Source organism: Hetaerina americana, unplaced genomic scaffold, assembly GCF_022747635.1.
Source record: "Hetaerina americana unplaced genomic scaffold, ioHetAmer1.1.p SCAF_6, whole genome shotgun sequence".
NCBI classification, from domain to species: domain Eukaryota; kingdom Metazoa; phylum Arthropoda; class Insecta; order Odonata; family Calopterygidae; genus Hetaerina; species Hetaerina americana.
In genome coordinates, this window is record NW_027287205.1 from 76,612,630 (window position 1) to 76,684,718 (window position 72,089).

General features: G+C 37.3%; 1 protein-coding gene across 2 annotated transcripts; it reads right to left on the reverse strand.

Annotated features, from left to right (window-relative positions):
* Positions 1-2,673: 2,673 nt before the first annotated feature.
* LOC139694931 (hippocampus abundant transcript 1 protein) lies at positions 2,674-40,977 on the reverse strand. Of its 2 annotated transcripts, none has more exons than XM_071593442.1 (12): positions 40,703-40,977; positions 39,041-39,136; positions 32,891-32,953; positions 27,421-27,548; positions 27,080-27,194; positions 21,814-22,032; positions 20,483-20,596; positions 14,040-14,221; positions 12,612-12,709; positions 11,434-11,702; positions 6,885-7,020; positions 2,674-4,257 (listed from the first exon to the last, which is right to left on the reverse strand). In XM_071593442.1, exons 1-12 carry the CDS (start codon positions 40,781-40,783, stop codon positions 4,166-4,168), a joined length of 1,593 nt encoding a protein of 530 aa, XP_071449543.1. In that variant the 5' UTR covers positions 40,784-40,977; the 3' UTR covers positions 2,674-4,165. The 2 variants fall into 2 exon arrangements, with proteins under 2 accessions (XP_071449543.1, XP_071449544.1); XM_071593443.1 differs by lacking the exon at positions 40,703-40,977 and adding an exon at positions 39,243-39,866.
* Between the last annotated feature and the right edge of the window lie 31,112 nt (positions 40,978-72,089).

Sequence of the window (72,089 nt, forward strand, 5' to 3'; positions counted from 1 at the left end):
ATATGAAAATATCACACAATGACCAGTGGCACACACTTTGCAGTGCATTTCAAATCAATTAAGGGATATGATAAAGAGGCAAGCCACATTCACTAGCCACTGGAAGACAAGGGACTAAGCTCTAAAGAAATAAGTTTCACTATTCATGACTGGCTCACTCCTGCTGCAGTGACTGTCGTAGATGAAAAAATCAATTCCCTCTATACTCTCTCATTCCATCTCCGGCTAGAAGAGGTTTTAAATTTTAAACAATTAGTAAAAAAAGGCATAAAGAAGAATATAAAGATTTCCGAGGTCTGTTCAAAAAGTTCCTTAACTTATTGTATTGCATGCTTCCGTTTTGTGTTTTTTAATCTGCTAGGTGGTGCTGTGTCAGCACATTTTGTCATATCTCGCTTTACTGATTAGTTATGGCCATTTATGTGAAGGGATGTTTGTGGAGTGCAGCGAAAAACTGGATCCTCACACATGACCTCTTTGAAGGAGGATCATTGTTCTGTGTGAAACTCAACAAATGTTTCATAGAAACTACTGAGTTGATTACCAAGCCAAGGACTACCATGGAGAGGATTCGCTGAAACATACTGCATGTTATGAGTGGTTTACCCAGTTCAAAAAAGGGTTGCAAAATCACTTGAAGACAACAAGCATTCAAGAAGACCAATGCCGAATGATGACCCCCGCATTGAGAAACTGAACAATCTCATTAGAGGTAATCATTTGACCATCCAGGAACTTGCAGAGGAGTGAGGCATCTTGATTGGTTTGTGCTATGAAATCCTGACTGAAAAATTGAAAAGGCATTGTGTTTCTACCAAATTCATCCCTTGCTTAACGACAGTAGACCAGTAACAACATTGAGTTCAAGTCTGCCAGGAACTGTTTGGTCTAGCTGGTGAGGATGAAACCTTGTCTACGATCATAACAGGTGTTGAGTCATGGGTTTATGGATATGACATTAAAACAGAAATACAATCTTCACATTGGATCAGTGAAACATTCCCCCACCCTAAAAAGCCTGACAAGTTTGCTCGAATGTCAAGTTGATGTTGACTGTTTTTTTTCAATGCAAAGGGAGTAGTCCAGTTAACACAAGAGTGCTACCTGGGGGTTATGAAAGGCCTACGAGAGAGAATCGAGCAAAAACAGCACAAGCTTTGGAGGATTAGCAAGAGGTTTTTCACCACAACAGCATACCAGCTCATGTCTCTCAAATTCTTGAAATTTTGGCAAAAGTACGACTGCTGAGCTCCTTCCCCCCCCCCCCCCCCTCCCCCCAATCAGCCCTGGTCCCATGCGACTTCTTCCTTTTCCCCAAACTTAAAATTTCACTCAAAGAGAAAAGACTTTCTACCATTCCAGAGATAAGAAAAAATTAGATGGAGGAGCATATGAGCATTCCAAGACTTCCAAAAAGTGAAAACACTGCTAGAAGAGAATATACATTGAGAAGGTGACCACTTTGAAGGGGATCCTGACCAATAACTTGCAAGAGAAGTATTTTTTTGAAATACATAACGTTTGGGAACTTTTTGAACAGACATTGTACATCTTACAACCTGGAAAAGGGGACATTTTAATATCTTTAGGAGTTACCTCAAACTAAGGCATCCCATTTCCCTTAATATGCAAAATCGAACTGATACATTCCAACAAGTACCCTGAGGGCATTTAGCAAAATTGGCAATCTGTTACCTGTCCATATCTGTAGAATTCCCTTAAAATGCAAACTACAGTAAATGTAAAAGGGAATTATAGGTCCATAAAAAGAAACTTACCCTTGTCGTTAGTCAACATGATCTAAATTTGGAATTTGTTTTTGATGAATAGCATGCCATTAAATATTGGTCACCAGAGGTGCAACCTGAAACAGTTGCCTTAGATACCGAAGACCAAATTTTCATTCAAAGTCTAAATATAAGTAATCATATCTACAAAATGAGTAGAACCAGTTGAGCCTAGAACCATAGGAATATAAGAGAACAATTTCAATTGACTGGACACACATATGAGCTATCATGGGAATAAGTAAGGGAGCCACACCAAAATATTCATCATATCAAGATGCTCTCTTTCCCTTGGATATCCCCCATAAACCAATAAAACAATATCACTCAAAACTGAGATGGAAAATATCCCTCACTCTTGTTAGCACACATTGACAAAACTATAACAGGCATTTATGGAAATCTATTGTTTTTATTGAAAAGTAATTAATGGTGCAAACATTACATACGCATGAGCACTGCCCCAGCAAAAACAAATAGGACTATGCCATGTGTTTGTCATTGATGTCACCAAATAACAATTAATTGCTAAATGAACCTTTTGATATCACTTGGCTAAAATTGATAATTCCATACTCTTTATCATCCTTGAGTTTTCCATCAACTCCTTCCAATTGTACATTTTATACATATCCTTGAAAAATATACTAATTACTGTATTTACAAAATTTAAAGCATCTGTGGTTTACATTTGGCAACAGGACATCTACAATCACATGAGCCAAGTTTAACCTATTAGATGTCTCCCAGTGAGACTGAATTTTAATCTTCCAAGGCCCAATAAGATCATCCCACTATCAGGTATCATCAGTATTTTTCACCACATGAGAAACCATGTTAACTCATAACACACGGCATACCAAAAAAGCAAGAGAAATGGAAATACTTAACAGGATTAATTTGGCTGTATTTTGCAGCTTGCATTTGGTAAACGCACATTAAATAACATTCAAATAGTGTAACATTCTTTTACTTTTTGTGTGTGCACATTAGTTTCCATACGCTTTGACTCAATTATAACACAATTATTTACACATTCACCTCATCATACAAATCAAGAAATAAAAACACTTGCGGTGGTAATAATCGAAGTTTTCTTAGTTCATCTGTCACTTTCACATGGTGGGGCATAGGGGACTGGCCAATTTTATTAAACATTATGGTCTATCGAGCAATCAACAATTGCAAATTCACAAAGAGAGACCTACTTTGGACACAATTGGCCACTAATACTGCTCTTTGAACACTTCAACAAGAACTACAAGTCTGTATAGTGACAAGAAACTCAACAAGTTCAGTGAAATAATGGGCCATCTAAGATATCTGCATGTTGGAGGCTAGCTAACCCTCTTTTCTTTTCCATGATATGCAACTCAGGCTGGGTAAGGAACATCTCTCTCTTCTTCCCATCATAGAAGAAACTAAAAGGATACAGGAAAGCCAATGTAACCTATTGGTGCAGCTGGGTCTTGAACCCCACTCATCCGCAAGCACACTCCAAAATAATTACACACACTGACACTATGTTTGTTCACTGCTCTTCTCAATAAATTAGAATTTGATTGTCGACTAACACTTCAGCTGGAGCAGCCATTATGTTAATGGAAAGATTACAGCACTTAAAAGCATACTAGAAGATAAAGTACAACAAAAATACTTCTCATTCTTAAAGATCTTAAAACTGTTAAAACAACAGCATTAAAATAAATACAGGTGACATCTGAAATCTTCCGACTTCCTGCCTTGTACTCTTGGCTTTCAAGAATCAACCTTCCACGTTTGACAAAATGCAAAAGATGATGCAGTGAGAGGGCATTCCCATCAATAGTAAGCAGACCAACAACAGAAAGATCATTGTGTCAATGGCTAGAGATGAGAGACTAATTAAAAAAAAAAGAGCAATTCTAATCCAGCCATTATAAATTCACAAAAATACCTTTTTGGTTTAGCAAATGCCATTTTAATTATAGATTTGCATCACCAAATGCCTTAAATGGAATGGAATCACAATGATCAGGAATAGCCCCAAAACACCACATAGCTGTCACACAAAAATCACCACATTTCACAAGGAGCAGCTGATGACACAAAGTGGATGGCTAATATTGTGTGCCACACCTTCACGAGGCCTTGGCAACCCGCTCACTTCAAACAATGGATGGTAATTATAATTAAGATTGGGGCAACTGCCACATATGTGGATATCCTGCTGAGGTTTAACAACGCCACACAGAATACCATACTGTAGCAGGTACAATCCAAATTATGTGCAACATGCTAAAACCAAGTGGGTATATCGGACCGCTGTCCGACTTTCAAAGGGAATTCCTTCATTGTTCACAGAAGAAGGTACATAAACATATATACCACTTCTAAATTTATAGGACCGCAGAGTCCTCCACCAACGGAGAATGTGGTCCTATGTCATGCTTCTTGTGATCCAGCTCATAATGAACTTCAACTGATAGACCTGAGAAATAGAGCAGAAAAGAACACTAATTAGCTAGAAAATATAAATAATACAGTAGCTTAACATTAGTTTAAAGCTATTGTACTTCACAGTTTACACGAAATGGTTTTCTCTTTCATGAATAAAATACCTATATTATATGGGTAAACTCAATGCCAGTAAACTGAGCTCCGAAAACTTACTAAATATCCACCAGTTGATATATTTTTTTTAATTTTCAAGGTTTACACAACCAATGGCAACAGTACATACTAGTTACCTTTTTTCTTTGAAAATTCATTGAAATCAGGGTCATAATTAGTGTTATAATCAGTGTCATAATTTAATTTGTCAGGGTTATAATTTCACAATCAAACATACATGAAACCTTAGCCATTTATACATTAAATTAGATATTATATAGAATATCTGACCCTAAGTCTCACTTGATAACCAAAATAGTCCCATTTTCCCATGTGAAACGTCTATGTTAAGCCATTATCAATATTCATTCAGAATAAAAAGCTTCCTTGATACAAGATTAGTTGATCTCTAGCTTATAATGTATGGCAAGCTAATTAGACAAGATCAGAATTTTTTTCAATTCCAATTGCAGCAGTTGTCAATTAAAACATCTTTCTTATTAAGAGTTTACACTATTAGATTATTTATATTTTATTATATATATGACATTAGGAAACAATTCCTCAAGGTGTGCTATGAAAATTAATCTGTGGTATGACCACAATATCAGTGGAATTAGGTTTGTATTCCAAAGTAATGTTGAAACTAAAAATTCTCTATCTTACCATGATCGATTTTATTTCAGTTTCAGAGAAACTGACCCATTAAGTGTTACTTTCTGAATTACCTTCCAAATGATGAAAGCTCTAAACAAAAAAACTAGATTGCCACTTCATATGTAACCACTACTAGTTTTTCAAATTCTCTGTCTTCAAACCCATTATATTTAGCAGTACAACACACCAATAATACAAACAATAATAAATTAGGTAAGGTTAAAATGTTTTTCAATTAGATAAGGAGGAAAACTCATGTAAGTCACCCCATTAGTTCCCTATTTAGATTACACTGAACTCAATGCACCAATAATACATTATCACTTCGATTTTCTAAGGACTTATTGAAGGACCCACATAATTTGCTAAGCAATATGGGAATTGTGCTCTTAAAAAGGATTTTGGACCACCACCTGCTGAGGCAATGGTGCCTGGCAAAAGCAAGAGGTAAAACTTCAACAAATACAGGGTGACAACACAACCTTTATAATCAAAAAGCTAGATGGAAAGAACTTGAGCATGTGATGGAGATGCGGGTTTCAAACCAAAGGAGCCAAGGTATTGCGATAATGAATAAATATACTACTTCAGAAGCTATATTGCGGGCAGCTACTTAGGAAGGCCTCATGGCTTTACAGGTGGTATGGACTGATGAAGAGAGAAATAGGAGATGAGCAAAAGAAAAAAGATGCACAGAAAATAACTGAAGCAGATGAATATAAAGAATTGATTTTCAATAATAAAATATCCAAGTCAGAAAAGAAAATAACTTTGAACAGTCCAGTTGTAAATATGGATGAAGTTCATGTTGATTGATTTGTCATCATGCTTGACACACTAGAGGGAGTCACAAGACAGTTAATTTCAAAGTCACTAATTCCGTGATCATAACAAATTCTGGTGATGAGAAATCCAATTTTACAGCAGTCCAGGCATATTGTGCTGCTGTATCACCCTTACCACTATCAGAAAGAAAACAATGTCAAAAGAAAGCAGGAGTTTTCATTCACATTCACCCCAAAGGATGCATGGATGAGCAAGGCATGAGGTTTTGGCAAACATTGATGGTTATCAATCAAATTATTAAAGCAGAATGAGTTTATAAAAAGCAAGCATCTATCTCCAACCCATATTCCAATTCTTTAGTTAAGTTGTTTATAACACTGAGGCAGCTGGAATGTCACATTAGATATGTAAGTGCTATTGACTAATTGGCATTGATGAATGCTCATCTGATACATGAAGAACAAGAAAAAGTAGCACTGTTTCTACATTATTGGTTAAATAGAAAAAAATGAGGTGGTGCTAAGCATGGTAGGGAGGAGAGGGAATTGTTGAGAGAAATCCAAAGAAGGCATGAAAGATGGATGTAGAGTGTTTTGCAATGGGATGCTGAAGGCCATGATTGAGGGGAGAATGGGCAAAGCAAGCAAAGAATTGGGTAAGCAAGGAAGGGAAAGGAACAGCATAAGGATGTTGGATGGATTGAGGGGAAGAAGGAAGTATGGTTTATTAGTGTAGGATGTCAAGTAATCTTTTGTTAGCAGAGGCAAAAAAATGTAACGTTGTACTGATGTTTAGCCTGTGTCCTTTGAAAACCTACCTTAAACAGGAGCATACCAATATTAAAATAAATGATCATCTGCTGTTTTAACCTGTGAATCCTATATGAAATATTTAACTGGCTGGTATGGAAAATATCAAGAGAACCATGAAATATACGATTTTCGATTTTCCTCAATGTAAACAGAATGGAAAAAATTATGAGTTTCATGGTACCAATACATATTTTTGGCCACATAATTACTTTGAAAAGAATGATAAGATTTTAATGAGTTATCAACATACCAGAGTGCCTACGTGTGGAGCTTGGTCTTCCCAGTCCAGCTCCAATTGAGGAACTATTGTCTGGAATGAAGACTGCAACCAGTAGGGCACAGATGACCAGAAAAGCACCAAATACAAAGGGTGGACCAGGCACCATCTGGAAAAGGATGATGTTTTTCATTAATAAAAAAAAAGCCTTCCCTTTTGTGCCTAGCTTTTAAGACTTAATCATTAAAATATGATTATAGTTTTACCCAGAGCACCTATTTTAAATTACTTAGTTATTCACAATGTGAATATACATGTACTTACTTCCCTTGTATTACAGAATATCATCATTACACATATAAATACTGCAAATAGCAAATCATACCATGCTACTTATCTTATTTTAAAACCAAAGTTTAATTGAACATACAATGATACAAATGCAAGCATTTTTCAGGCCGAGACCATAGAGAGTGATCTCTCCATAAATTTTTCACATTCACAATTGTTCACAAATTTCAAGTTTTATTATGAGTTGCTTACAAATCAATTTGAAATTTAAAAGGAGAGATAAAAAAATCAGGCAACGAAATCATTTAATCATGTCAAAACCAAATGCAATCTTATGCATGTGATATATGTAGTAAATGAGACAGCCATGAAATCAAATCATTCGTAATCTCTCTGTAAAGTAGGTACTATGAGATAGGAGCTTGTGGAATCAAAACTCTTGTAAACAGTAGGCCATACACAAGGTCTGTCCAAAAAAGATGAGACTTATCTTTCTGATCATGAACTACTTGACAGATCACAATCAGCGAGGTGACACCTTTTAGTCTGTGAGGAGTAAAATACCACCTTGCTCATGGCTCTATCTTGACTGGTCTTAGCACAACAGTGATTCTGGTCTGCGCTTGCACATGCTTGCTGTACTAAGTCTAGCATAGGTGTGAATAAAGGTGTAAGTGAAGCAGCATATGTGCACTGAATTTTGATTTAACCTCCAGAAAATGGCAACTGAAATTTATGCAATGATTCCAGAGGCATTTGGTCATGAATCTATGCATCGGGCTCAATTCTTTTGTTGGTAAAACTACTTCCAGTCCGAACAAACCAGGAACGATGAAGAACAAAGATGTGAACAACCATCGATGTCAACAAATGATGCCCACATCAACAGTGTGAATGATTTGGAGCATGCAAACCATAGGTTTAACTGTCAGGGAGATTGCCAATGAAGTTGACATTGGTGCTTCATCATTTTGACAAATATTTTGGGCAGAGGAGACCACAAATGTTGAAAAACAAGTCTTGCTGCTTTAATCATGACAAGGCACCGCAGCACCTATCATTGATTGCTACCGAGTGTTTGGCCAAAGCAGCACACTGGTGATTCTCCAGCCATCCTACTCCACAGATATTGCTCCACTATACTTTTTCAAATTTCCAAAGTTGAAATCCAGTTTGAAAGAATGCCAATTTGAATCTATTAAAGATCTCCAACAAAATCGTACCACAGGCTATCCTGAATGAAGCATTCCAGGAGGCACTTGAAAGCTTGAAAAAACTTAGGGGGCGATGTATTTGCAGCCAACGACTGTATTTTGAAGGCTATAAGCATGATTAAAGGGCAACCAATAAATTCAAGTAATTATTCAAACAGTCACACCTTTTTTTTTAATAGACCTTGTATTTCAACAGTGACTTTAGGGTAAAAAAGATACAGGTGGGAGTGAAATTAAATGGCGCTCAAAAAATTGATACAGGTGAAAAATCACTGAACCAACCAAAAAATCCTCAGTGACATCGTATCAAAGTTAAGTACATAGTATTGTAGTGTAGTAGTGTAATAGTATAAGTAAACAACATATTATTATAATTTTGTCCATTTTCTTCTCAGGAGTGGAGTAGAAATCGAAAAATTGTATACTTGCAATAATTATCAATATCATCACCATCATCATGTATTATTAATACAATTTCTAAAAATAGAAGCAAAATATAATATTCACATTTTGTTTTTTTACTTGACACCCGACTAAATGATACCATTCCAAGAATTTTCTTTATTAAATTGTTAATTATCATTAATGTGTGATTTTGAATAAGGCACTCTATAATGTGTACATCTTGGATTTACTCTCATTAAAGGTTCATTTAATTTTTATGAGTGATCTAATGAATGAATGTGCTTCAAGTATTCTTAATAATTAATCTTTTTGCTTAGGGTCAGTCTTTTGAGTTTGATGTCATACACGATTACCAACAGGATTACTCATATAATTAATGGTTTCATTTATTTATAGGATTACTAATTTTTTCTGCCTCAGGGATTCAAAAAGCAACATATTTTGCACTTGCACATAACCATAATTTCAGTCAGCAATTTTTTTCAGATGTGACTTCATTCACCAAAAGTTTGACCGATTTCCCAAGTAAACAATAAATATGAAGTTTAGCACACACAATGGACATTAACAGTAATCACCAACATTTAAAACAAATCATTCACATTGAAATATTAAATTATTTTAGCTTCTAAATATCTCATATCGAAGCATTTACCAAAGAGCACATAAGATAGTAATTTCAACACTATACTCTATTTAACTTTTTAAGTTTCAAAATGTGACCCACTCAATGTAAAACAATAACTGAAAACGTTCCAGGGGTTAATAGAGAATGAGCGCTTTGAATAGATAGTGCTTCATTTGCTGTTAATTGACCCTCTAAAGCAAGACCGTGACAAACTTCAAAGGGACATTAATAAAATGGCAGATTGGGTGACAAAAAATGGGATGGATATTAATGTTAGCAAATGCAAATCCATCACTTTTAGCAATAAGGTAAATGGAAACAATAGGGAATATAAATTCTCAGACTATGTCATTCCTAGAAGTGATACTTGCAAATACGAGGGTCATCCGGAAAGTAGTACCCGTTCGTGCCGCATGAAGTGCTGACGACGCGAGTAGCCGCTGGACGAGGTCAGATAGCTTCAGTGGCTTGTCTGCCTTCTCTGAGCCAAGTTGCGTGACGCTAGCATTGCCTGTGTTGTTTCTGTGATTGTTTACAATGTTTAAAAAAATTGAGAACGCCGCCAGTTGTGAAGTGAGGGCAGTGATTAAATTCCTCAATGCAAGAAACGTTCGCCCATGTGATATTCATCGCCAATTAAAGGAGGTGTATGGAGACAATGTAATGGACGAGTCGTCTGTTCGGCGGTGGTGTCGCAACTTCAACATGGGGAGGGGGAACACACACGACGATGAGCGTTCGGGGAGACCGTCTGTCATTACAGACCAACTGGTGAGCTCAGTTGACGAATTCGTGAGGAACGATCGGCGCGTCACAATTGATGACATCTGTGAGCATTTTCCCAATGTTTCTCGAACAATTGTTCATGAAATTGTTAAACACCATCTGCATTATGCAAAAATTTGTGCAAGATGGGTCCCTCGCGTATCTCAATGAGCTGGCGGCGAAGGACTATGCAGCAGGAATACAGAAACTTGTCACACGTTATGACAAATGCCTTAATTTGCTTGGAGATTATGTTGAGAAGTAGTTTAAAGTATCCTCTTTCAAATAAAATTTTTTATGTTTGTTAATATTTACTTTTGTGTCTTTATTTCACGAACGGGTACTACTTTCCGGATGACCCTCGTACTTAGGTGTATATTTATCTAAGGACTTAGGGTGGGGGCTAAATGTGGAGTACATCTATAAGAAAGCTTTCAAAACTCTTCATTGGGTAATGAGAAACCTCAAAGGGAGCGTTAGAGCAACCAAGGAGAAGGCTTATCAGACCCTAGTAAGACCAATTTTAGAGTACGCTTCTCTTGTATGGGACCCTCATGAAGAAGGTCATATTAAAAAACTGGAAAATGTGCAAAGAAAGGCTGCCCGATATGTACTGGGGAAGCATAGGAGGATGGAGAGTGTGTCTGACATGCTAGAAACGCTGGGCTGGGAACCTCTAGAGTCTAGAAGAAAAGTAAGCAGACTTTGTGGAATGTTCCGAATTTTGAAGGGGGAGAAAGCTTGGGCAGATCTTAGGAAAGAGGCGGGGAACCCAAATTTTATAGGCAGAAATGATCACAAATTTAAGATAAAATGCCGGGCACAGAGAACAAATAAAAAAAAATTTTCTTTTCTAAATAGAACAATTGTTGAGTGGAACACCTTACCTGCAAAAATATTCGAGCCCTTTCCTAACAGAGTGTATACTTTTAAGAATAGATGTAAGGCATATATGTAATAATGTGATTGATGTGTGGAGTATGGTATTATATGTAATAGCTTAATTTTTTTTAATTTATCTTTTTTTTTCTTGCTGATTAATGGTTGTAAATGGGATGGGGATTCACTTGTTTTGTTAAAGATATTTGTGTTTTGAAGTCTGGTTTTATGTATTATCTTTTGCAATTATTTGGGACTTGTGTGCCACCTGACAATGTCTATTAGCACATGTGTATTTTTAATAATAATAATATGAATCCTTGAGTTAATTCAATGCCAATATTTCAGCCAAATCCTTTCCAGGAGAGAGAGAGGGAGGAACATCCATGATTGTCATTACCTGAGGGACCATGTCGGCCCTTCCAATACCAGACCCTATCCCTATGGCAGACCCATTGACTCCTGCCATTTCCCACCGTGGTGAGTGGTGGAAGTGGGAAGGAGGCATCACCAGCTGTGGATGATGCAGGTGTGGAGAGGGGGCAGGAGGCAGGCCAACAGCCTCATCATTGAGGTCTACGTGGAAGAGGTAGAAGATGAGTCCAAACATAGCAGGACCCAATCCATTGCAAAGTCCTCGCATGCCAGTCACCATGCCCTGTACAAGGCCTGCAGGAAAGGGGAAGGGAAACGAAGTGCTGGTAATTATTTAAGAATAAATGATAACCATTGCAAATGGTCAGTCAAGTTAAGTGGTCAGTACTGAGCAAATGCAACATGCATAATTTGTGTTGCATCCACTTTAAACAATATGGTTTTAGATATAAAGTTAATTACAGTTTACTCAATTACACATCAGAGCAGATTTTTATTTTACAATTTACATATGTAATAATGATAAAATAGCATTTTTATTATAATGACTTATTGCATAGTGTTCACTTTGACTCTGATAACTGAGGCAAATTTAAATGATTAGGAGTGTTAAACTTTAAAAGAAATAGCAAGTACACTAAAGGGAAAATAGAATAAACTATTTATTTCTCTTATTTGACTTTCTAAGTACAGGTAATTATCTAATGTTTCAAAGAATAGAATTAAAGGAGCAGCAAACACATAACAGCAATGGCATTGACTTTTGGAAACAAATGTAACTGACAGTGGAATGATTCAATTTTAAGTTTATAAAGCAAATTCTTAGAATCAAGTATCACCCAAATCCATTAGAGACACTAGAATCCTGATATTATACTGAATACCACATATAACAAGAATATTGAAGCATACAGTACTCATAATATTAGCATTCCATTGCACATTAATAAACCTTGAGAATAAGCCTCCCTGCTATTAATTAATGAACAACGTCAAATGCAATTCATCTTAAAATGAATAGAAAGCAGCAAACTTTCTAATGCATACATTTGAACAAAAGCAGCAGACAAATATGGTGGAATGCACTAAAAACAATTTTTGTAATAAAACACAAGCAATAAAATTATGAAGTTGCTCTTCATTTTAAAAATTGAAAAATACCACAGCTATGGTTAATTAGTATCCCTAACCAACAATACTGACCTTGCTTATCAACATCAGAATGCATGGAAACAAATGCGCTGATAGCAGGGTATGTGATGCTTGACACAGATGCTAGCACACCAGCGGCCCACATCATCCTAAAGGAAAATCAAAGATGGGTAATTAATGCCATACACATCAGAAACAGGTTACCACAGGGCATGAATAATGAAGCAAGAAAGAGTAAGCAGTGAAGTAAATGAAAACCAAATTTTCAAGCCTATAGAGCCATAATTTTTGTTTGCTCTTTATAAAAATGTTAAGCATAGGAAGTAAGTATTCTTCCATTTCCTATGAAATGCCAATTTCACACAAAATTATTTCATATAACTATTTATGCAGCCCTCAGCCACGCTATCATCTCATCTTCAAGTCTATAAATTAAAATTAAAATTTTTACTTCTGATAAGGCCAATTTATTCTGTTTCAATGCATATTTTCGACCAATAAAATGCATATAAGCTTGGAAGGATAAAAATTGTCACGCAAGAATAGATACTATCATCTATTGAGCCAACTTGCTCCACATTAAATGCTACAACTTGAAAAATTTTTCAAATTCCAAAAGGGCAAATATTGTGCTAAGATTCAAAATAATTCCATGGGCCTGAAGAAAATGAAAGAAAAACGTCATTTCCAGGGGTGTAACAGTCATGTTTCAACGTTTCAACTACTAGACATCCCCAGCTTCAACAAATCCTTGCAAACATTTGGTTATTTTGGACAAAAATTTTGTTTTTCATTTTTCAGTCACGTTCATGAGGTCAGAATTATATTTTGACAAGAACATGGAGCTATCACTAAGTGAATAGCAAAACATGTCATCAGGAAGCTACAATCACGTAACCAGAAAACTAAACACTTGATAAGAAACCCCAATAGCGTGGAAATTTCTGCAAATTTGTGGAAATCCTACAAAATCAGTCAAAGAAAAACTGCTTGGAATCATACTTAGAAGACGTATACTAATTTGATTAAATGTTTGGGCAGGGACACCTTATGGCTGTACAAAGCATCAACAATATTGAAATGTCTCTTTGAGTTATATACAGGCAATCAGGGATGGGAAGTAATTACCACACGGCTAGAAAAACACACTTTTTTACGGAAAGAACTATCACAAAATTAAAGTTAAGACAAGACAACAGAAAAACTCAAAACAAAGGTTTTTCTTTACTAGCCATTCAATTTAAAATTGGAATGGCCACCATGAATAGGTCTTTCTGTTTTATCCTTTTCCTAAAGGCCTCCAAACGTTCAAGACGAGGTTTCAAAAAATGCCAAAGTGAATTGATATAAGCATGTACATTATGCTAAATAAAATGAACATAAATGACTCCCTGGTGAAAAATTTCTTGAAAAAATCTCGACCCTAGTTGCACAACAGATGCAGCTAACACAAACTTCTAGAAGAAATAATATTCTTACCATGTCTGTGATCCAAATCCATACCATGTCAACTGCAGCATCTCAAAGAGGAGTCCTAGAAGTATGGTATGCTTTGATCCAATGGATCGCATGAGGAAACCTAGCACCACTTGCGCACCAACTGACAGCATGCCCACAACAGCTATGTACACAGCTACCATCACCACACTGAACCCCATCACCTGGTAATACCAGTATTGACCACATCAAAGTCTGTACCAAAAATGTCACACAGGGGAGCATATTCACCACCGGATGTTTCAACAAAAATCATCCACACCATACCATTCAACAACCCCATAAAAAATATTTACCAGTTCAAAAAAAGATCTCCATAACATCATGTAACATAAACCTTCAAATACGTTGTCCATTATTAACAAAAAAAGAAAAATTAGACTTCACACAATGAATTAATTGAAATTAAGTTCAAGTTTGTTTTAATCACAAAACCAAGGATTAACAATAGAATGTTTTTCCAACAAAAAGAAGTTCTATAGTTGGCTACTAAAAGTAAGAGGCTTCTCAAAAATACATTTTAAATTAGTGCAGAGTTATCTACCAATTTGTTACAGATACAACAATTTGAACTGAATCAAAAAATAATTATAATAGCTAATAAGATAATTTTGCATAGGTAACAGCTTAATATGATTAAATGAACACAACTACAACTGACTGATTACATGAGACCTCATATTGTCAGACTCCTACCCTGCCAATTAATTACCTACAGAGTTAAGGAGAGTAAACCTTGCATAAAACTTTTTAAATATATCATTATCCCAAATTATGTGACTTGCAGGCTGTCAGTATCTATCTATTGATTTTGTTGAATTGCTGAATGATATGATTTTTGCTGATGATTTTGTTGAATGATAGAATTAACATTATCCTTACTACAGACACTGCTGAAATCTCAGATGCCTACAAAAATAATTATTAACCTGAAAGTCTTAATGATTACACTCACAGAACTCTCTCAACTTTGCTACTCTCACTTCTGAAGTTTTTGGCTATATTTTTATTGGTGAGATTGAAAACTCTGGCTTTTCTCCTTCTATCAGAGGTCTTCTGCCAATGCCGATGAGGGATGTGATAATGAGGGATACGAGTTTTCGTCTAGTTAGGCAAAGCTATGAAATGTACGCCCTTCAAACAATAGTTACAACTCTGGATATTGCAAATAAATCATACTCTGTGAAATCTTTGTGACTTCACTAGTTCTGAGTGACACCCAACAATGATGCATATTTTTAACCAGTTCGTAAACATCACCAAGGATTAAAATGAGAACCATTACAATACCTAGAAAATGTTTACTGGCATAACTCTAAGAAAAAATGCAACAGAATCCTATAAGATGTAAACCTTCCAAGGACACACAGCCATATGTTGAGCACATACACTTAATTAAGGCTCCTTGATAGAGCACACTGTTAAGTGAATTGATCATAATTCTAACCCATCTCCAGCGAGGACCTAATATTAAAAAAATACGGTGTACTTCTGTTTTTGTTATGAATTACAACATTATGCTTCACCCAAAGTCATTTTTATTTTATTGAAACAAAAATAATTTATCAACTCAATGTAAGGCTTAGAAATGTATGATGTTTCCTATGCATTGATAAATTGCAGAAATGAGATAATAATGAACATGGCATAAAAACCAAATTATATAATAATAATAAGTCCAAGCAAATAAATATACCATATTTTCCCATCGATAACGCAAACCCAGAACTTTGAAGTTATCATGAATTTGTATAGATACCGCTTGCCCATGGTTTCATAGTTATCTTCAACATGTATAAATGCCTCGCATCTGTATATACATATATATATGCGTGTAAAAATAATACACATTGTGTGTACAAATACGTCTATATCCATACACAAATAGATGGTAACAACCAATTAATACATGAAATCATAATTGCCTGTGGCTATATCTACCGTGAGTAAAGAGAGGATTGAAGCCAATTGATTGCCAATTGATTCCAGACAACAGAAGGATCAAAAAATAAACAATATTTACAAGCCAACACAATAAGCCACCTTATTACTTTCTCGCTATAATTCGTAAGTCAAAACAAGACACAGGTTTGGTGCCCGATTTGCTACATAAAGTAACATTTAGAATTTAAAAAATAAGAGAATGAATGAATTTTCTTGTTTCTTTGCTCTCATTCACTTTGCTAGTATCCGCGCTCAGCTTTTCTTGACACCTTTCAAGTTCTATGAAAGTGCCCCCTACATGGTGATTGTTTCTAACCTGAACTGAGTTTAGTTTTTGTAATTTAGAATTTTCTCAAGAAAACAATCCATGCAGAGGAAAATCGTATACAGGTATGATGAAGCTAAAAAGTCTTCAATCTCGCACAAGAAAAAGGAAATTGCGAGGTTGCCAGGATTTATCCATTAATTCATCTTTTAAATCAAAGTTATGTTCTTGTGTGGAAAAGTGAATGATGCCCGATATGAAAGACTACACAGAATCAGGAAGAATTAAAAGATTGTCTTATGAAGAAATAAATCTGTGGATCCTGTAAATTTGGCAGGGTGTCAGAGTGACTTGTCTAAAAAATTGATTAGAAAAATTTTAAGGCAATATTTAAACCCCAGTGCTAGCAGATGAAGAAAAGTTCTAAGGGTGAACTCAGTCATGTGCCTGAAGAGATAATAAATGCACTTAATTCATTTAATTTTGATTCAGGTGAGGAATTTCTAGGATTCGAGTCATCCTATCCTATCATACATTTTGCGTACGTGTAAATAATACGATGCACTCTATGTATATGTGAGGTATTATATGTATTAGAATAAATGAAGTATAGAAATTATATGTTTTTTATTTTTCTCATGGATTTATGAGATGAATTAACTGTTATAAGTAGCAGATCTGTATAAAATAGAAGGCAATTAGAAAAGCATGCTTCCAGACTTATTTATTTATTTAGTTTTGCGATACTCTTCCTTCGATTATTGTGTACATAAGTATGTAAATGTTTGCATGTTTTCAATTTTCATTACATAAAGCGCATCGTGATTTTTTCGATCATCTGAACATTTTTTACATATAACGCATGTGTTATCGATGGGAAAATATGGTAATAATCAAGAACAAGGAAAAAATACACAATGATGATGTGTACTGCGCTTTGGTGTGCTCTGAGTATCATTAACTGCCAAAATACATTACAGCAAAAAATACGTGAGAAAAAAAGACAATAGGCCCAATCATTTAATTCCAGACCATTTACTTTCAAGAATCACAATGAATACTTCACCATTGCCACTGCTGAAAGTTTTTTCATTAATTCCCCAAAAGCAGAAAAACTAGGGCAGTAAATGAGTCCTTAAAGGTATTAGCTAATGTTTAGAACTTCAGCAGTACTATTGTTACTACAGAGCCATTATGTATAGTAAAAGTTGTGCCCCCCACCAACCACCAAACCCTAGGAATTTACAAAGCATTGATACTTCATGTAAAATATGGTGGTAGTGATTACAGATGTACAGTGGGCCCTCAAATTAAATGGTATGATATCAGTGAATGAAAACAACTGTTATGAGAAAATATTATTAAATTTTAAAGGCTTAATCTATTTCAGAATAACCCAAGTAGCTGTTTAAATGTAGTATTACATATTTACAAGAAAAAATAAACATTTAGCAGTTCAATTTTTTTGACTAAATTTTGTACAATAAATAAACAATACTATGAGAATAGCAGCTATTAAGTTCAAATCTGGCATCAGCTACATTTATATAATAAGAAAAAGTTAATAAAATTGAAAAAACTGCATTAATTGAATAATGATGAAACATGTCCTTTTCTTCTATTACTTTTACAAATGTCTTTTTGGATGTTTTAACCCATTGAAAGAGTAACATAAGCCTGCAAAAGTAAAGCTCATCAACTTCTTTCACTTCAATATTATTTGATCATTTGGGATCCAACCATTAACATAGTCGCCTACCTAATTGCATTAACCTGATAAGCTTAACCATCATCAATAATAATTATTTTTAGCATATTATCATCATTAAACAGAATCTTTAAAATTATTCATTACTTGGAATCAGGAATAGGATGAATTTGAGGGACCTACCTAAGAAGGAACAAACCACAGTGAAATAATAACCAGTAACCCAAACAGACTTAAGCTTAAGACCATGGAAAAAAGATCCACAATCTTGGAGGTATACAAAGGCCCCTAATTATCTTAAGACCATGGAAACAAGATCCACAATCTTGGAGGTATACAAAGGCCCCTAATTATCTTCAACTATTCATGGAAAGGAAAATGGAATCAGAAAATCTATTCTTTCACCACTAGCTCTCAAGATAATTTCTAAAATGTTTAAAGTTGTGAATTTTGGATTATCAAATACAAAATAGCGATGCATGTTTCTCCCTTCCTTGACCTCTTCATTAAACAACAGATTCTTGATTTTACACAACTACTGCTCTCTACAAAAACCAATACCATGAAAACTTGAGCTAAAGTAATAAACCAAAATGAACACTTTATGGTTTACTTTTGTGCATCATTCCTTAGTAAAAATTCTCTGTACACTATGAATTATTTTTGACAACGAGGTATAAGTAATGCGTAAATGCAATAACTGTGCAAAGGAACTTTGTTCCAATTATCATGGAACAAAGCTTTTTATACATTGAATCAAGATGGCATTGAAGAAGAAGTTCTTCTGAAGTTTTCAAAATCATGGACATGTTTTGAATTATATGGTTGGTAACAAATAGAAAAATCTTTTTGAAGAGTTAACCACATAACTTGGGTACTCAGTGTACATCTTGGAAGTTTAAGGATAATAAGCCCAGTAATTTTGAAATCAACAATATTATTAAACACTCCATCAAATGTTAATTATAATTTATCCACAGAAACACTGACTTTATCCAAATATATCTAAACAGGTGAATGATATAGCATAATACAGGGTGCAGCAACATAACTTCCTTTTTTGAAAGCTTTTGCATCAGAAAAAGGAAGTTATGTTGCCGCACCTGTACAAGACAAGAATTAATTGGGATTATTTATAAAAACAAGTTCCACTTATTTCTCAATTATATTCTCACATGCAACATATATCAAATACATAGAAACCAAACAGCAGGAACATAATACAATGAATAATTTGTTACTTCCCTTAACCTTCAAAATGACTCACGAGATCAAAGGCATGAATAACATACAGACACACATGTGATCTTCAATATGAAATCCAGTCATTATTGTACTCTAGTTATATCAACTTGAATTTTCAACACAATTCAGGATTTATTAGGTCTGTTCAAAAGATTCCCCAACTTTTTGAAAAGTGCACCTCCAGTTGTTCATTTTTTAATCCGCTTGGAGGTGTTGTGTCCCCAGAAACTTTTCAAATAACCACCATCAACCACTTTGTTGATTAGTTAGGGCCAATCATGTGAAGGTAAGTTCAAGTAGTGAAGCGAAAAGTCTGATCCGCAGAATTTGAGCTCTTTGAAGGAGAAGTGTCGCTCTATGAAATTCTGCGTGAAACTATGCAAATCCTTCACAGAAACTGAGTTGATTGCATCCTTCACAGAGTTGATTGCTGATGGTGAGGATGCTTTGAAATGTACCAAATGTTACGAGTAGTTTACTGGGCTCAAAAAGGGGCAGCAAGCAGTGGATGATGCTCGCTCGAATATCAAGGTAATTTTGACTGTTTTTTCCAATACAAAGGGGGTTTTGTAATACGAATAGCTACCTAACAGCCAGTCAACACCGAGAGTTACCTCGAGGTTGTAAAATGACTAAGAGAGAGAATCAGACAAAACAAGCCAAACTTTCGAGGAGCAGTGACTGGTTTTTTCACCACAACCACATGCCAGCTCATTCGTCTCTCAGAACTCTTTGAGTTTTTAGCCAAAAGCAAGACTGTTGTGCTTCTCCACCCACCCTACTCACCAGTCTTGCCCCCAAGTGACTTTGTCTGTTTCCCTAAACTAAAAAACCCACTCAAAGGAAAAATATTTGCCCCCATTCCAGAGATAGCGAAAATTTTGACAGAGGAGCTATGAACAGACCTTGTATGGTCACTTATATGTTTAATACTGAAATTTGCGGCTGCAGCTCTTCTACTCCACATGACTGAAAGTTCTTACTCCATACAATAGCACACACTTCTAACTACAGTGATGCAGACATCATGGGATTCTGGGAGCAGACACAAGAGTGTTTAACCAGGAAAACTTAACCTTAAATATTTAGTGAATTAATTACAACTGCAATTATCCCATATGTATCAACCATTTCAAATAAGACCCTACCCATGCATCCTGTTAAGAGAGGTCTGGATACCCTAGATTTTAGGATTAATACAGAAACGTATATCCAATAAATATCACAAAAAGTTTTAAAAAGATAAAGAAATTAATTACGTACCAGTTTCAAATATACAAAGATGCATGAATATTGACCAGCTTCAGGCAAGTAGGATAGAAATACTGTCATGCATAACATCAGGATGGTATGATCCTTCCCAACTTTCCGTAAGGCCTGAGAAAAACCGAAATCAAATATTAATGCAAGTATTCCTATAAGGACAAGGAAGATATATCTTAAAATGCTATTAACTAGATAGAAAGCTCTTGCCTACGAGTCCCAGTAATTTGAGTCAGTCTTTAATGATAAACTTCATAGATGGTTTAAAAAACCAATAACTATTACAATTTGACTGCTTGGAGTTGAATTGAGATTAAAATATTATTTTCTCTTTAATCACTTAAAGCTAAATAACTGGGATATGCAAATTTATTTTGCAACCTAATTCATTTCAACAGAGATAACTTTTTCAAATTTTCATCTAAACATGTATCACTCTAAGCAAGCTCAATCACAGCTACTTGTACAATCACGCCTGAATCTAATTAATGAATTTCTTAAGCAATCATTATAATCAAGGAATTCGTCCATGTTCTAAAAAATCATTGCACTTGATTTTTAAAGTAATTTTTAGTACTACAAATATTAAGTAATAAAATTTACCATTACAGTTTTTTCACTTTTCATCATACTTAAGTATGAGAAGTGAGCATATGAATAAATTTACAGAAAATAATACAATGCGAGAATATAATACAAGGATATTATGCATAGTTCATAAGGTAACTAAAGCTTTTCGTCAGTAAGAGTGAGCAGCCCTGTCAATCAATCAGAGATGACACTGTAACTTAAACAAAGAAGTTCAAAAACATATTTTTGGACTTCAGCGTTGAAGCCCCTTGGGGAGTGTGAACTTTTGAGGTAACTTACTTATAAAACCCTTAGTTACAAACATAAAAATGACAATTTTTGTACCTATGGTATCTAGGTATAAGACATCTATACTGGTTACACAAAAACCCACTCTCTTGTTTGCATGATTTTATTAATGTTTAAGGTTAGTAAAACCAAGTGAGAGTCAACCCTTGAACCAGAAATCAACTGAAGCCTAATTGCCACTAAATATTGAGTCAATTCTGAATGTGTTACACATAGCACAAAGTACATTTGAATTAAATATTAGATCAGAATTCCGGCCAAAAATAATGAAATAACATAATAAGGTATTATCTACCATATAACTGTTCAGTAAATAACCTTCTCCTATTCAGTTCTGATGGTAAACAATAGAAATTCAGCCTTATAACTCTACGTGAATGGACATACTTCATTAATTACCATTCAATGCAACATATGAACTTGAATGTGACTAAAGCAAAAGACGATCTTACCGCAAAAGGATCTGCTTGTTCCCAAGAAATTGGGGCACCCCAAGACGATGGACGAACTTTCTCCGGAAGAGATTCAGGGACTGCAACCAGAATGAAGAATACATCCAGGAGGGCTATTGCAGTGGCCAACGCCACTACTAGAGATTCAGAGTAGGTGTCAAGCATGTAAGCACCCAAAGCTGGAGATATAACTAAACTAGCTGCAAAGGTGGCCGATACCTGAATAATCCAAAAGTGTCATGTTAATTACAATCAGAATCCAAAGAGGAAACATACAACTGTAACTACATACAAAGGATTTAAAAACCGAAACAAAACCATTAGCAATTATTTACATCTTGTGAAAATATTAAAAATTATTTCACTATTTACTGTCACTACAGCATACTTCATTCATAAATAGATGTAAAAGTATTGCTCATTACAACACACACAGAGGAAATACACAACATTCACAGAAAACCATAATTTCCTGAGCTCTGCAATAATTGCTTACAGGAGGAAAGTTAACAATTGAGTAGGCTATGCTCTTAAAATCAAAAATGCTAAGCACAAATAACATTTGACTGTTTGCATGCATATATTTTTTAATGAAGTATCAGATCTCAAATTCCGATTTACATAATTTCAGAAATCCCATTGCATAAAATTCTGGAGTATAGAACCATGTTTTAAATTTGAGACTGCCAGTGATAATTCAGCTAGTCACAAAAATAGGATTACATAATATTAATCACTATTACACAATTCAGTGAGCTTTAGAGGCAGTTAATAATCAAGAAAATGTACTATTGATAAAAGAGATTATTCCAGAATCAGTGAAGCCAAAGTCATCATTAGGGTGTTAGCTATGTAACTGTAAAAGATGCAGGGGGTTCTATATCAACAAACAAATTTATCTACTTTAATTTTGGCTTCACGTAAATAATTTTTGATGCTTATGCAGGAAATGATAATATATACATAGCTCATGGTCTCATTGTGATATTTGTGCAACAATCCTGCTGTGTGATTTAATTATATGTGAGCAAATGAACAATATCATGTAAATACACAATCCTAATCACTAATCCCCCTGTAAATGCAAGTTATTGACAGTGACCACCTTCTGAAAAAACACGAATTCTCAAGAAAATGAAATCAATCCTCTGAAAAAGGTGATGCACTCTTTTCCCTGAAATGGCACACTTCAAAAATAAGTGGCAAGGTTAGTACCATTTCAGTCAAATTAAAAATTCATAATGATCACCAACCAACACAGTCTAAAAATCAATCAAAAGCAAAACAAAATCATTTATTCACAATTACACAGGAGGAAAAAGTAAATTTGAGTCACAAAAATCACCAATATACAATTACGAGGGTCATCCGGAAAGTAGTACCCGTTCGTGCCGCATGAAGTGCTGACGACGCGAGTAGCCGCTGGACGAGGTCAGATAGCTTCAGTGGCTTGTCTGCCTTCTCTGAGCCAAGTTGCGTGACGCTAGCATTGCCTGTGTTGTTTCTGTGATTGTTTACAATGTTTAAAAAAATTGAGAACGCCGCCAGTTGTGAAGTGAGGGCAGTGATTAAATTCCTCAATGCAAGAAACGTTCGCCCATGTGATATTCATCGCCAATTAAAGGAGGTGTATGGAGACAATGTAATGGACGAGTCGTCTGTTCGGCGGTGGTGTCGCAACTTCAACATGGGGAGGGGGAACACACACGACGATGAGCGTTCGGGGAGACCGTCTGTCATTACAGACCAACTGGTGAGCTCAGTTGACGAATTCGTGAGGAACGATCGGCGCGTCACAATTGATGACATCTGTGAGCATTTTCCCAATGTTTCTCGAACAATTGTTCATGAAATTGTTAAACACCATCTGCATTATGCAAAAATTTGTGCAAGATGGGTCCCTCGCGTATCTCAATGAGCTGGCGGCGAAGGACTATGCAGCAGGAATACAGAAACTTGTCACACGTTATGACAAATGCCTTAATTTGCTTGGAGATTATGTTGAGAAGTAGTTTAAAGTATCCTCTTTCAAATAAAATTTTTTATGTTTGTTAATATTTACTTTTGTGTCTTTATTTCACGAACGGGTACTACTTTCCGGATGACCCTCGTATCATAGTCAGAGTGAACGTAAACTAAAACATTCTGAGCATCAAAATATTCAGGGAAATATCATAAGCCCCCATTTCCATGTAAAGCATGAACCACTGCTTCAATTAGTGCAATCTCAAAGCCGGGTCTAACAATTGAGGCTCAAGTGGAGCAGGGCATGCAAAGAAAAACAGCAATTTCTAGACATAAACGAATGAGTGTTTATTAAAACTCTACTATTGCTTCCACCTATTTTTTATTTTTATTTTATTTATTTAGCATTAGTCAAAAACAGCACATTATGGCCTTCACATCGAACTATTAACAACGATAACAATGGTCACATTTACAAGCACCGAAGCCCTAGGTGGAGGAAAACTCACCCTGGTGGGAATCGAACCCTCGAACGTTACCTCGTCACCACCGGGGTCGGCGATGAAATGTGTACGAGTATAACTTCATAATGAAATTTTTTTATGCCTAATATCTTGTATCAATTTTAAACACACCTTTTCACAGTAACACTACCAATTCATTAACTCCCATAACCTGTTAAAATATTTCCACTGGTACACCGAAAGAACCATCATCACCAATTGTTTTATTAAAATGCAACAATTTCACTATCATTCACCTTTACTGGGATTCAAACCAGGGTCCCTTGATATTCATTTGAGTGCCTTGGTAGTTTAATTGGCCAAAACTCTCAACCATATACCAAGGGATCCACTTTCACATCCCAGCCAAAGCAAATTATTTTTACACTTTGAAATCGATGTATTTTAATGCACATTAATTGACAACTTTTAAAGTTACTGTCACGTCATCTCCCATGGTGCTTTAAATTAGCGAACTGTCTTAATTTTTGTTCCTATAGATGAAGATACATTCCCCAACACTAACATTAATTTTTTAACTGTGAGATGCTCTAATTAAATTGATGCTCGATTCATTGTGGATTTCCCTAGGCCTTTAGACTCAACAATCACGAGGGTAGTTGGAGAAGTAAAATCCTCTTGAATCTTCCACCGGGTTAGTGCCTCCATTGCTGCAGACATTTCAAAAACCAACTCTGTCATCATCCTCGGGGCATCTGAACCCCTGCATGCCAGCTAGATTGAAGGGTTGGAGCTGCATGAAAGGTAGTCTGAACAATGCCTGTTCCACAGTGAGGTAGCCGTAAAGGCAGTTGACTCCAGTGGTATGGCCACTTCAGTGATAATCATATTAAAAACACTAGCGAAGAAGTCAGAGGTGAACAATCTCATTATTTATCCCAAGGAAATATCACGGAACCAAACATGAAAATGAGTCCTAGCATCTATAGCTGACAACAGAGCTGAGTGCCGTGCTTTGCGGTGGGGAAGGCAAGGCATCCAGAGCTGTCATCATACAAAAACTCTTTCAGAGCCTAGCAGATGGCAGAAGAAAAGAACATTCAGAGGACAAACATCTCCATAAAAACAGGGACTTGGAACATTAAAACAATGCTATGGAGAAGAGAGCAAGTATCTATCCATTGAGAAAGGAAAAATAGATGTATCAGCCCTGTGTGAGGTGCGATAAAAAGACATCCGAGATTACTGAAGCAATAGTTGCATGAGAATGTACAGCCAATATAGGTGTAAAGCCAACTTGGGGTAGCTACAGTACTGAATAGGAAACTGTCAAGATGGGTTATGAGTGTGGAACAGATGGAACATGGACAGAATATTATTCATAGAAATAACAGCAAACCAAGTGAATCTAACAGATAGAACAGGTGTAAATGCCAACAAACAAACAGAGCGATGAAGAGCTTATAGTGTAACCAATCAGATTGAATTATTGCATATTTATTATGAAAAATACTCAGAAATTGATGGGGACTCAAATTCAGTGGCATGAAAATGGAGAGGACATTTGAAGGAGAGTGCATATATGGTTCAAGAGAAAGGGATGACCACCAGGAGCAAACTATAGTTTTGCAGGAAAAATGGCACAATATTCACTAAAACCCAGTTTAAACACCACAGTAAAAGTAGTCAAGCATTGAAAATTCTGGGAAATATACCATTTAATTTAACTGGTACATAATATAATATCAGTCAAGAGTGAATTACGTGTAAACTCAGTTTCCCAGAAGCAGATGAGGATTAGAATCATAAATTAGTGTTCTGTAGTCAGCTGGTCAGAATAAACGAAAATTTTGTAGAAGAGAGAGGAACATAACTTTTTCAGGTTTAAAAAAGAGGAATTCCTTCATTATGAGGGTAAAAAAGAAACTTTACACTTCCACAATAAAGATTTAATATTTCATGATCATGGTTTTGATGCCTGTGAGGCTAAGAAGAGAAGTTGGGGGATTTAACGCGGCAGATAATTGGAATAGATAGAACAGTTCACCTATTTAGCAAGTTTTTTTGGATGAGAGTGGACAGAGTAGTGGAGACATAAAAAGAACAGTTGTATTGGGAAAGGAAGCTTTTACAAAGAGTTGAGCGCTAATGCACCTTACGTGAAGATGTATGGAAAATACTTATGAAAACTTGAATATGAAACATTTTGGATGGCACAGAAACCTAGCCACTGAGGATTAGTGTAAATTGGAAGTTTCTGAGATATAGGTGTGGAGAAGAATGTTAAAAATAATTGGACTAAAAGGGAAACAAACAATACAAATCTGGGCATGGTATGAGAAGGGTGGAGGATGCTAGGAGAAATTCAAATAAGGTAGGATGATGCAGGACACACAGAGGCAATGGCATGCTGAAGACAGTAATAAAGAGGAGAACTCTGGAAGATGAGTAGAGAGACCGCATGAGACCCAACATTTTGGCTGGAATTAAGGGCCATAGAAAGTATGCTGGACTAAAGAATTATAATATGTAGTACAGGGTCTTGATATAGTGTGAATTCATGCTACCTAGGGCATATTGATACAGTAGTGTACAGTCCTGGGGTCCATCAAAAACCTAACCTAATTTGGTGGACTACTTATAATAATAAATCTCAAGTACACATTGCTACAATGCAGGCACATTTCATGGCTCCCACATTATAAAGAGTTCTCTCAGTAATATTACTACGATTGTTTGTTAACATCTTACCATCATACATTAATAGGACAGTGTAATCAAAATTTTTGACAGTAGCATTAACAGAAATAAAATTTTCAGGATCATGATTTACACACCAGTCCGTATGCAAGACTTCTCTCATGTTCTTCAGTTACATCTGCCACATATGCAAACACAACGGAGAAGGTCACCGCAAATACACCAGAGAGAGATATCATGGCAAAAAACCACCTGAATAAAGGAAGAAATGCTTTAATGTTAAATATGTTTGATTCACTGATAAAACATTTAAAATTTTCTTATTTTAGCATAATTTATCTTTAAATTAGTGATTGAATTTAAACAATTTGAAATAAAAATAGAATTAACAAAAAATATTCCAAATGCCAAAGTGTGAAAGACTTCAACAGAGATTTAAATTTCAAATTTTTATGAAATTTTGATGTTAAAAAATTACCAGGTGTTGATGGTCATCAGTGGGATTGGTGCACAGGTGAAAAAGACTGTTATGAGGAGAAAGAATTTCCGGCCCCACACATCTGAAAGTGCCCCAATTAAAGGTGCACTCAGAAAAGAAAGGAAACCCTATGAGGAGAGAGGATGATTAAAATAATTAAACAGAGCAAAATTAACTCATCACTGAATTCATAAAGCAGTTCACTAAATTATAGAAAGAAATCAATTTATCTATAAGTACTCTCAAGCACATGAAACAATACTGGCCAAATAGTCAATGACAAAATAAATTTACAAATGGTGAATTTTACTACTCACATTGCAATTATAACATGCCAACATTAAAAACCTTTGAACTTGAACCAATTGCTATAGTCCATCACATTGAACTCAAAAAATTACACTTAAACATCAAATCTTACTCAAAATAATTCATCTCCTGTAATAGCTCCAGTTAAATTTTAACTCACAAAACCGTGAGACTTTCCCATTGGTATAATCGCCTGGAATGAACCCTCGTGATTTTCAAAAACCTTGATGAACATTGGTGAATAGAGACAATTACCATAGAATGAACATATGTCCCAAAAATATTTCTAATGACAATTTCCTAGAGGTGTCAAAATAGCCCCAAAACTTTGGTTTCCAGGATACATGGGGTTTTCCAGGTGGCATGGAGAATTGAGATAGTACCGTGGTGCATGCAGAACCCAAACACAAACTAATAACTTCAGATGCTACAGGGCTTAACATACTAGGTGAGCAAACTCTCGCTTGTCACAGCAAGTTATGGATCGGAGACCATGGTAATGAATTTCCTACTTGTGAGGGCTGTCCAGGAATTAACCTCCGTTTGCACGTAGTGAGTGAAGTAGGGGGGAGCTGAATATTTGCTTTATTGACACACACACACACACACAAGGGCAGTATGCCTCGAGCTGCAGTGTTTGGAAGGCTACACTATTTGTCATTTGTTTATAGTAGGGAGTCAAAATGAACAATATAATTGGAAATTCTGCCAAATGTAAAATCCATTTAGTGATACAGTTTTTGCTGGCAATAAACTTCGAAGCTGCTAACGTCCAAGAACTGGCCATCAGTTCATCTGCCATAAGGTTAGGCCAATCACTTCAGTCCTCGTCACGAACATTGGTGCAGTCATATTTAAATTGAATATACCACTTCCTCACTCCATCTTCACAAATTATTCATCTCCGTAACCTTCACAAAGTTGCCTATGAATTTCAAATTGGCTTGTGGTTTTTGCCCATAAAAACCTAATTACAACAGGCAATTCACAACTAATGGAATTTTCTATTGCAATGCTCATTGTATAACAGCTCACAGTGAGCAAAGTAGAAGAACCAGTCTCCACACTACCACTGCAGGTTGTGAACTGAGTGCAGGAGGTTAGACACAAAGCTCTAGTATTCGATGGTTTCTCAACCCTCCTCTTTTCCCCTCTCTCACCGACCCCTTCCTTCACAAGAATGGTATAAAATTGGACTGCAACTTGACTACAAGGGTAATCCCAGAAGTACCCTACCCAACCAAGAAAACAACAATTTTGGAAAAAAACTGTATTTATTTTTCAACATAATCTCCTTTCACCTCTATATACTTTTCCCAGCGATGTCTTATAAGTTCGATACCCTTTATATAATAAGAACTGTCTTGCACCTCAAAATAGCCATTAACTACCGACATCACTTTTCCGCTGTTGGTAAATCTTTGATCACCGAGCCATTTTTTTGTTTGCGAACAGATTAAAATCTGAGGGGGCTAAATCTGGTGAATAGAGAGCATGAGGTAGCGATTCAAACTTTAAACATAATTGTGAGCTGGTACATTGTCTTGATGAAACAACACCTTCTTCTCAGTCAAATGTGGCCGCTTTTTCTTGATTTCTTGGCTCAAACCTTGCATTAATGTGATATATATTACTCTCCGTTGATAGCTTTTCCTTTTTCAAGGTAGTAAATGAAAATTATCCCATGCAAATCCCAAAAAACCGACAACATAACCTTCCCTGCAGATGAAACAGTCTTCGCCTTCTTTAAAGCCGGTTCTCCCTTTTGAGCCCATTGTTTTGATTGTTCTTTGTCTCCGGTTTGGAGTAATGGACCTATGTTTTATCCATGGTTATGAAACGGCTCAAAAATTCTGCTTTGTTGCTGTGAAACTTTGCTCAACACTTAATTAAAATATCTTCACGATGCTGGTTTTGCTCAAGTGTGAGCAAACGCAAAAGCCATCCTGCACACAGCTTTCTTGTGTCCAAAATTTCAGTTAATATAACATGTACCGCACTTTTTGAAATGGCTATGTCTGCCAGCTCACCCACTCTCAGTTGACGATTATCCAGTATCACTTTGTGGATTTTCTCCACAGTTTCTGGAGTCGGTCACCTCTTTTGGTCAACTAATACAATGCTTGTCTTGGCAGATTATATGGCCTTGTTTAAACTCTGCTACCCAATATTTTACTGTAGTAAACCAAGGAGCAGACTAACCCTAAGTAGAACTCAGTTCAGCTTTTATATTGGTTGGGCTGAGGCCTTTCACATAAAATATTGTACCACATAACGTTGATCAATTTTCTCAATTTTCACCAATTCACTGAAAACGTTCACTATTGATGTCTCCCAAGCAAATACTTAACAACGTGGCATCTTGAAACATATGCTTTATAGAATGCATTTTTTTCGAATTTAGTGATATTTTTCAAACAACTACCACCATCTCTAGGTCAGGCTGGATACTTCTGGGCTTTCCCGTGTACATTGCGTCCTCCTCCATCTCTGAGTGCTTCCTTCAACCCATCCAACATTCCTATCCTGTTCCTGCCCTTTCCTTGTTCGCCTAACATTCTTCCCTCTATTACAGTTTTCCACAACCCACTGCCGATCAATATGCCCTTCATCTATTTTTCCTGTCTCCTTAGGATTTCTCCAAAGAAACCCCTCTCCTCACCCACCATACCAAGTACTTCCTCATTTGTTTTCCTTTCGGTCCATTTCACCTCCTCCATTCTTCTCCACTACCACATTTCAAAAGCCTCCAATCTACGTCTATCCTCCTGCTTCAGTGACCGCGTTTTTGTACCATTCACAGCTATGCTCCTATATTTTAATGAGCCTTTTCTTAACATCCTTACTCTAAGTCCCAGTCATCAACTCACTCCTCCTTGTGAAAGCCTCTTTTCCCAGCACAATTCTTTTCCCTAAATCCCTACTACTAAGTCTGTGTCGGCCCAAAACAGTTCCTAGATGCGTCAACTGTTCTGCTAACTCTAGTTTTTGCCCTTCTACTTCAATGTTTAGCTCTGCATTTTTCTTTCTGGAAAATGGTACAACCTTTGTTTTATTAATATTGATTCTCATGTCATGATGAGATGAGTATGAGGTTTGTTCAAAAAGTTCCCCCAAAGCCTCAATTGATAATTTTTAACTCTGATTGCAGGTGTTGTGTCCAAAAAAATTACCAGTATACTTCATTAGAAATTATTACTTTTTTAGTAACAGTATTTTAGTATCCTGAAAGCCAACACTGGCGTTTATGGCTGGGGAAAATAATATTTAATATAGTCAGTCAAAAAAGACGGGCATAAGAAACTAAATAATGTATCCTTTCCAATAACTACCCAAATAACCACCTTCCACCATTTTGTTGATATCTTGTTTTGTTCATCAGTTATAGCTGTTTATGTGATGGGACGTTCATGAAGTGTGGCAAAAAATCAGATCCATGGAAATGAGCTCTTTGAAGGAGCAGTGTTATTCTGTGAAATTCTACAAATCCTTCAAGGTAACTATAGAGTTGATTACCAAGGCTGATGATGAGGATGCTACAAAAACGTCCCACGTGTTATGAGTGGTTTACCTGTTTCAAAAATTAGTGGAAGATGACAAGCATCCGAAAGACCATCAACGTCAAATGATGACCTTGCATATTGAGAATGAGAATGATCTCGTACAGGAAATTGACATTTGACCGTCAGGGGACTAGCAGGAGGGTGCCATCTTGATTCGCCATATCCTGACAGAAATTGAGGTTGGATCGAGTTGCTACCAAATTCATGTCTCATCTGATGACGACAGACCAGTATCAGGTTCAAATCTGACAGCAACCATCTGACTGACCAGAAGAGGATGAAATCTTCTTGCCCAGGGTCATAACAGGTGATTAGTCATGGGTTTTTGCATATGACATCAAAACAGAAGTGCAATCTTCATAATGGATCGGTGAAACATCCCCTGCCCCAAAAAAAGCTTGACAAGTTCGCTTGAATGCCAAGGTAATGTTAACTAGTTTTTCAATGCAAAGGGTGTTTCACATCATGAATAACTACCTAAAAGCCAGAAGGCCTACACAGAGTACAACCTGGAGGTTATGAAATGACTAAGAGAGAGAATCAGGCACAAACAGCCCAAACTTTGGAGGAGCAGCGACTGGTTTTTTCACAACGACCACTTGCCAGCTAATAAGTCTCTCACAACTCTTGAGTTTTTAGCCAAAAACAGGACTGCTGTGCTTCCCTACCCACCCTACTTACCAGCCCTGGCCCCATGTGACCCATGGGGCACATGGGGCTGGTAAAACCCCTGCTCCAAGGAAAAAGATTTGCCACCATCCGATATAGAGAAAAATTCGATGGAGGAGGTTATGAGCATTCCAAGATGGTTTCAAAAAATTGGAAACACCATTGGGATAAGTGTACTTATTAGGGAGAAGACTATTTTGAAGGGGACCCTGATCAATAATTTGTTAGCGAAGTACTTGTTTGTAATAAAGTTCCTGAACTTTTTGAATACACCTCATACATCCTGGATAAAGGAAAGGCCCACTACTTCTTAATATCAGCCCATCATTCACTAAGGCAAACCCCCTCCCTAACCACATCTCAGTTTAAAAAGGCATTTTAACTTTTTGTCCAAAATTTATAGTGACATGCATATTCATAAATTTTACTAGTTAATTCTAATACCCATCTATAAAATATTTGATTAAAATTTGACCTACTTTAAATTTTACACTTCAGTTATCTTATAACTTTTCCCGGTAAATCTGAATACTGATTATGCTGTACTAAAACCATTACTTTTAGCTGTTCAGTAATTCATAAAATTCAATTTAATATCCATTGGGTTTTAATGATAAAAAAATTAAAAACTGATTTTCTAAAATATTTTTTGAACAACTACTGATATTAAAAAGGATATCATAATCATGACATTATAAATGAAACTCAATAGCATCAGGTGAGCTTTAATCACATGAAAATATATTTTAAAAAAAAATAATTCAAATCACATTCTGCAATGTTGATCATAAGCATGTAATACCTTTCTGAATTGAAATTTTGAATGATCACAAATATGCAGATCAAATAAAAAGGTTAAAAGCTTAAAAATAAAAGTAAACATCATTAAAATTGTTTATAATCACAACATTATAAACCTTTTCACTTACTTTTATGCCCATGATTAGTCCATTCATCAGGAATGTATGGTCAGGAAATGTTTCATTGAGAACCTAGAAATAAGAAAATTAAATTCAAACCTACAATTTAGGAAGTTCACACTTTCATGTTTGGTATTTTCGTCTATCCTCAGGTCCAATTCACTTCAGAATCCATGAAAAAATAGGACTTGAGATTTGTGGAAGAAAGCAAAAAAATTCACAAAAAATGAATCATTGTGGGCCACCACAAATTAAAGAAAAGTTTTAAAAAATTCATTGCACATGAATTTTTACATAAAAAAAAATATTTTTAAAAACCTGATTTGTATACACAAAACCTGTGAGCCTAAAAATCCATCGGCTATAAATTTACTTAAGAGCTCAATACAGTGTCTACTAGAAAATGTGATGACTTTTCAATTTGAGTTAAACCGGCATGAAGCCATTATTTTTACACAAATTAATCAATCTCTTTCAGTAGTAGTAGTTTTTATGGACGGCGACCAAAAGCTAAGGTCATTTGCACCATTAGGGATGGATGGGGGAGGAAGGATAGAGAGAGAAACCCCGAGTCAGCATTAGCCTACTCTTATCGAAAGGTGCCAAGAGGTCTGCAGTTTAACATCCCATATAATTGAGGTAGTACTCACTCAAAGTGCTCTCCGCAAAGCACCTAAAGTATGGATCAGGATACTGCTGAGAAATAACTGTCTCCAGGATTTGAACCTGGGCCCTCCCGGCGGGAAGTCTGTAAATTAGCCACCGCACCATCTTGATCCCCTCAATCTCATTCGTCAAGCCCAAAGAACCATCATTTCAAAAGCTTCTGTACAATGTTTCACATCACATTCCATGTTACTTCAAGTAGAAATATGTAACAAACATCCTTGATAGAAATAATCATTTGTTAGTGCCCTTTTGCTTTATTCTAGGAAGATTAAATTACATATATTTTGTAATAAATTGCAGAAAAATAGATCAGAAAAAAGACCCTGGAAAAGTGGTCAATGTCTTTATTCACCGTGTGTGAATGGAAATATATGCACTGAAAATGGAATTTTAGCCTTATACCAATCTTGTTTTTCTATCAATGAAGTAAAATGGATGATGACATCCCCTTATGTGGACACATGAGCTCCGTCCGAACTGGTTAGGCATTTGGGAGCATGCTTTTTGTTGCCTGAATGTTAGGGGCCTAACGAAAAGGTAGCTTGAGTTTCGGCACCCTATGCAGTAGTAATGTCATCTATGTTGCTTAGAATAAGGAATAAATAGATGTTGTCTAAATGTAAATATTTTGATATTTAAGGTAGCTTGGGCAAACATTTGTGTGTAATTACAAAACCACACAATGGTTGGTGTGTAATACTGAGTTCACTACACAATTCATTCAGCAGTCTTTTCATTAAGTTTTTCTTTTCTTTCTTTTGATTAGTGATTTTTGGCACTAGTTTTGTATTCATTTGCTCTTATTGGGCTATATTTAACAATACATGGTCCGTTTTTTATATTTTGCTTTCATTAGGTCAGATAGTATTACCTTTCAATAATTTTAAACTTTTTATCTTATTACATGGTATTTTACTCCAGGATAACTTTTCGGTCATTAATTCTTGTCAGTAATTGCTTTAAGATATGCTTTGTGTCATGTGTAGTTATATTTATATTTGTGCGCACTTTCCTTGCTAATTTGATTTTCAAGTTAAATTTATTATCAATTAAATATGTATCCTACAATTATTATTACCAAGCACTTTTTCATTTTTGTTGGTTTTATTACTTTGTGGGCTGACTTAGTGTAACGGTGACTCCATTAGCAATGGTTTGGTGAACGACCTACGATTACACCCATTTGGATTCATTCAGACAGCATTTTAATTTTAATAAGTGCACTACTATATGTTTACACTCTCCAAACACATTACACTTGAAGATTATTTTTTGTTATGTTTATACACCAAAATAAGATTTAACAAGTACACAAACAAGGTATGGAAACAAACAAGATGACAAAAGATGCTCTTTAGTCACGAAAAAAAGCACCAAACAACAAAATATGTTCCTACCTCTACATTGCAAATATGAACATCCTACAACTTGATAATGTTATTGTAAGAATTAAACTAAAATGTGGTAGACACCAAATTTTACTAATCTAAGGAAAGCTCCGCCTTTTCTCACCTTGCATTAATTAAGCCCTTTGTTTTTTAAACTAGTAAAAGTGTACTCTCTCAAAGAAATAACCATTACTATTGTGACCAACATATACAATACACTCCAGCCATGGCGAATATTCTTCTGCTAGTTATTTAGCTTCTAGCACTTGAGAATTATAGGGTTACAATATGGTGTATTTAGTATACACTTCTTGTGTCCTAAATCCAGGGGCCGAAATAGGGAATATTATTAGAAAAAGGAAAATTTAACTTTAGATAAAAGTTTGTACATTTAGGAGCAACTAAGGAGATGTAAAATTTGACTGTAACCATAGGAATTCTGAGAGGAATTTAATTTGAAACTGATGATGTTTGCAGTGCTAGACATACCACATCAAAATCTACTGGAAGCTAAAACACTCCCTCTTATTACCCCGACCTAAGGATAAGCCCTTACCTGGATATTTAATACTCCATGATTAAGTTAATTCAATACCATTAATTCTCTTTGAGAAAGTAGAACGACTAGAAGGGTTTGCCATGGCTGCATCACATAAAGTACACCAAAAAACCATTGACTTGATATTTTCTATCAGGCTTAAGGAGTACAGGATTAAATCACTAAGGGTGACGGTTGGTAAAAATGATGCCTCATATGCATGTTCTACAGTGAGAAGATAAGATGGGAGTTGGAAGTGCATTGAATTTGGCAAGTGACGCTAAAACATATACGTCCTCCCTTATTAGTAAGCTCAATCAGTATCACTTAAACACGGGAGAGCAACAATAAATAACAAATATGAGTTGACACAGATAAACACACTTATGCACTGATGCATCACAGTGACCAGAGAGATTGATTGGGTACCCCAGGGTGTAGCGTTTTCTGATCATTTACAAGGCATAAAACACAAAAGAAAGATGAAAACAACCCACATTAACATTAAGGATTCATTAAGAGCAGGGAAGAGATTATGAAGGACTGCCGTTGAAGGGCTTCTAAATGACCACAGAGCTATCAAAAATTCATGAAAAACTTAGGTGAAATTATAATGGGAAATGAAGGAAGCAATGCCACAAATTGTCAAACGAGTGCCTCACGATAAATTATTGCTAAAGTTGGATTCGTTACCATTGGACTTGAGGGTAAAACAATGGATAAAAAATTTTCTCAGAGGCAGAACTCAAAAAGTAAAATTAGGGGATATATTTTCAAATGAGGCGAGCGTACTAGCAGGAGTTTCACAAGGTAGTGTTCTAGGGCCATTACTCTTCCTAATTTACGTAAACGATCTACCAAACAATTTACATTCCCAAATAAGACTCTTTGCTGATGACTGCATTATATACAGACGGATAGAACATGTAAATGACCACGTAATATTACAAAATGACATCGATCGCCTTGGTGACTGGGTTACAAATAATAATATGGGCATTAATATAAGTAAAAGTAAGCATATAAAATTTTCAAATAAAAAGAATGCAGAAAAGGAAATTTACACCCTCTTTGGAGAAAGAATCCCATGTACTAGTCAATGCAAATATTTAGGTATTTATTTAACTAGGGATCTTGGGTGGGGGGTCCAAGTAGATAATTTGACACAGAAGGCATTTAAAGTATTGCATTGGGTGATGAGAAATTTAAAAGGAAGTAGCGTAGCCACAAAAGAAAAAGCATATAAAGCACTGGTTATCCCTATCCTAGAATACTCCTCCATAGTATGGGATCCATATGAGGTGGGACATATTAAAAAGATAGAAAAAGTTCAAAGAAAGGCAGCAAGATATGTACTCGGAAGGTACAAAAGAACAGATAGTGTCACGGATATGTTAGATGTACTGAAATGGGAGAGTTTGAAAAATAGAAGAAAAAGGAGTAGGTTAGGCGCGATGTATAGAGTTGTTAAAAAGGACGAAGCGTGGGAAGATTTATGGCAAGGGATAGAAAAGCCTAACTTTAAGGGAAAAAAACGACCATAGCCACAAAATAAAAATAAGGACTCAAAAAACCAATAAGAAAAAATACTCTTTTTTAAATAGAACCATAATTGATTGGAATCAGCTGCCTGGAGGTTTGTTTGAGCCCTTTCCATCCAATTTTAGAAGTTTTAAGTTGAAGTGTAAAGCAGCCACTGGGTAATAAACTTCATTGTAGTCATGAACATATTGTTTGTATGTGATGTGGATGACATATTGTATGTGATGTGGAAGTTTGTTTGTATGTGATGTGGAAGTGTCATTATGTAAAAATATTTTATCTCTTCTGTTTTTATGTGTTCGTATGTAATTTTCGTTGTAGAGTTATCTTTGACCTAACCTGACCGTTGCCACCAGGAAATTTGCCTAATTGCAACGTAATTGTGTAAAATAAAAATAAAATAAAATTTACAGGAAGCAGCAATAGCTTTGGGGGACAAATAGGGGTAGCTGCATGAGTTTGTCCCTAATAAAAAAAAAACGATGTTGAACTCCCCTTGGATTGCAAGTCCAAGAACAGATGATACTATTATATGCACTCAAGGTCTAACTTCCCTTCACTTTTTCCTGACACACTACTTACAACAAAAATTTGAAAATTCTGTTACATCTCAACAGAAAGTCCACACTGACATAACCATTTTTCACTATGTAAACACCACCACTCCATGCCAACAGGACCACTTCCGCAAGGGTCCCCATTATATAAATTGCAGATGGTCATTGGCCAAAGTTTGGTGGCTTCCTGGTAACCTGACATTCGGCCTAATTTCAACTGTCACACCCACTAATGTCCATTTTCCCCATCCATCGCCCCATCACCACATATTTAACTCAATTACTAAAACGTTCGATAAACAATCATCCATGCAAGTGGAGAAAACAAATAATCATGTTGTTCTTGTACACCAAATAATATACCATTGTAAGTTTTGAAAACACTTTCACACCAACACAAACCCTGATCACTGCAGGGTGCAGCTATGTACATCTTGCATTTATAAAGAATAACCAGATCCTGTTGAGGTGAGAGTCTAACCAGATGTTATCACATGTTAGATGGTGGTTAATGCATGGGGAATTGAAATATGAAAATTGCAATATATGGCTATAAACTCCATCAGGTTATTTTTTATCAGTGTTCAGCAAATTTGAGTATGTCATCAAACATTAATTAAAACGCTTGAGGTCAATGACCCTGTTGCTCTGGTATGACCAGTTAAGCAGCAATAATTACATGATAGCCATGTCCATAATTGACTGAGGGTTCCTTTCAAACCATTTCATCAATCTATTGCATGTTACTAGAAAATTAAAAGGTTAGGTAATTATTTTAGTATTAAATCTTCACAACATTATGTAATTAACACTAATGCCTTTGTGCACATACCCATATGAGATTAAATGAAAAATCCCTTAGCTTGAATGTAACTTAATGGAAATTCTTAACACACCGGGATTGTAGCATAAGCATGCATGTAACAGTGCACTCACTATATGTGTACATCACTCTCTTTAGCATGTGTTTATGGTGCTCACTTAATAAAGCATAAGGTAATGGAGTGAATAACAGCAAAAACGATTGCAATGGTAGGATACCTAGCAAATTAACAGCCATTTATCAAGTATTTTAAAAAATAACAAAAAACGACTTGTTATAAACAGAAAAAGGAACTTTTGTATAGTGGGAGAAAATATTAAGATAAACAGACTCAGCATTTGAAAAGTATTTAAAACACAAGTAAAATACAAGCAAAGTACAAGTAAAATCAATGAGAAATTCCACAACATTGAGAAAATGTTGGAAAAAGCCTGTATTGTTCATTTCCAGTTATACGCATTTTTTCCAAACATCTTGAATCTCCAAATTTGCAGGGTGGTAATATTGTATTGCAGAAACACGGCGGGGGAAATGAAGTATAATTATTCGTAGACATAAATAGTACACTTATATTTCTTACTTATATACTAGGTTGATATTACAAAACTAAGAAAATTATATAAAAGATTGGTTAATACTCACAGCAATGACTGGCATGGTGAGAAGACCCCATGCAAAAAATTCCAAGAATATGACAACCAAGGCATGGTATACACTCGGTTCCCCGATTCCCGAAGACTGAAAACCAAAGAAACATTCTTGATACCAGCTAATCAGAAAATGTATGCATACAACGGGGGAAAATGCATGGCACGACAGTGACTAAAATAGTGGTACCACAAACCTTCAATTTCAAACAATTCCAGAACACATTCACCCGAGCAACCGATGGCTCGGTAGTCTCGCCCTCCTCGGGCATACGGACTCAGGATAATAAAATGTGGGCAAACTTAAAAAAACGAAATTTTGGATTTTGTTCCGCAGCATGTGAATGGCATTATTTCGTTAACATTACCGTTTGATGATAAGCCGGTTATCGTATCAATCGCCAGAAACAAAGGAAAGACATAACTCATGGTTTTGGTGATCAGCACGGAACCCATTCGAAGGCACGAAACACTTAAGACCCATTGCTGCTGGTCGAAATCACTGATTCCCCTCTCCACACGTAGTAACAAATTTAAATTATGTTTATGGTTTTGCATATCGATAAAGTCTCCGAACATTCAAACTGAATTCGCTGTATATGACAGTTGCTAACGCATCCCTTCCTTACTGTGACCTTCATCTTCACACTTAGTAGGTCAAGGTTTGCTTAATTACCAAACGGAGGCAAAGTTTTTGATGAAATTACTTCGCTGTAAAAATTAACTGGGTGCTCTATTCCTAAACAGAGAACATCAGGTTGTTCTAAACCAAGAAACAACAGTTTTTACGACAGATGTTTTGGACTTCACTAGGACGGAGTCTTCAGCCATTCGCAAGAACGTCACTTCCGGCCTATATCAATTTCCGCAATGGCGTAAATCTGTTTTCTAAGAAATTATACACAAGTATTATTTTTAAACTGCATAAAGCGGGTAATTTATATTGAAAATTCTAAAGACAAATGATTAGGTTTCCTAAAAAATTTACTATCAACGTTTCATAATTAACGACCGAAATTCCAATGGGTTCGATTATTATGCCTTCACAAATCGTTTCAACACTGGATTGCAATTGGTATTCAGATTGCTGACACTGCTCGCAATTTTAATTCTTTCGATGACACACTTTACCCGTTTTATTGTTTTTGTTTCATGCCCACATCCGTTGAATGTTTTTGTACGGCTGACTTAATTTCTACCACTAATTAACTTCGATGGAAATGTCGTGCGATAAAAGAAAAGCGTAAAATTTAATATTTCAGGGAAATTACATACATAATAGATATAATGAAGGCAAGATATTTTGATGCATTTTTGAATTAATGGTGGACGCACGATTCTCAAATACGAACAAATATGCATGGAAGCTGATGCGAATCGTTAGGACTGAGGGCGACAAGGTCATTTTGGTAAAAAAACTCAACTTCCTCGGGTCTTATGTCGTCAAATTAAAAGAGCGCTAACAATATTTTCCATAAGGCTATTTCATTGATGGTAGATTTAGGATTAACGCGGTCTGCTAGGCAGAAGAATGACTCATCGACAGGGAGTTACACAAAAAGCATACCGCTATAATCAACGCATGTAGCAAGGTTAGACCTACTCTCTTGGCCTACAAAGAGAGGCCGATTGCATAATTTGTAAATTATTTACTTACCGTAACCACCCCATCCTTCATGATGGTCTTTCGGCTCCGTATTATCATTCCCACGACTTTCTTGGACACCTTAGTTGGCATATTCACCAATCATAGGAAGACCGTCAAAATACAATTACTATTTCAACTCGGAATACACAACACACTCACTACCACTGCCATGATGGTCACAAAATAATTCAATGCTGAGGAAGGTTAACATTATTTATACGACCACAAACATTACACTCCTCCCAAGAGGAAGCACACTTATATGTGGATATACTAATGCAGAAACATTCGGTTATACTGGCAGCGCCTCTAGCCTCGTGTGTGGGAACTATCGTATCACGTGACTTCTGGCGATTTTACGAAATTTGCTCTAAATTGTATTTATAGTTATAATATAGTTTTTCTCTCGTATTCGGTTACTCTGTAGGAAATTTTGCATTTAAATATTCAATATTTCTTTTTCCTTTCAAGATTCATACGATTAACAAAAACCTGTAAAGTATAGAAGTTTCATTAGGTAACTTTTTCCGTTTTTTCCTCTTGTCGGCTCTGCTCTCGTAGTTTTTCGGCCTCTTTTGTAAGAAAATATGACGTGGTGCCTGATTGAGATATTGGAATAAATACGTGAATTTCCATTTTCAGAATTTCTTAGATTCCAGAGTGAACAGCCCAAAACAAAGCTTATAATGCTTATTTGAGATTATTAAGATATAGTGACTCAATATACACATAAACAAACATGAAACACTTCTCTGTGTGAATACTAACAAACGTCGTTTGTATGGAAGTTGTGGACTCCAAAGCGAAAAATTCTGACTTCCAGGATACACCGCCACCACAGTTTTCAACCCGGATCCAATATCCTCCGAGGAAGATTTACTACCCGAAAAATCTCACAGCTTTGGTGAAGATGTACGGCTCGGAGGTTACCCAGAGGCGTACCCGGGAATCGAACCCGAGTCAGTAGCCCAGCAAAACAAAATGAGCTAAATTTATTAAGAGATAATAAAATCGTGATCAATAGTGAGATGATTGCTACTACTAATTAAGCACTTTCCATCGTTAAATAATTTTGGTGAGGCCCAAAGATGGGGAACGAGTTCCCAATCTCAAAACTCCCCATTCTCCTTACTTTTTCCTCCAGACGCGAGATGAAGGGGTTCAGATCCCAGAAGAGAAAGACCTTGAAATTTGGCAAGCGTCGGTGAATTCTGTCGACATCCAAATTCATATCCGATCCAGGCAGAAAAATAATTAATTTGAAGAGTGAGCCAATTAGCAGGAACGCTACAACTCTTTGGGGACGCTTTAACGACAGACTGCAGCATATTTACATAATTATTACTCGTCTCAGGCAAATTTTACCACGGAAACGATTAAAGGTGAAATTAAGCGAGAGTTTTAAAACATGATCTAAGTTCATGAGAATAGTTATGAACGGCATATTGTGAATGAATGATTTACTTTATTCTGTTGACTTTTTTTAGCAAGTTTAATCAGCCTTCCCCTAGAAGAAGGTTATACTTATTGTAACCCTCCCGCTGGCATCTAAATAGCATATCCGCTGACCATAGAACTTAAGTATTAAAAGGCAGTGAATAATTAATTTATCTCATTGGGAATTAAAATAGGTTCTATGCAGTCATACATGTGAACATCTATATTGCGTATAAAGAGATCTAAATGGTATGGCACTCAAAAAGTACCAGTTAAAGGTTAGTTTGGATCTCAACAACTTTTATGACCTACGTACCACTTGAGCTCACTTTTGTTTGCCCTCCATTACGATATTTCCTTCTTTAGGTCAACATACTTTCTAACTTCCAACATTCTTACTAATTAGCCTTTTCTCTGCCTTCCTCCAACCCGCTTGCCTAATATTCTCCGTTCTGCAATGACCTTTTAAACCAACTAAGGTGTCTCTCATTGTTGGTATGTACTGCGACCACTTTTTCTGCCTTCTCCGGATTTCACCAAGCAACTTCATCTGTTTCCCAATATGTTTTAAATTTCACCATTAGTCTTTCTCCTTTGTCCAACTAACTTTATCCATGATCTCATTTCTATAGACTCTAATCTTCCTTTTGCTAACATAAGAATTTCGGATCCATACGGTGCTCTGCTATATATTAAACAACAGGGATATACGGAGGGACTCTTTTGAATTTCGAACGGCATTGCTTCTTTGACTATATATTCCACATCCTGGAGTATTGGTCACCAATATTCTCGACTGCCTGTCCTGAAAAATAAAACCTCAACCATCTCTTGAATTTATTTTTTGCCATTGCTTTCATGTACGCTAAAGCTTAATATGAACACAAATAAAGTTTTTGTACAGTATTTTTAATGATTTTAATATTTTATTCCTTTTAATCGGAGTTCCTCCTCATCTAAAGTATAAAATCAGTTCTTATCCTAATAAAAAACCACAGTTTCAAACATCATTACAAGTGTATCTACACATGGAAAATTCCGGCATAAACCGGTCGGTACGAGTGATATTACAACACGGTTAGTCATAGGTTTAAGAACAGCGACGTCAGCTCTCGCAGTTTCTCGCATGGCGGATGCAATTTCTGAAAATAATTTAGCCATTAAGAAATGTAATTTAGAGTTGAAAATGTTTGGGAGAAGAGGATTATGGAGGTGGGACAATTTAACCTAAATGAGATAAAAATCAAGAAACATTCAATGAAAAACTGAGCGCATAAGGGGGGACGGGAACTATTCAAGAAATGTTAGAAGACCTGTAGAGGTAACGGATAAAAAAGCAGCAAAGGGAAGAATATGAACGGAAAAAAGCCAACGCAGAAGCCATGGATCACAGGAGTGATGATTAGTAGGGTGGAGGAACTTTTACGGCGGACATGGAGAGAAAATGAACAGAGAATTTGGAATAATAAACTAAGCCGAGAAACCAATTGCTCCAAATAAACGTGATGGAAAGGGCGCCAGAATATGGGGAACTTTCAGAGACAAGGAAAAATTCAAGCCTGGCAAGAATGGGATGAATTCAAACAGTATATCCAACTACACACACCGCACGAGACAGGAACGAAAACGCATCAGTGGAACCGAAATGGAGTAAGGTAAAGTGGAAAGAGTTTTATACGCAAGCTCATGAAATCAAAGGTATAGAGATTAAGCCAGTCAGGTTAGGAATACGAGTGAAAACTGATGGGTTCCCCAGAAGAAAGGGAATCTGATGTTGACGATAATGGCTTGGATGCAGGAATACTCTAGTAGCGAGACAAGGAGAAGAAAAGCGCTACGGGTAATTAAGTCGAACCAGATAAAAAGTTTAGATAATGCCTCCGCAGAATTTGTAAGAACACAGGGAACATGTTCAAAAATATTTTTCGGACTTTGCATTCATATTTAAGAGGAAATAATTTGTCCAGAAGGCTCAATTAGAAACATTTTGATCACTATTCCGAAAAATAGTGAAGTAGTGGGCGAGGGCTTATTAGATAATTCAATTTCATACGCAGAAAAGGTAGTTCTGAGAATGACCAATGGCATATTACACAATAGGGAATGCAAATACCTATGGTAGCTATCAGTTAAGGTTTTGAGGGCACTTAACACATTAATGAGATTGAGAACATTAATCGAAAGGGGTGGAGGATATAATAAAAACGACTTTGTGTGCTTCTTGAATTTTTAGAAAGCCTTTGATAAGAGTAGAGCAGACGAAGTATATGAACACAAAAGCTGACGGGCGTAATCAGCAAATCATTCGAGACACGTAAGAACAGGAATCAGACGACACGATTGAGGACAGCGAAGGGAGATTTGGGACGGGCAGTGATAGGCAGGGGAGTGAGATTGCGTCGGCCATTATCGCCGGTATACTATACGTACGCCGAGAATGTAAGGAGCGGTAAACGAGGAAGGGGAAGGTAGGGATGAAAGTGGGCGGTGAGTTGATAAAGTGGCAAATACTTTCGTATACGTAGAGCATGTAGAAATAGAAGTCTCGGATCCATGCAGCAGAGAGGCTTTAGGGATGTGGTTATGGAGAAAGTAAGTTGGACAAAAGAGGAAGAATAACGGTGAAGTTTTAAAATGCACTGGGAATTATTTTCGTTTGCTTTCTAAATATCAAAAATAAAACACTGTTGGTTTTATTTCACTTCCTAACGCTTAGGAATGGTATTACACTACCGATTTAATTGAGATGATAAAGGATATTAATTTATGATCGTCATAAAATGATATACGTAAGGTGGTAACTTTACTCCTGCCCTACTCGCTGCATATTTAGGTAACTCGAAATCGAGTAAAACGAATAAGAAGGGATGCTAAAAAGAAATTTTGGAAACACGAGAAAGGCCGACATTTCAAATGAATGATGATTTTAAAAGGGCTGATTTATTATTATACAGGGAAGGATTACAAAATATGTGCCGTGAACTCATAGAAGACACGAGTCAAACTTTTAGTGGGAGAAGAGTCGCAGAGAGGAACCTATGGATCACTAAGTATGGATGGAAATTGTTTGAAGGAAAATTAGAAAAAAAAACAATCAGTTAAGTGGAAAATGTATAAAACATAATGAGAAACCGATTGAAGAAAGACGGAGCACAATGAAATGAAACTCGGGTAAAGAATAATGAACTTGTAATAGAACTTGATGATAAATTGAAGAGATGAAAGGAATATTTGTCAAAGCTTTAAAATGGAAACTTGTACAAAAATAACGCTGACGGAACCACAAAGAAGACACTGAGTCGAATGAATAATGTGATCTTACATTTTACAATGGCTTAATATGGCGATAAGAATTCGATGCCGCAGAACATGACATAAGCGTAAACAAGACTCCTGATGTCTTTGAATACTGCTAATTAGGTTATAAAAGGCTGGAGAGAACACATTCATCAAGCTATACAAAATCATCTGTGATATGTTCGAATTGAAAAATACCGATGGACTTTAAGGAGTAATAGTTACTATTTATAAGAAGATGACAGCAGTTTAAAGTGACAGCTCATGAGTCACGGACCACATAAAGCATTCTCCGAAGTTATTTTAACGAGAATCAGCTTCAGAAAAATAAATAAATTTTTCAAAGGAAGAGTACACTGGAGATAGCAAATTTATGTCGAAAACAGAAGCTATTTTGTATCTAATAGTGAATTAATTAGTAGAGAATCAACAAACTCATTTTATCTATGGATTAGGGAGAGGGAAATGCAAGAGAAGGCTGCTGACTCTGAAGGACAGGACGGAGTACTTCATGACGGAAGAGTTTTCAACGGTCGTTTCAAAGATGGAACCTCCCCCCCAATGTGTTTCAAGAGAAAATGCGTCCATTATTTGCACACTTCCTGGTCTTTATTCAAAGGAGTAGATAAGAAGTTACCGTGAAATTTAAAAATCGTTGTCATTTTAACATCAAGTCCACAAAACAAAGAGAGAGAACATTAAATGAAATTAAAGGATATTTTCAGGGCTGGACACTCACGGAGAAAAACAACTAACATGTTACGATTTTCCGAAGACATCTGCAGTGGTGTACGTGGAAAGAGATATGAAGTGGACGACTGTTGACTTGGAAGAGGTGATCAAAATACAGGTGAAGCCAAATAAAAACAAAACCAGAATAATGGCTTGCGGAAGTACAGCACGAGGTGAAAAATATAAAAAGGGTAATCATAAGCTAATGGAAGTTGCATCCTTTTGCTAATTGATAATCAGGACCAGTAGGAGCCCAAACGGCGAAACGACAGAAGCAAAGAGTGCGTAGCAGCATGGCCGATGTAAATGAGGCTTCTATTATAAAAAAGGCGTTTATAATATAAACCTAGGAGTAAGACTACACTTAGTAACCATAAACCGTCAAAATCGAACATACATTACCTTAAAACATTTAAGAATAAAGGTTATCAATTGACAACAAATGAAATAGCTCCATTCTGACACGTACTACGATCAAAACTTCCACAATAGCTTATCGAGAATATGAGTCGTTTTCAGGGTCAAACTGTCCCAGCGGGATAGTGGGAGTTTCCTCGTAAGTCTAAATACCAGATAAATTAGTTGAGAAATCGGCCGTTCTCCTTATTTCCCAGACCTATTTTGGTAACCAGTCTGTCCCTAGTCTAATTGTGCGAGTGGAAACTTTTATGTTCCCATTGATAGACAAAATATAATGTAAAGAAAGACCTATACTCTTTTATTGAACAAGTAACGAATGGAAATACTGCACTGCTTTTCCTAAACTCAAAGGATGATGTTCGTTATCACTTTATAGTATAGACATAACATTAGTCGCCTTGACCTTCGTTACGTTCAAGGTGAATTTAGAACGAAGAGGAAAGGATTGCGATCATCGTATGGTATTGCATGAACGTAGATAACCATTTAAAACAGAAAAAATAAAGCAAAAAAACTTTTAACATTTTTTTAAGGGAGTAGAATACAGCTTTAACGTTCATTCATTGCGTCGGAGACGTAATAACTTCATGGGTCAAGAGAACGCTGGTCAGTATGAGCTTGGGAATGCCATGATTTCTCCTCTCGTGATTTCGTTGATACCCACTGCGAGGAGTTATGAAGCATATCTATCTTCTATTTTTAGAAATAGGAAGTCCGAAAATAAGGACACCAAAATATGATTTTTTTCCACTGAGGGGGGGGGGTGTGGAAATTCTCCTACGGCTTCATTCGCACAAACGTGACCGAAGCGAAATGGAATGATAAATATATTGGGGAAAAGTTTTTAGAGCCACTGAACTCCCGCACTTCTTTCTTTGCCTTCTTCCATTCTCTGTAAGGCCTCCCAATCGATTTTCAATTATAAACCCTACATATTGTCCATTTTAATGGGAAAAATACGCTTTAAATGCTGTCCGACCAGTTTTTCTTGTTTTAATTGTTATGAAAACTTGATAAACAGCTTTTAATATCTTTTTGAACATGTATTTTCCATAAATAAGACGATAAGTTATTAACGAGACAGTTATAATTCATTTTTGTGAAAAGTTCATTAAACCAGAGAAAGTGAAACTATTCTCTGGTTTAATTTCATTTTTTATAATAAAAGCTTTAAAGAGCTTGAAAGTGTTTCAAAATCATATTTGATTATCATAATCATTAGCAAGGTTAAATCACTATCGGGAAGGAGGGAAGATCTGTGCTAACAGTTCGGGTGAGATAATAGTTGACATAGAAAAGATCCAAAATAGATGGAAGGAATATTTAGAAGAACTGTATGGTAAAGAATTTAGGCCAACAAGGTTAGACATAGAGAAGGAAAATGATGTAGAGGAAGATAGCTTAAGTCCAGGCATACTCGACGATGAGATAGAAATGGCATTAAGGGAGATGAAATTAAATAAGGCCGTGGGGGGGGGGGGTGGACAACATTCCTGCGGAACTCCAAAAAGGTGTACGAAAATGTGGGAGGAAGAGGCTACATGGATTGATTCGTAGTATCTATGAGGAAGGAAACTGGCCGGAAGACTTTGTGGGATCAGTGCTAGTTCTTATCCCGAAAAAGGTAAAGGCTAAAGCATGCGAGGACTACAGAACAATAAGTTTGGTATCCCACCCAGCTAAGGTTGTCCTCAGGATGATCAGCAAGAGGATTAGAAAGTAGGGCAAACGATTACTTAGGGGATGATCTGTTTGGGTTCAGGAAAGGGAGAGGCACGCATGATGCCATTGCAGTCATGAGATCACTAATCGAGAGGAATATATAATACAATTAGGACGTATTTGCTTGTTTCGTAGATTTCGAAAAAGCGTTTGATAGAGTGAATCGGGAAAAACTAATGAGTGAAGAGGGAAGAGAGAAGAGGTGTAAGGCAGGGTTGTCCGTTATCATCGGTGCTGTTCAACGTATATGCGGAGGAAATGATTAAAGAGGCATAGGAAGAACTGCAGGTAGGAATGAAAGTCGGCGTGGAATTCGTAAAATCAGTTAGGTTTGCTGATGACCAAGCTTTAGTTTGTCAGTCACCCAAGGGGTTGCAAGCATTGCTGAGTGAATTGGAAATTCAGTGCGACAGATATGGGATGAGAATCAATATTAATAAAGCAAAGGTTATGCGATTTCCCAGAAAGAAAAAGGCTACGCTAAACGTTAAAATGGGAGGGCAGAAACTAGAGGGAGTAGACTAGTTGATGTATCTCGGAAGTGTTTTGGACCAACACGGTCAAAACAGTAGGGACGTAAGGAGAAGAATTGCGCTAGGCAAAGAGGCTTTCACAAGGAGGGAGGTGATGACAGTGATGTTTAGGGAGGATGTTAAGAAAAGACTCGTAAAAACTTTGATATCGAGCTATGTACGGCGCGGAAACGTGGTCACTGAAGCAGGAGGATAGACCTAGATTGGAGGCTTTTGAAATGAGGGTGAGGAGAAGGTTAAATGGACCGAAAGGAAAACAAATGAGGAAGAACTATGTTTGGTGGGCAACGAGAGGGGTTTGATGGGAGAAATCCTAAGGAGACAGGAAAAATGGATGAAGGATGTATTGATCGGCAGTGGGATGTTGAAGACTGAAATAGAGGGGAGAATGTTTGGCAAATGAGGAAAGGGCAGGAACAGGATAGGGATGTTTTACAGGATGAAAGGAGGAAGGAATTACTCAGAGATGAAGAGGGGACGTGATGTGGAGTAAGTTTCTGGATTGTGTTTTGTTAGGAATCTCAAAATATTTATTTGGTAGTTGTGTCCATCCAAAAACCTACCTTAATCGTTAGATTTCTTAAAAAAAATTGATTAAGATGGATAAAACCTGCGATTAAAATAATATATTTTTTAGGGACCTACGAGAACGGCAAATAGAAGGGATGGTGATGGGAAGACACGAGGATAAGCGAGGGACAAATACGTGGGCCAAATAAGAGGGATGTTGAAAGGAGGAGCTATCAGAGCGCAAGAGATAGTCTCAGAAAGTCTTACAAAGCATATGAGAAGACTGGAGGGCTATGGCTAACCAACCTTAGGACTAATTCACTCTAGATGATTCCATAGAAGAATTCAAGAAGCAATCTCAATGGCAATGCCAATACTTCATGCTCCCGGTATCCTCATTTACTATCGGAATAAACCTCAGGTGTCTTCCAAAGTCCACCATTAGATTTTCCGAGAGAGTTTATTGATAAGAACTGTATTGAGTGTCATTCGTCGTCGCGCAAATAAATGGTTCCACCTGATTAGTCATCAGAAGGAGTGTCGCACTCATTCTTCTGCCAAGAAATACTCGCCTTAAGGCTCCGGAACGTCACTAAGCTCCTCTTTTGATGTTTTATCAATATTCCTATGGAATCTGTTCCATCACTGACTGTCCTTAGTCTTATTGGCAAAGTTCTTTCCGCGCGCGTAATATTCGTGTACTTGTAATATGCACGCGTACACTCGTACACAAGCGGGGAAGAAGAGGAAGACTACAGTCCCGATAGTAAAACTTTCGGATGTTTCGGAGCTGACTTTAGGCCCCAATATCTCGTAACATGACGAGTGTGACCGGAGCCATCGAAACTTATTTAAAAGGAAGAGCGAATATTTCTTACTCTATTTTTTGTGTTTCGCCCGTATTTTTGGTGTGTCTATACAACTCGCGAACCATTTTTTTGGCTAATTGGGTTACCATTTTTTTTAACCTCATAACTCTTCACCACAGGCAACAAGATGCGAAACTCACATGAGTAGTAGCGAAGCGTCAAGGGCGAATTGACAGAATGTGTGACGCAATATGCCAGGATGACATCACCGAAATTTTACGCGGACTACTTCCTGGTCATTCTCCTGCGGTCGCCCCTTGACTCTTCCTTCCTTGGAACTCGAGTTTTGGTTTAAGAGCCCCAAGCTCCACAACTAATGGTGGGATTTAATTGGTTCAAAACGGCTCCCTAGAACCGGGCAACGAACTTTTCCGAGTTTTTCAAACCAGTCTTATTTCATTTCAGTCGGTACATGGCTTAATACTTTATGGCGGATGTTTATTTTATACATTTTGTAATTAATGAGTATTAATTACTATTACTAAAAGATCTCGATGGTAAAAAAGTGGTTATTTAAAAAAAATGTCAATTACGGAAGCGAAATAAAGGATTTTAATGAAACATTTTCAGCTTTATTATTTTATTTTCTGACGCCTAAGTCTCGTAAATTTTGACTATGAATGACGGAAAAGCACCGTAGAATTTATCCATGCATGACAGATTTCGTCATACAAGGGAAAACAAGTATTAGCATTAAAAATTATGTTCGGTGGAGATACCACATACAACTCGCAAGCTAATGAGGGCTAGATGCGTGGCAGAAAGTGAATAAACCAGTGGGGGAAATAAAAGAAAGCTTCATACCCTGCCGAAGGGTGGAATCCGTTTAAAAGGGACAAAATTTTTCACGTTATGTTGACACAACGCAAACAGAATCGATGTTGTCCAAATAAAACAACATACTGCAGGTTATTTTCGCACTACAGCACGTGGAAGTGCACAATGAACTGTTCAGCTGATAATATTTAATTAAAATTTTTAAATTGTGGAACCATAAAAACACACACATGACTATATTACAGAGAGAGTTAAACTTAGTTGAATGGTAAGGCGAATGGCATTGTTGAAACATTGGAAAATTCCAAAATAGCGTGTTCCCTGTGATATGAAAATCCCCGTTATCACGTATTCTCCAGTCTCCCTCTATGGGTAATAGATTTATTCATTTATTTAGCATAAATCAGAACTTTTTGGCCTTTCAAGGGGAGGTTTATAAATCATGTAAAATTCCACCTGGGCGGGAATCGAACTCGCGACCTCTGGGTTGGCAGGCGAGGACGTAGGCCCCGGCGGCCTAAGGCCGGCAGGGGTTACTTCATTATTTATTTAGTATATTACTCACTGTTATTTTGATATTTTAGTACCCTGAAAGCCACCACTAGGGTGTGGTAGGGAGTGAATACACACCAGACTAACTTTGACCCAAATATGACACTACCGCGGTCGGACAATGTTATTCTGATCCCTATTCGTTCGTGGAAATAAATGACATCTTAAATATATCTGTTCTACCCTTAATCTCTCTAATTTTCAATGCAACAATTTCAGAGCGTAAAAATCATTCGCCTTGACTGGGACTCGTACCCAGATCCCTCAATATCCGGTCGAGTGCTTTAGCCACTTTAGCTACCGAGGCGTCCTCTTAAACTCTGAAATTTTGGGGCTTTAAAGGAACTAGATGTTATGACGAAATACCGTACATACAATGTCACGTGCATTCGTAGTCGTGCGCGAGGCGCCACTGTCCACGAGGTTAAAGCCAACTTTAAACACATATGGTGTTTTCCCTTTGACAAATTCCAAAGAAACTGCGGGAGATGCCGCAACAGTAACTTTTAACGGAGTCATCCGCTAATGTGCATTTCAATGCAACAATTTCAGAGCGTAAAAATCATTCGCCTTGACTGGGACTCGAACCCAGATCCCTCAATATCCGGTCGAGTGCTTTAGCCACTTAAGCTACCGAGGCGTCCTCTGGATCTGGGTTCGAGTCCCAGTCAAGGCGAATGATTTTTACGCTCTGAAATTGTTGCATTGAAATGCACATTAGCGGATGACTCCGTTAAAAGTTACTGTTGCGGCATCTCCCGCAGTTTCTTTGGAATTTGTCAAAGGGAAAACACCATAAGTGTTTAAAGTTGGCTTTAACCTCGTGGACAGTGGCGCCTCGCGCACGACTACGAATGCATGTGACATTGTATGTACGGTATTTCGTCATAACATCTAGTTCCTTTAAAGCCCCAAAATTTCAGAGTTTAAGAGGACGCCTCGGTAGCTAAAGTGGCTAAAGCACTCGACCGGATATTGAGGGATCTGGGTTCGAGTCCCAGTCAAGGCGAATGATTTTTACGCTCTGAAATTGTTGCATTGAAATGCACATTAGCGGATGACTCCGTTAAAAGTTACTGTTGCGGCATCTCCCGCAGTTTCTTTGGAATTTCTCTCTAATTTTATTTACATAATCCCTCCTACCGTTGTACGATGGGGGTAATATCACATTTTCAACATCACTACTGAAGAGACCTTCATATTTATGCAAGAGATTGAATCTGTAATTTAACCTAAGCTCCGTGAGTGATTCCCAGGCTAGCTCCTCAATTATTTTGGATGAGCTGCCAAGTTTATCATAACAACGTTTTAAAAATCTTGCTCATCTACGCTAAACCTTCTTAAAGTACGTTGAAGTATTCTCATCATATTTAAAAAGTAAATTTTCCTTATTTTATATGCCATATTCGTCGAACTCTAGTACTAGCGTGTAGCTTATCAACATAATATCTTCTGATTGAAAACTAAATTAGACTGTGTGCGCAAATTGGGATCATTTCGCCCGTGAAATAGTAGTGTGTGGCAGATGGTTACTGCACATTTACCCGGCATGCATTTTGGCATGTAGAAATCATTAACAGCCACCGCAACTGCATGAAGCTACTGTCTTTAAATTTCATACAGTGGAGTATAGTTCTTTTATGCTTTAATCGGAAAGGCCTGAAGCGGGCAGGGCACACCCAAATATTTCACAACCAAGTGCATCCCGCTAAGGTAAGATAAGCGAACCGAGCAACCCACATTTCCTTTTGCTCGGTTCGTAAATGCCTGGGCCTGGAACTGGTTGTTATGCTATTAAACAATTATTCTGCCACCCCGTTTAGTCTGCTGGGTAACGCGACCACCGGTACACACAACGGTCTCTGTCTCTTACTCGTTTTGGCATGGGTGTTGCGGTAATTCTGGGGCTGCTCCGAACACTGGGAACCCGACGACTACCGAAGAATGCCGAGGCGATAAGGGCATTCTCGCTTTCAATTAAGCACTCGATTTAAGCGTTATTGCATATCGTATTCGTCCGCATTTCGATAAGATCATATTTTCAATTGAAAAACCTGATATTTTTCCATTCCAAATACGTTGCTCGTCGATGTTAATATTTTGTTAACATTTCCTGAATACATTGCTGGGCCATTTTGGGTGAATGAGTCAAATTGAAGAATTAAAAAAACTAATTCCCCTATTGAAATTATTAATGGTTACTGACGTTATATGAAGCAACTGCTGCTCTTAAATGTAAGTATATATAGTATGATATATCTATAATGAATTAAATCACAAGCTACCAATACGAAAGGCTCTGTGTTTCGTTGTTTGTAGCCAGTTTAGAATCGAAATTTGTCTGAAATAAAGTCTTGTAAGAGGAATGAATGTGATATGAAAAGTTGAACATGTTAACACCTGGCAGCCCGTATGGAAAACTTAGTGGATGGCGCCACCCAGAGATTCGTGTCATAGAGACAGAACGTGACCCACTTTCCTGAACTCCCGATTACAGAAATAAATGTGTACCTGATTCGGAAATCTGTTTTTATGCTAATTTTACTCACTATTCCTCGAGTCCCATTGAAGGTGTTGATTTATTTAGTTATGCATCTTATGTCCACGACACTCTGAGTTTACCATAAAAACGCATTACCATTATATTTTCTCTATCAAAATTATATTTGCGTGTCATTACTGAGAGACTCAAACACAAATATAGTGAGAAGTAATATATTCATAACATCCATATTTGGTAGTTAACTAAGTTAACTGCCAAATAAATATCTCCTAACAAAACGCAATACAGCATCCTACTCCACAATAAGTCTCTTTTCATCTCTGTGTACACCCTTCCTCCCTTCATCACGTCCAACATCCCTATCCTAATCCCGCCCCTTTCATGTTTGCCTAACATTCTCCCCTCTAAAGCGGTCTTCAACATGCCACTGCCGATCAATATGCTTTTCATCCATTTTTCCTCCCTCCTAATGATTTCTCCCAAAGATCCCCTCTCTTCGCCCACCATAGCTAGCATTTTCTCGTTTGTTTTCCTTTCTATTCACTTCACCTTCTCCACACCCTCATTTCAAAAGCCTCCAATCTACATTTATCATCCTGCTTCAGTGACCATGCTTCTACGCCGTACATTCTCATCCCATATCTATCACACTGCATTTCCAATTCACTCGACAAAGCTTTCAACCCCTTGGATGACTGACAAGGTAGAGCTTGGTCATCAGTAAACCTAATTGATTTTACAAATTCCCCGCCCACTTTCATTCCTACTTCCAGTTCTTCCAATGCCTCTTTTATCATTTCCTCTACATACAGGTTGAACAGCAACGGTGATAATGGGCAACACTGCCTTACTCCTCTTCCTAACACTGCCCATCCAAACTCCCCGTTCCCCACTCGCACCGGTCCATTCTGAGACATGTACAGGTTGCGGATTAGCCTCCTTTCCCTCCAATCTATTCCTATTTTCTTCAATATACTCATTAGTTTTTCCCAATTCACTCTATCAATCTACGAAACAGGCAAATACCTCCTGGTTGTGTTCTATATTCCTCTCGATTAATAATCTCATTACTGCAATGGCATCACGCCTACCTCTCCCCTTCCTTAATCAAAGCTGATCATCCCCTGAGTAATCATTTGCCCTACTCTCTATCCTTTTGTTGATGGACCCTCTTATTGTTCTCCAGTCCTCGTATGCTGTAGCCTTTACCTTTTTGGGGATAGGAACTAACACTGATCTCACCACGCCTTCCAGCCAGATTCCTTCCTCATAGATATTAAGAATGAGTCCATATAGCCTCTTCCTCCCACATTTTCCAAAACATTTTAGTAGTTCCACAGGAATGTTGGCTACCCCCAAGCCCTTATTTAATTTCATCTTGGGGATCGGATGGTGCAGTGGCTAACGTACAGATTTCCCGCCGAAAGGTGCCGGGTTCAAATCCTCGAGACAATCCTCCTTTCAGCGGTATCCCGATCCCTGCTTGAGGTGCTTTGTGGAGAGCACTTTGTGTGAGTAGGACCTACGTTGGGCGGGACGGTAAACTGCGGACCCCTTGGCACCTTTCAACAAGAGTGGGTTAATGCCGACCCCGGGTTTCTCTCTGCCCTTCCTATCCCATCCATCCTTAATGGCGCAAATGACCTTAACCTTTGGTCGCCTCCCATAAACACTACTAATAACTACTTGATTTCTTCTCCCTTAATGCCCTTTCTATCTCATCGTCGAGCATGCGTGGGCCTAAGCCATCTTCCTCTACGAGAAGGCCTAAGCTATCTTCCTCCAAGCTATCTTCCTCGTACGTAATGTACTCTTTCTATGTCTAACTCTGTTGGCCTAAGGCCTGTACCATACAGCTCTTCTACTTATGTTGTCTACATAAGTAGAAGAGCTGTATGGTTACTGTTGGATGTATGAATATATAGTTACTCCTTTCATCTCTCTTGGATCTTTTCTGAGTCAACTTTTATCTTACCCGACTTATCTCCAACTGTTATCACAGCTCTTCTCTTCTTACTTCCCGATAGTGCTTTAACCTTGCTGTAGAGAGCACCAATTTCAGCCATCTTCACAACATCACATAAAATGTCCTTAAACCTCATATGCATTTTACAAAAACTCGTTCTTTAACTCTGCATAAGTTTTACCTCTTTAATTCCATCCAAAATACTTTTTGCCTCCGAATTTCTCCCAACAGACATCTCTATTCCAATATCATGCAATCCTCTAGCCCTTCTTTGCCTGATTTCCTTACCATATATGGCATTTATTCCATTCTGCGCCACAGCTACATGTTGACAATAATATATTCATATTTGTCTGCTTACACTGTCGATAATTAATGCATAGACATACTCTAGAGGAGTTCATGATACACTAACGTCTTTTCGCCACGATTTTTATGGATACTGAAATGAAGGAAATGACTCGGAAGAGAAATTGTACGTCGACCAGTCGCAAACGTACCGTACTAGAATTTACGCCGTCTAAGACAAACTCGTGTTGAACTCTCCAGCTTTTGCCTGAGATTCTGACTCGACGAATGTATTTTTTTATCTAAGAATTTATCTTTGCCATTAGGTAATTTTCTTGGTGGCAACGGTCAATTCTGATCAATGATCACTCTCACTATGAACATACATACATACACGCACAAGAAAAACAGATTGGAGACAAATACTCTAACATACAATGACACTTCCACAACACATGCAAACAAAATTTCACATCACATGCAAAATGCCGTCCACATCACATGCAAATAATATTTTAATAAGTACAATAGTATAATAACCACTGATTAATTAAGTTTTTCCACCCAGTGACTGCTTTAAACTTATTCTTAAAACTCCTAAAATTGGATGGGAAGGGCTAAATCAAACCTCCAGGCAGCTGGTTCCAATCAACAATAATTCTGTTTAAAAAAGAGCATTTTTTCTTATTTGTTTTTTGCGTTATCATTTTTATGTTAAAACTGTGGTCATTTTTTCCCTTAAAGTTTGGTTTTTCTATCTCTTTCCCACGCTTTTCTATCTTCCCACGCTTCGTCATTTTTAACAATTCTATACATCGCGCCTGACCTACTCCTTTTTCTTCCATTTTTTAAACTCTCCCATTTCAGTATATCCAACATTTCCGTAACACTATCTGTTCTTTTGTACCTTCCGATTACATATCTTGCTGCCTTTCTTTGAACTTTTTCTATCTTTTTAATATGTCCCACCTCATATGGATCCTATACTATGGACGAGTGTTCTAGGATAGGGCTAACCAGTACCTTATATGCTTTTTCTTATGTGGCTACGCTACTTCCTTTTAAATTTCTCATTTCCCCATAATAATTTCTCCGTTATTAGTAATACTACTAAAATTCATTTAATTTTGTACGAGGGTCATCCGGAAAGTAGTACCCGTTCGTGAAATAAAGACACAAAAGTAAATATTAACAAACATAAAAAATTTTATTTGAAAGAGGATACTTTAAACTACTTCTCAACATAATCTCCAAGCAAATTAAGGCATTTGTCATAACGTGTGACAAGTTTCTGTATTCCTGCTGCATAGTCCTTCGCCGCCAGCTCATGAGATACGCGAGGGACCCATCTTGCACAAATTTTTGCATAATGCAGATGGTGTTTAACAATTTCATGAACAATTGTTCGAGAAACATTGGGAAAATGTTCACAGATGTCATCAATTGTGACGCGCCGATCGTTCCTCACGAATTCGTCAACTGAGCTCACCAGTTGGTCTGTAATGACAGACGGTCTCTCCGAACGCTCATCGTCGTGTGTGTTCCCCCTCCCCATGTTGAAGTTGCGACACCACCGCCGAACAGACGACTCGTCCATTACATTGTCTCCATACACCTCCTTTAATTGGCGATGAATATCACATGGGCGAACGTTTCTTGCATTGAGGAATTTAATCACTGCCCTCACTTCACAACTGGCGGCGTTCTCAATTTTTTTAAACATTGTAAACAATCACAGAAACAACACAGGCAATGCTAGCGTCACGCAACTTGGCTCAGAGAAGGCAGACAAGCCACTGAAGCTATCTGACCTCGTCCAGCGGCTACTCGCGTCGTCAGCACTTCATGCGGCACGAACGGGTACTACTTTCCGGATGACCCTCGTTTATTATATTGATATGATTTTTACCAATGCTTCCGGGCCATCTACTTTGAATTGCAATGATCTTGGTTTCGAATCGGGTCATCAGTATGTACTATTGTGAGTAACGAAATGGTTTCATTAGTATTAATTACTCTGGTAAGTCGTTCTTCTTTTAGTTCTCTATCGCGATATCATTTATTGCGAGCGGCCTCTTGTGCTCCAATAATTACCTCGGTTATCACTTAGATCTGGGTTACGACCCGTAAATAGTTACACGATACTTTCCGTATTTTTTCCTCTACAATGACAAAGCCTTCTATGCATCCCACGTCTCACATCAAAATTTGGGAGTAATGAGATATTGAAATTCGCCTACTCTAAGCTATCTTCCCACTTACGAGTAGGACGAAGTTCAACGCAATTCTGGAATATATTCATTATTATTACTATGAAATTATGGGACTAATGAGTGCCAAATAGTGTGATTTTACGACCCAAGTCCCGCAATGCAGAAAATTTTAAGTCATATTTGTCAGGTTATGGTTTTACCACCGCAATACCCTTGAACCAGCCGTGGAAATGACACACGTCCCCATGAAATTAATGTTATTCCCCCCATCACGTTCCCAACCCTGCTTCGGCTAAGCCTCTTCGGCTTACCTGCACACGCAAATCGGCAATTTAGCTGAACTCTATCCTCTGTGCAGTCGAAATCGATTTTTGGAATGCAAGGATTGGGTGAGCATGCAGTCGATCAGTGTCTATCAATTGTTACCGCGCCTACTTCTTATCGATTCTTGGAGCGTTGAGTTTTTCTTTGTTGCATTGTTGGCTGGCGTCCTACTGTGATAGCCGCAGTCACTCAGCGCGCAGCGTCTTGAATGGGAATTTCAAATTTAGGTCGAGACAATAAAGGATCAGAATTACATTATCCGATCGCGGTAGAGTGATATTCGGGTCAAAATTAGTCTAGTGTGTATTCGCCCCCTGCCACACACCCTAGCGGTGGCTTGCAGGGTACTAAAAAGTGCGTAGTGATGAATTTTTTAAAAAAAGAGCAACTCCCTTCTGAACGCCTACTGTATCGCGAGCACCGAAATGGAATGTGTAGACTCAATTAAATACCTTGGAGTTACCCTCACTCACGACCTCTCCTGGGTGAAACATATGCGGACACATATGTGGACAAGCTAAACAAATGAGGATTTATCAGAAAAGTACTGGGTAATTGTGATGAAAAGGTCAAAGAGAAAGGTTATCTGTCGTTGGTTAGGCCTCATTTGGAATATGTTGCAAGTATATGGGATCTTCACGAAGCTGGATTAATTGCCGAATTGGATCATGTGCAGCGTAGAGGAGCTAGATTTGTAAAACGCTGTTATAATAAAATTAGTAGCGTATACAAAATATTAGAGGAGCTAGGCTGGGAATTACTCACGGAGCGAAGGTTAAATTGCAGATTGCAGTTCAAAGCTCTTGCATAGATTGGAAGGAGAACTCTTTAGCAGTGAGGTTGAAAATGCATTATTATCTCCATCTTACTACGGTAGGCGAGATCATGTCAGTAAACTTACAGAGATTAAGTGTAGAACAGATAGATTTAAGATGCCGTTTTTTCCACGAACGATAAGAGATCATAGTAACATTGTCCGACCGCGGTAGTGTCATGTTCGGGTAAAAATTTGTCTGTTGTGAATTCACCCCCGTCCCACACCATAGCGGTGGCTAAAAATAATAAATTAATAAAAGGAATCAGGGGAAACGGATTTACTTGGTCGAGGCCGTAGGCTCCATTTGTGTTCAGAGTTCAAGTATTGTTTCCCACGTGCATTCAGGTACGTGTCTACTTCGTTTCGACATGAGAATTCCGCACATCGGATTGGGGGTGAAACTACTATTTCGGCTATTTTGTTACAATCTCGCGAATGACGATACCAGAAAAATATTTTTCAGAAAATGAGAAACAAAGAGCTGTCTCCACACCATTTGCCTTCATTTCTTTACGAGTACTGGCTTTTCTCCCAGTGACCGGAGATCGTAGACGTTGCAAATGACTTTAGCTCCATGGTTTCTCGCAAAATAAATACTAGCCAAAAGCTTTGGGAGCTCTTAGTGTATTTATATTCTTCATCGACTTATTCATTCAACCTATTAAATAACTGCAAGATGCATGTTACTATACTTGCATCTATGTTCTCACTATTTAGTTATAATTCATGAAGTTGCGTCTATTTTACTGAGAAAGTCAAAACACAAACAAAATAATTTTGACAGCGAGCGAAAAAATATTATGCTTTATCATCTTTTGAACTACCTGCCTTCTACGCCCACATTAGTCGAGGCACGCTTCTTTTGCTCTCACTGGCTATATAATGTTTATGTTACGAATTTATAAGCTTATGATAGAAGTTAAATATTTGTGCCCATGTTATCCTCGGCGAGCATGCCATGGTCACCTACCGTAAAACAATCGTCCACCGGATCATGGCCAGTTTCAAGTAGTATCGTATGGAGCCATGTGCTGGCCATTGAGTCGACAGGTGATTAGTGTCCTTTTTAAGTGAAGAAATTCTCTTGGGAAGTGGGTATGGTCACTTCCAGACCAAAATACAAATACACTAATTTCTCGAAATTGACCGCCTCAGCCCAGTTGGGCTGAAGTATCACACCATAATTGTGACGACGACAAACAATAACTAATCACCTACGAGCGTTTAGAATATTAAATTGGAATCTCTGGTTAAAAAGTAACTCTTAAATTTGCATAATTTACGCCAAGAATAACAATGATGAGGCATTAAACCTTCTTCCCTCGGTCAACACGGGATAGCAACTGTGGAGCGATTCATGTGCAAGTTTCGAGTAAGTCGCCCTATCCCTCCAGTCCACTCCAATATTCCACAATTTCCCCAGTAACTTTGCCCCCTAAGCCGACGCTGGCCTTCTCAAAATTCACAACGCACACAAAGATATCTTGAATATATTCATTGCTTCTTTCCACGAATGCTCTCTCACTTCAGTGGCATCACGAGTTTCACTCCCTGTCCGAATCCAATCTGTTCTTTGCCTTGGTAGTTAGCTGTTTGCACTAGTTTGTAACCTTCTTTTGATGATTTTTAGAACTACCTTAGCCGCAAGTTAAGTTATCGTATTATAGTCCGCATATACCGCTGCTTTACTTTATTCGCTCTGAAATTTCTTCATAACATTGCACTTATCTCTCCACCACTTTTCCTTATATCTAGTTTTCTCTCGCCTAACCTTATTTATTAGCCCTTTTATCTGCATTTTTCTCCCCATTTCCGTGTTTACTTTCTTTCATTTGTCTGCATTACATCCATTTGATATTTTGTGTAGGGTGGGAATACTGATACCTGATTCTCTTGCGCAAGTTCTTAATATTGACATGTGAAGTTTGATAATTTCCCATAGCCAATAATAAGAAACTTAGAAGGCCCCAATAACGTTGTGTCTCTCAGCCGGTGACCATTACCCGGGATAGATAAGGAATTGACAGCGAGAAGGCGTCAGTACCGAAGCACTGCTCGATGTTAAGTGTTTTGATGGTTTTTCCATGCACTAGTATTCGACCAAAAGTACGAATTTCCGCTCCGGAATGCAACTCGTTCGTTAAATTACTTGAAATCGAGCAGTACTTCGGTTTTTAGGTTAATTTTCTAGGTCATTTTATGTTAATTTTAGGTTAATTTTTTATGTCATCTAAGTTTCTTATTAATGGCTATAGGAATTAACCTAGATTCAAATTCACCGCCAATAGCTCACACAACTTCTTAATATTGATAAATTGAAATCCCATCATTTTCATGGCCCAAGTTTTTTTATACGTGAAGAATTTCCAGGGGAGTATATGGAGGGAGTGCGCGCCAATCCCGACGCATCGGCTTTCAGAATTCGATCTCCGATTCCAAACAACCCTGCGATCGGGGAAGGCACCGACTGCGCGGATGGCAGTGACGTATAAACAGCGATTAGCGCAGGCTTAAGAGCGCCTGTTTGCGAGCGCGGGTGGGGTCGAGGAAAGGGGGGGGAGGGGAATTCGGAGGGGTGGGCACCGAAGCACGAACCACGATTGGACCGCTAGGTTTTGTGTCATGTGTGGTCGACGGTAAAAAATAAAAGAAATCAACGGAAGTACGCCTCTTGGCAGGCGACAGGCAGGTGGGTCTGGCCTTATCACTGCCGCCGCATCGAGTCCTCGTTCCCCTGAGCTTCGCCGGGGAAACGGTCACAAATTCTTCCATAGCGACTTCTCTGCGGCTCGGGAGCTTCCGTTGATTGATAAGTTCGTAGCCAGGGGAGGGGAAACTACTAAGGAATTTCCGACTTGAAGATGAGAAAATGGAAGTTAGCCCAAAAGAGAGGATTTCCGTTCATTTTTTCCTTGTCATTCTTCGTGACCACAAGTCGTGGCATTGCAGTAGTTGACAGGAACGAGCACCAGCCCCCAATCTTCCAAGAGAGCGTCAATCATCACGACGCTAAGTATCTTAGCGTAGAAGCGTTGTCATATATTAACCAAGTTTACAAAGACTGTGCTCACCAACATTTCCGTTGAATTCAAATCCCTTTTTAAAACCTTAAAATTTTCGGTAAGAACCATATCCATTTCAAATAGGTGGAATAATCACCAGGACCTTTTAATTGGGAATTCCAAGTCGTATTTATATTTGTCGTGCCTTGCCTTGAGCCAATTTCACTCTCCTCAATCCTCAAAACCTGATTCGACACCTCATATCTCGTGAAGAAGTGTGCTGGTGCCAAAAGTATGGCCGTGTGAAAGCCGAATAGGTTTTTTTTCTCATGCCGATACGTTTACAACACTTTATCTCCCTTCGGCGATAAACTCCTTCATTCGTGGTGTGAAGAAGCCAATTCAATATTATGCAAATGGTACAAATAAGTGATGGATTGAAAATCTCCCGCATTGTCTCTTCTCCCTCTATGCCATGCGATTTCGCTACCACTATCATCGTACTGCACATACTCTTTCTTAGCAATTGCGACCATGGAAAAGCAAGCTTGGCGATAGAAAACAATAATGAATAACACTTATCTTCAAGTATCACAATGGTTTCATTGTTTACCGGTAATGTACGTACAAAGCAGAGGCCAACGGCGAAAGAAGTCGATCGAGCCGCACGCCTTAACGCCATTCCCAAGCTTACAAGGTCAAAGCGGAGTGACTTTTTTCATGTCTAAGGTGAGCCAGACAGCTTAGAGCCACTTCCAGACACGCCTGAGAACACAAGGACCCGCAAATGTGGCCATGCAGCTGTTTTACCTTGATTGGTACGAGAAAAGACCAAGGTTAAACGGCGGGAATTATAAATTCGTCGATATTCCACATATCGCATTTGGACATTTTTTACTCACTTCAAATTAACAATAGAATTAAAATAGAAGCAATTCACCAGTATATTCCCCAGGTACTACGCAATTTAGGTTCCAGACTCGTGATATATATGTTTGACTTTAACAACAATTTACCACAAATGCCATTTATTTATTGGGAGAACTTCAGTTGATTTAACAAATTCAATGAAAAAATTCCTATAGCCGTAATAAGTTAGCACAACTCGTCCCGCAATGAAAACAAATTTTGTTGTAATGGTTAGTGGGGAAAGAAATTCCACCACAATGACCAACCAAAACCTCTCAACTTCATTTAATTTGGTTAATTTAATTTGAATGATTTAATTTCATTTCCTCTTTATTTAATTTGTTAATTTTCGAGGCCGTAGAGCTCAAGTTTCCTAGATTTCAATTGATTTGTTTCGCTGATAACCTCATAGGAAGGCGGTGTACAGATCATGAGAACTGTTTTTCTCTATTGTAAATATGGTTGTAAATATCGGTTCAGTGGTCATAAAATTCTTTGTAATAAAAATGGTAATGATCAACTTTTCTTTCTCACGACGCCTCACAAGCCGCCATGCTAGCGCAATGCAGGTATAAGAGGAGCGCCAAGTTGAATCCTAATTCAACTCTATTTGAGGACATGAATTCTGACAATAGGAACTCCACACTTACTATCGATCGATTTCCTTAATAATAGAGGGAAGGCTATGGACTGTTCCACAAAGTTGCTTCTAGGCTCTATTCTGAATTATCTGATACGTGATTTTACCCCGAGTATTTTATCACGAGTATTTTATCAGAAACCCCAACTTCTTAGAAAAGGTTAAAAGTTTTAAAAAGCTTAAATATTTCCTTAGGAAAAAATGTTGTGTTTTACTTTTCTTGATGCAAAATTAAGCAAGTTATAAGTTGAATGTCAAAATGTCTCCCATATAACTTCTAACAATTTTAATGAGGCATGTCCTTGCCGCATTTTCGTCAGACTCTGACAAAAATCTGACAAAATCTTATTATCTCATAAAACCTGAAAAAATCAATGAAAAGTATTGGAGAGCAGAAAGAAGAAAAATTATTCGAAAATGAAAGAAATGCTCTCTGTCTTCCTTGGTCTCAAAAAGTTCCAATTCAATATTATAAGCGTTGAAAATATTTCCCGCTGATACTCCAAGGCATGCAAATCATCAATACAATAGTCTACGATTTAATTTATGCATTGGATAATTCCCAGAAAATACGACTCCTATCTCTATGCCCGTAGAATCAAAGCTCTCTGAAACTGTTGCTAAGGGTTATTTACTGAGAAAAGCTATGATATACCACATGCACGTTGTTCATATTCATCAAGTTCTCAAGAAAATAAGGAAAAAAATGTGGTGCTGCGCTGTCTGATTAGCCACGAAAGATAAGTGGCTCTGCAATGCATGCGACAGAAGTAACACCTTCTGTTTGCCATTTAGTCATGCAATATAAAACCATAATTATTTGCAGTAGTTTATCGGCTGAGGATAAGTTTTTGACAGTCCCTGACACTACACCTGGCAATTGTTCTCCTGGGTTCTGGTTAACAATAAGTGCAATATTCTAAACCCCATCCTACATATTTCAATAGCAATTAAATACATATTACAATGATACAATAATGCGTTCGCTAAAATTGGTCAAGTTAGAATATATTCCACGATTTAAGGCTTCACTTCGTGGAAATATTTGATATCCACATTAAAACATTTTGTAATTTTCCACATACTCTATTTTAAGATAAAACGTGTTTCGCCAATTTGCGGCATCATCAGGTACAAATTTTATTTACATATAGCCCTACACATACAGCTAAATACAAAATAAATTTGTACCTGATGATGCCGCAAGTCGGTGAAACACGTTTTATCTTAAAATAAAGTCGGTGGAAAAGTACAAGTTCTTTGAAAAAATGGATGGTAATGTTAGAATATCCATGAAATTCACAACTAACATTGGTTTTAAACGAGTATTCGCGTTCTCTGCGTAATTCCAGTACTATATTTCTTATGTGAATATCTATGGATGGAACTACGTTTGGGGCTGCTTTCCAGAATATTAACCCATTAAAAATTAAATCCATCGTTTTACATAAAACCAAGTAATTTTATGAAAATTACCATCCGTCCGGGCCTCCTAAAAATGCACATAGTATGAGCAGTTTGGGTGCATTCAGGTTTACTGAATAAAGTCTGAACGTAACCATTGTCTCCAGAGCGAAAGTATATTAAAAGCTCAGAAATAATGCCACCTACGCAGAAAGATTACATCTGCGCTTCAAAGGCGAATTTCCAATATTTTTTTTAAGATTAGAGAAAATTTTGAAAGATACGATTACACAAAGTTTATTACAAAAATTGGTGTAATTAACCAATTATACTAATTTTTAAGCATGCAAATACAACAAAAAATATTTTGCCTCTTTTCTTATAATGTAAGGAACTTTCAGAATCCCTATGCGAAACAGATTGACAAATACACACACATACCTGTCGCCTCCTGAAAAAGTAACAGTTGCCACTTCAGTTTTCCTTCTAGCTGTTAAGGTGAACACTGTTCTCTTGAATTCAAATCGTCCCTTCTGCCCATCCTTCACAAATTGGATTCTGATTTATGTGAACTTTTAATTATAATTAGTACTTTAAAGACAGTTCCACTGTCAAACATAATAAATAAAAAGTATTTAACCTAGCAACAGAAAGCGCAGAGCGAGCTTATACGAGCTTCGCACACTCGGGTTGCCCTCCCAAAGTGTTTCAATTGTGGAAACATTTATTTAAAATCTCCACGTTCTTGTATCGAAGAAAAGACTTGTCCCAAAGTAAAAAAAAATCCAATGTTAGTCATGTCTCTTTGCCGCACATCTTTGATAACAATCCGAAACGCTAGCGGAATCGGCGAACGCTCTCGAATAATAATGGCTAGCAGGATGTCCTTATCTGAAACCGACTTGAGTCCCAAACACACGCTCTTGAGTGAGATACCTGGAGTACAACTAGGTCTGAATATCTCTTAAACTTTCCAGCAATAAATGTACAATATTTCTAATCACTCAGCGTTTTTTATCCTGTTGAATCCATGCCAATAGAACAAAAAATGTTGGTTCTTTTTTTTATTTCGAGGTCCTAGGGCCGACAATGGCGTTAGCTCTTTCGAGGATCTTGCAGAGTGTATTGCCCGATTGACACCGCGCCTATACGTCTCTAATAGGAGCCATTTCATTCAAGAATAACGTACGGACTAGAGCAGTCATTTTAATTGTGTGTCAGCACATCCGTTGATTGTCACCAGAACGAGCGGTCCTAGATATTTCTAATACCAAGCACTTTCATTTATTCTATGTTCCTTTCTATAAGTTTCACTACGAATTGTTACGCGCCTCAGCCCTTTCTAACCTCAAAATTATCATCCGCTGAGTAATCCTTTTCCCTCCACACCTTAATTCAGTGATGATCCTAATTACAATTTTTCTGCGGGACTAAAATCGTCAGCAGGCAGGCCAATAGGCACAGATATAAGAAGAAGATGAATCGTGTTAGGAAAGGAAGGGGTCAAAAGGAGGAGAGAATTGATGACAGGGACGTTGAATAAGGATGTTCAGAAAGTATAGGTAAAACTGTTGTACGGGGCGTGGTTTTGTACCGCTGAGACACTTGATCGTCGTAGCAAGATGACACACGTACGTACGTGTGTAATTGGAGGCTTTCGAGATGTGGGTGTGGATAAGGATGGGAAATTTTAAATGGGCAGGGAGAAAAACGAACGAAGAACTAGGCATATCTGGGGAGGAGAGACAATTGTAGAAAGAAATTCTAAGGAGGCAAGAAAGATATATGCTGAGCATTTCAATTGGTGATGGGATGCTGAAGAATGTGATAGAGGGGAGAATGTTAGGCAAACGAGGGAGGAATGGGAAAAGGATGGAGAGGCAGGGCAAAATGATGGGAGGAAGGAAGTATGCGTAGCTCAAGAACAATTGAATGTATTGTGGGTTGTCATGTGACTTGTTAAGCGAGACTAAGAAATGCAGGTTGGTTCAGTCTACGTTCATCCAAAATCTAACCCAAATAATAATACTAATAATTCAATTCCGTCACAGGCGCTAATGTAAGTGAATTGTAATATCAAAGAATGAGTTGTAAATTCGTAAAAAAATACTCAGCGAGAAATTGGGGCGAATTCCAAGTTTGTTAAAATAAATTTCTCATGGTGACTTCACATAGAGATTTTTTGAATTTTCTCCCTCTGTATCCAACTCTGTGTTTCTTCTTATCAACGGCCCTAAAGCCTCCTTGCATTCTCTTTTAATGGCTTTCATCATTCAAGACCGTACTTAAGCCATTAACCTCTATCGTTCAGGCTTCACGTCATAAATTCCTCCCTTCCTGAAAACATTTATTGAACTATCGTGATTCTCACACTATTTACGTTTGATAGGAGTGTGTATGAATATCAGCGGCGTCTTGAGAAGGATAAAGGGAAGGTTCTACCACCAATCTTATGAATGGTTTTATTAAAACAAAAATGCATTCGGTGCACACGAAGGTAACTCTAATTAAGCGCTACATATGAAGCGTTTATTTTAATTTCAATGCTTTCTTATCTCATTTATTCTTTTATGACCTAATTTACGTTTTCCAAAAAGTTATCACATATCTTAAGGGTGGTGAAGAATGAATTCTCTCTCTTCATTAATACACGGATTTGATTTTTTTTAATTATTGGAATTATTGATCCAATAATTGCCAGCAATACAAATTATTTAATACTTACCTGAAATTAATCATAGTGATGAGCTTTCTAGAGAAAAAACGTTAAGTTCTTTGCCATGACTTAATACTATAGATTATAATGGAACTTACGGTATTTTACCTTAGACAAAGGATCAAAGAGAAGTTTTAAACGTCTTACGTAGCTTGCGCAGTCTCATGCCGTCTATCATCGCGCCAGAGATAAGTGACCTCGCTTCAGCCTAACACACTGCGGCGAGCACAGCCTACTGTACCACGTAATAATTCGGTGATTTGGGGAGTGAAATACCTAGCAATAATTGAAACCCCCAAAATCGTTTAGCTTGATTTGAATCTTAAAGAAATCCTAATTTTACCACGTTGTCCAAGTCCTTCATCCAAACCTTTAAGTATCCACCTGAATACTTCAGGCTAAGGTACCCCGCATCAATTCACTGTCTCAGTGTGAACACCGATGAAAGTCTCGAAAATGGTCAGCTCGGCCTACTAAAATATGAGCTCTTCTGCTACCACTTCAAGGCTAAAATTAAAACATTATAAATGAAGAAAAACAGCTGCAATAGTGTCATTTCGGATAAATAATGCTTCCAATTTTTTACTGCGTAGTATACTTTTTGTTTAAACTAGGAAACGATGAATAAATAAATACGCATTCTGGCATGGTCATAGGTGGTAAGGTTGAAAATCAAAGCTGAAGCGACTGGAAAGTAATAGAACCTGAGCCCTATTACCTCCCATTTAGCTAGTGCTTCCTCTCCGGAGGTGCTGGGGCTTTCTAGGAGTTCATGTACGCTTGCTTTTCCTTCGGCGTACCCGAGCATTTGCGTACTTCGTACCATTTGCTTTTAGTTTCGTTAAGAGCCGGCCGATAGTGCAAAGGTCCCCGCAAACCCACTCGGAATAGGAGGAGGGATGTTGTGGTCTGGGTTGGTAGAGAAGGGAGATAAAATAAGAGGTGAGGTAGGGAAAGGGGTGAGTAGCAGGTCTAATTCGAGTAGTCCGCTCTTCTACCGAGTGACTGATGACGACAACAGTGTCATGACGGATGAACAGATGCGGAAGGAGGGCTGGGCGGACTAAAACCCACCACACCAAGATGGAGCATGTTGTGGAGACCGAATTCATTTGGAACAGATTTAGTCAATCATTTTTAAAGGCGCATGTGACAGGAAATAAGTTGATATTGACAATATTTGAAGAGGTGACAATCCAATAAATATGCATGATATTATTTTGCTACACAAACTTAATATTCGCTTTTTACGTAGTTGGATAAATAGTAAGATCCTACCCCTAGATGGTTTAAGTTTTTCGCATGCGAAATATTGCTCTTTTGAAGGATGCAAATTAAAATCACCACGGATAAAATTAAAATATACGGATAATGAGAGCATGCAGTTTATTGCAAATTAACTACGTAATTATTCCCATCAATAGAATAAAAAATTTTTTTCGAAAAAAAAGATAAAATTTTTATAAAAATCAATTCAAATAGGGACGAATCACGTCCACTTTTACTAGTTCCGTTAACCTGTTCCTAATCGGAGAAAACAGAAAAGACTCACTGATAATTAAACCAAAAAATAATGATTATAGCTACCTTTACGGCCTCTTTTTGCAATGTATGCATAGGATAGGGTTATCAACAGGTTAATTTTCTCAGTTACCCAATATTCGTACATTGCACTATCGGTCTTCGCTTGCATCTTTTTCTCCACTTTAATTTTTGGCATTCCTTTTTTCTTTGCATTGCTTTGTCTTTCCATTTTAATATTCCTTCGTGTTTCATTCTTTTTGTGGCGTGGCCGTCTCCTTTACCGCGACTGTCACAGTTCTCACACTTGCTTCCTTCCTTTCCTTTTTCAGCACTTTCGTCATCCTCTTTTCTCGGTTACTCCTTCACTCGGGACTCGGTGAGAACGTTCCCACCCATGCCGAAACTCGGGGTACACCTAAATACGAGATCTTAACGCTCGGGGAGTCTTACGTCCATACATTCAGCGACCTTTTTCGAATTTTCCATTGCCATTCTTCTGACACTCCAATACGTCTTTTATATATATTGTCCCAGAAATGTCTAGTATTATGATCTTGAGAAATGGTATCTTACCATTTTATGAAACGTTATTTTATATCCCAATATTTTAAGATTTGAACAGCTCACCTGCATTTTTCAAAAACAACTTGTTCATCTGCATTTGTAGACACTTTATCAACCTTCTTATCGCGTGTTCTTGGCTTCTGCACACAACACCAAGTAGATTATTTATTTACTGAATATTTTGGGCATTGTTACAGTAGCAACTTTCTCTGATTGATTCATAAAAACCTACTCAACGGGATATCATTTGAACAGACGCTAACTACTCTGAAACTATGGTTTGAACAAAACTGATGACTGCACTGATAAAAAAATATTTGTTGTTTTTGTAGAATAATCGATGCAATACATGCCCTGATGCTACTCGCCAACATGACCATATGAATTATGCAAAGAAAATTTACTTATTTTTACGAGCAAAAACTTTTTTACATCGTTTCACTGACTGCTTTGATAACCGGCATAAAGATTGCCCAGGTGCCCACTAGCTCGGAACGCGCTTCTTCTTCCTACACTTAAAGAAACTTCAACTGAGCAAACATAAAAAAATTATTAGCCCAGTAATCAACCCGAAGATCGGTTTGTAAGGTGTCGGCGGAGTTCAACCAATACTAAGCCCAACGGCGTGTAAAATTTACATATCAGGGTGGGGTGGGGGAATTTCCTTTCCTCGTGCCACCTATGGTGTCCCAAGAAGTTTTCGTACCAGAAAAATCACACATCATGGGTGAAGCTGTAGAGGGCGCCCAGAGGGGCGTACCCGAGAATCAAACCTGGACCCTCCGGTCATTAGTCCTATAGGACGCTCTACCCCTGGACCACCACACCCACATATAATGTAAAAATCTACCCAGGACTCCTTTTAATTAAAAAACTGGGCCAATCCTGGAAATCGAGCACCATTAGCAAAGTTTTTTAGGTCAACAAAGAAAGAACACAGTTAACTACTCATTGCACCTAACCAATCAAACTTGATAAAATTATGCATACGCAGATATATATATGTATGTGTACATATATATATATATATATATATATATATATAATTGGCTGACACAACATAACACAAATAGAAAAGAATAGACACATATAAAAGAACACTTACACGGTAAATTGTTCGAGCTTTCGGCCCTCTCAGGGGCCTTCTTCAAGAGAGACTCTCTTGAAGAAGGCCCCTAAGAGGGCCGAAAGCTCGAACAATTTACCGTGTAAGTGTTCTTTTATATGTGTCTATTCTTTTCTATTTGTGTTATGTTGTGTCAGCCAATTATTGTGCCGCTCGTATGAGTTTTTCCGTACAATCGTTATATATATATATATATATATATATATATATATATATATATATATATACATATATACAAATATATTTATTTATATATATATATATATATGCATGTATGTATGTATATATATGTGTGTGTATATATAAACATATATATATATATATATACGAGCTCGTATATATATATATATATATATATATATATATAGGAATAGATTGCAGGGAAAGGAGGCTAATCTGCAACCTGTACATGTCTCAGACTGCTCAGGTTCGGGTGGGAAACGGGGAGTCCGGATGGGCAGTGCTAGGGTGTAAGGCAGGGTTGCCCCTTATCACCGTTGCTGTTCAACCTGTATGCAGAGGAAATGATCAAAGATGCATGGGAAGAACTG

Bases quoted from the DNA above. Each gene is read 5' to 3' on its own strand.
- LOC139694931 (XM_071593442.1), bottom strand. From the start codon at position 40,783: ATGCCAACTAAGGTGTCCAAGAAAGTCGTGGGAATGATAATACGGAGC. The intron at 20,597-21,813 runs GTAAGATCGTCT...GGTTTTTCTCAG, and splicing joins AACAAGCAGATCCTTTTGCG to GCCTTACGGAAAGTTGGGAA. The intron at 12,710-14,039 runs GTAAGAATATTA...ATTTTCCTTTAG, and splicing joins GGATTTGGATCACAGACATG to GATGATGTGGGCCGCTGGTG.